Consider the following 72,089-nt stretch of genomic DNA (forward strand, 5'->3'; position numbering starts at 1 on the left):
ACCCTTCCCACATAGGGTGAACAACAAAACAAACAAGATGAGGGACAGAATGTTGCACATTGGCAAAACATTCACCCCCAGTCACAGATCTGGGTTTAATCCATCGTTATTTTGCTCACCAAGCCACTCCAGTTAAGACATGGCCATTTGCAAATCAGTCTTGCCCCTGTGCCTCATGGGAACAGTCCAGCCCGAACTGCCAAGCCATGTCTTCCCTGGACCGGAATCAAGCATCCTAGGACTGGTTTCTGGCTATCAGCTGTCTTCAGCCAGTATAGCTTGACTCCAGGGGCGCAGTGAGCACGGGACCCACGTATGGGCATACCCTTCCCACATAGGGTGAAAAACAAAACAAACAAGATGATGGACGGAATGTTGCACAATGGCAAAACATTCATCCCCAGGCACAGATCTGGGTTTAATCCATCGTTATTTTGCTCACCAAGCCACCCCAGTTCAGACATGGCCATATGCAAATCAGTCTTGACCCTGTGCCTCATGGGAGCAGTCCTGCCCGAACTGCCAAGCCATGTCTTCCCTGGACTGGAATCACGCATCCTAGTACCGGTTTCTGGCTATCAGCCGTCTTCAGCCAGTGTAGCTTGACTCCAGTGGTGCAGTGAGCACGGGACCCATGTCTGGGTATACCCTTCCGACATAGGGTGAACATAAAAAACAAACAAGATGATGGACGGAATGTTGCAGAATGGCAAAACATTCACCCCCAGTCACAGATCTGGGTTTAATCCATCGCTATTTTGCTCACCAAGCCACTCCAGTTAAGACATGGCCATATGCAAATCAGTCTTGACCCTGTGCCTCATGGGAACAGTCCAGCCCGAACTGCCAAGCCATGTCTTCCCTGGACCGGAATCAAGCATCCTAGGACCGGTTTCTGGCTATCAGCCGTCTTCAGCCAGGATATCTTGACTCCTGTGGCGCAGTGAGCACGGGACCCACGTCTGGGCATACCCTTCCCACATAGGGTGAACAATAAAACAAACAAAATGATGGACGGAATGTTGCAACATTGGCAAAACATTCACCCCCAGTCACAGATCTGGGTTTAATCCATTGTTTTTTTGCTCACCAAGCCACTCCAGTTCAGACATGGCCATATGCAAATCAGTCTTGACCCTGTGCCTCATGGGAACAGTCCAGCCCGAACTGCCAAGCCATGTCTACCCTGGACCGGAATAAAGCATCCTAGGACCGGTTTCTGGCTATCAGCCGTCTTCAGCCAGGATAGCTTGACTCCTCTGGCGCAGTGAGCACGGGACCCACGTCTGGGCATACCCTTCCCACATAGGGTGAACAACAAAACAAACAAGATGATGGACGGAATGTTGCACAATGGCAAAACATAAACCCCCAGTCACAGATCTGCGTTCAATCCATCGTTATTTTGCTCACCAAGCCACCCCAGTTCAGACATGACCATATGCAAATCAGTCTTGACCCTGTGCTTCATGGGAACAGTCCAGCCGGAACTGCCAAGCCATGTCTTCCCTGGACCGGAATCAAGCATCCTAGGACCAGTTTCTGGCTATCAGCCGTCTTCAGCCAGGATAGCTTGACTCCTCTGGCGCAGTGAGCACGGGACCCACGTCTGGGCATACCCTTCCCACATAGGGTGTACAACAAAACAAACAAGATGATGGACGGAATGTTGCAGAATGGCAACACATTTACCCCCAGTCACAGATCTGGGTTTAATCCATCGTTATTTTGCTCACCAAGCCACCTCAGTTCAGACATGTCCATATGCAAATCAGTCTTGACCCTGTGCCTCATGGGAACAGTCCAGCCTGAACTGCCAAGCCATGTCTACCCTGGACCGGAATAAAGCATCCTAGGACCCGTTTTTGGCTATCAGCCGTCTTCAGCCAGGATAGCTTGACTGCTCTGGCTCAGTAAGCACAGGACCCACGTCTGGGCATACCCTTCCCAAATAGGGTGAACAACAAACCAAACAAGATGATGGACGGAATGTTGCACAATGGCAAAACATTCACCCCCAGTCACAGATTTGGGTTCAATCCATTGTTATTTTGCTCACCAAGCCACCCCAGTTCAGACATGGCCATATGCAAATCTGTCTTGACCCTGTGCTTCATGGGAACAGTCCAGCCGGAACTGCCAAGCCATGTCTTCCCTGGACCGGAATAAAGCATCCTAGGACCAGTTTCTGGCTATCAGCCGTCTTCAGCCAGGATAGCTTGACTCCAGTGGCGCAGTGAGCACAGGACCCACGTCTGGGCATACCCTTCCGACATAGGGTGAACAACAAAACAAACAAGATGATGGACGGAATGTTGCACACATGCAAAACATTCAGCCCCAGTCACAAATCTGGGTTTAATCCATTGTTATTTTGCTCACCAAGCAACCCAGTTCAGACATGGCCATATGCAAATCAGTCTTGACCCTGTGCCTCATGGGAACAGTCCAGCCAGAACTGCAAAGCCATGTCTTCCCTGGACTGGAATCACGCATCCTAGTACCGGTTTCTGGCTATCAGCCGTCTTCAGCCAGTGTAGCTTGACTCCAGTGGTGCAGTGAGCACGGGACCCATGTCTGGGTATACCCTTCCGACATAGGGTGAACATAAAAAACAAACAAGATGATGGACGGAATGTTGCAGAATGGCAAAACATTCACCCCCAGTCACAGATCTGGGTTTAATCCATCGCTATTTTGCTCACCAAGCCACTCCAGTTAAGACATGGCCATATGCAAATCAGTCTTGACCCTGTGCCTCATGGGAACAGTCCAGCCGGAACTGCCAAGCCATGTCTTCCCTGGACTGGAATCAAGCATCCTAGTACCGGTTTCTGGCTATCAGCCGTCTTCTGCCAGTATAGCTTGACTCCAGTGGCGCAGTGAGCACGGGACCCACGTCTGGGCATACCCTTCCCACATAGGGTGAACAACAAAACAAACAAGATGATGGACGGAATGTTGCACAATGGCAAAGCATTCACCCCCAGTCACAGATCTGGGTTTAATCCATCATTATTTTGCTCACCAAGCCACCCCAGTTCAGACATGGCCATATGCAAATCAGTCTTGACCCTGTACCTCATGGGAACAGTCCAGCCCGAACTTCCAAGCCATGTCTTCCCTGGACCGGAATCAAGCATCCTAGGACCGGTTTCTGGCTATCAGCCGTCTTCAGCCAGGATATCTTGACTCCTGTGGCGCAGTGAGCACGGGACCCACGTCTGGGCATACCCTTCCCACATAGGGTGAACAATAAAACAAACAAAATGATGGACGGAATGTTGCAACATTGGCAAAACATTCACCCCCAGTCACAGATCTGGGTTTAATCCATTGTTTTTTTGCTCACCAAGCCACTCCAGTTCAGACATGGCCATATGCAAATCAGTCTTGACCCTGTGCCTCATGGGAACAGTCCAGCCCGAACTGCCAAGCCATGTCTACCCTGGACCGGAATAAAGCATCCTAGGACCGGTTTCTGGCTATCAGCCGTCTTCAGCCAGGATAGCTTGACTCCTCTGGCGCAGTGAGCACGGGACCCACGTCTGGGCATACCCTTCCCACATAGGGTGAAAAACAAAACAAACAAGATGATGGACGGAATGTTGCACAATGGCAAAACATTCACCCCCAGTCACAGATCTGCGTTCAATCCATCGTTATTTTGCTCACCAAGCCACCCCAGTTCAGACATGGCCATATGCAAATCAGTCTTGACCCTGTGCTTCATGGGAACAGTCCAGCCGGAACTGCCAAGCCATGTCTTCCCTGGACCGGAATCAAGCATCCTAGGACCAGTTTCTGGCTATCAGCCGTCTTCAGCCAGGATAGCTTGACTCCAGTGGCGCAGTGAGCACGGGACCCACGTCTGGGCATACCCTTCCGACATAGGGTGAACAACAAAACAAACAAAATGATGGACGGAATGTTGCAAAATGGCAAAACATTCACCCCCAGTCACAGATCTGGGTTTAATCCATTGGTATTTTGCTCACCAAGCCACTCCAGTTCAGACATGGCCATATGCAAATCAGTCTTGACCCTGTGCCTCATAGGAACAGTCCAGCCCGAACTGCCAAGCCATGTCTACCCTGGACCGGAATAAAGCATACTAGGACCGGTTTCCGGCTATCAGCCGTCTTCAGCCAGGATAGCTTGACTCCTCTGGCGCAGTGAGCACGGGACCCACGTCTGGCATACCCTTCCCACATAGGGTGAACAACAAAACAAACAAGATGATGGACGGAATGTTGCACAATGGCAAAACATTCACCCCCAGTCCCAGATCTGGGTTTAATCCATTGTTATTTTGCTCACCAAGCCACCCCAGTTCAGACATGGCCATATGCAAATCAGTCTTGACCCTGTGCCTCATGGGAACAGTCCAGCCCGAACTGCCAAGCCATGTCTTCCCTGGACTGGAATCACGCATCCTAGGACCGGTTTCTGGCTATCAGCCGTCTTCAGCCAGTATAGCTTGACTCCAGTGGTGAAGTGAGCACGGGACCCACGTCTGGGCATACCCTTCCGACATAGGGTGAACATAAAAAACAAACAAAATGATGGACGGAATGTTGCAACATTGGCAAAACATTCACCCCAGTCACAGATCTGGGTTTAATCCATTGTTATTTTGCTCACCAAGCCACCCCAGTTCAGACATGGCCATATGCAAATCAGTCTTGACCCTGTGCCTCATGGGAACAGTCCAGCCCGAACTGCCAAGCCATGTCTTCCCTGGACTGGAATCACGCATCCTAGGACCGGTTTCTGGCTATCAGCCGTCTTCAGCCAGTATAGCTTGACTCCAGTGGTGAAGTGAGCACGGGACCCACGTCTGGGCATACCCTTCCGACATAGGGTGAACATAAAAAACAAACAAGATGATGGACGGAATGTTGCACAATGGCAAAACATTCACCCCCAGTGACAGATCTGGGTTTAATCCATTGTTATTTTGCTCACCAAGCCACTCCAGTTAAGTCATGGCCATATGCAAATCAGTCTTGACCCTGTGCCTCATGGGAACAGTCCAGCCCGAACTGCCAAGCCATATCTTCCCTGGACTGGAATCAAGCATCCTAGTATTGGTTTCTGGCTATCAGCCGTCTTCAGCCAGTATAGCTTGACTCCAGTGGCGCAGTGAGCACGGGACCCATGTCTGGGCATACCCTTCCCACATAGGGTGAACAACAAAACAAACAAGATGAAGGACGGAATGTTGCACAATGGCAAAGCATTCACCCCCAGGTCCCAGATCTGGGTTTAATCCATCATTATTTTGCACACCAATCCACCTAGTTCAGACATGGCCATATGCAAATCAGTCTTGACCCTGTGCCTCATGGGAACAGTCCAGCCCGAACTTCCAAGCCATGTCTTCCCTGGACCGGAATCAAGCATCCTAGGACTGGTTTCTGGCTATCAGCCGTCTTCAGCCAGGATAGCTTGACTCCTGTGGTGCAGTGAGCACGGGACCCACGTCTGGGCATACCCTTCCCACATAGGGTGAACAATAAAACAAACAAAATGATGGACGGAATGTTGCAAAATGGCAAAACATTCACCCCCAGTCACAGATCTGGGTTTAATCCATTGTTATTTTGCTCACCAAGCCACTCCAGTTCAGACATGGCCATATGCAAATCAGTCTTGACCCTGTGCCTCATGGGAACAGTTCAAACCGAACTGCCAAGCCATGTCTACCCTGGACCGGAATAAAGCGTCCTAGGACCGCTTTCTGGCTATCAGCCTTCTTCAGCCAGGATAGCTTGACTCCTCTGGCGCAGTGAGCACGGGACCCACGTCTGGGCATACCCTTCCCACATAGGGTGAACAACAAAACAAACAAGATGATGGACGGAATGTTGCACAATGGCAAAACATTCACCCCCAGTCACAGATCTGGGTTCAATCCATTGTTATTTTGCTCACCAAGCCACTCCAGTTCAGACATGGCCATATGCAAATCAGTCTTGACCCTGTGCCTCATGGGAACAGTCCAGCCCGAACTCCCAAGCCATGTCTTCCCTGGACCGGAATCAAGCATCCTAGGACCGGTTTCTTGCTATCAGCCATTTTCAGCCAGGATAGCTTGACTCCTGTGGCGCAGTGAGCACGGGACCCACGTCTGGGCATACCCTTCCCACATAGGGTGAACAAAAAAACAAACAAGATTATGGACGGAATGTTGCACAATGGCAAAACATTTACCCCCAGTCACAGATCTGGGTTTAATCCATCGTTATTTTGCTCACCAAGCCACCTCAGTTCAGACATGCCCATATGCAAATCAGTCTTGACCCTGTGCCACATGGGAACAGTCCAGCCCGAACTGCCAAGCCATGTCTTCCCTGGACGGGAATCAAGCATCCTAGGACCAGTTTCTGGCTATCAGCTGTCTTCAGCCAGGATAGCTTGACTCCAGTGGTGCAGTGAGCATGGGACCCACGTCTGGGCATACCCTTCCGACATAGGGTGAACATAAAAAACAAACAAGATGATGGACAGAATGTTGCAAAATGGCAAAACATTCACCCCCAGTCACAGATCTGGGTTTAATCCATCGTTATTTTGCTCACCAAGCCACTCCAGTTAAGACGTGGCCATATGCAAATCAGTCTTGACCCTGTGCCTCATGGGATTAGTCCAGCCCGAACTGCCAAGCCATGTCTTCCCTGGACGGGAATCAAGCATCCTAGGACCAGTTTCTGGCTATCAGCTGTCTTCAGCCAGGATAGCTTGACTCCAGTGGTGCAGTGAGCATGGGACCCACGTCTGGGCATACCCTTCCGACATAGGGTGAACATAAAAAACAAATAAGATGATGGACGGAATGTTGCACAATGGCAAAACATTCATCCCCAGGCACAGATCTGGGTTTAATCCATCGTTATTTTGCTCACCAAGCCACCCCAGTTCAGACATGGCCATATGCAAATCAGTCTTGACCCTGTGCCTCATGGGAACAGTCCAGCCCGAACTGCCAAGCCATGTCTTCCCTGGACTGGAATCAAGCATCCTAGTACCGGTTTCTGGCTATCAGCCGTCTACAGCCAGGATAGCTTGACTCCTCTGGTGCAGTGAGCACGGGACCCACGTCTGGGCATACCCTTCCCACATAGGGTGAACAATAAAACAAACAAAATGATGGACGGAATGTTGCAACATTGGCAAAACATTCACCCCCAGTCACAGATCTGGGTTTAATCCATTGTTTTTTTGCTCACCAAGCCACTCCAGTTCAGACATGGCCATATGCAAATCAGTCTTGACCCTGTGCCTCATGGGAACAGTCCAGCCCGAACTGCCAAGCCATGTCTACCCTGGACCGGAATAAAGCATCCTAGGACCGGTTTCTGGCTATCAGCCGTCTTCAGCCAGGATAGCTTGACTCCTCTGGCGCAGTGAGCACGGGACCCACGTCTGGGCATACCCTTCCCACATAGGGTGAAAAACAAAACAAACAAGATGATGGACGGAATGTTGCACAATGGCAAAACATTCACCCCCAGTCACAGATCTGCGTTCAATCCATCGTTATTTTGCTCACCAAGCCACCCCAGTTCAGACATGGCCATATGCAAATCAGTCTTGACCCTGTGCTTCATGGGAACAGTCCAGCCGGAACTGCCAAGCCATGTCTTCCCTGGACCGGAATCAAGCATCCTAGGACCAGTTTCTGGCTATCAGCCGTCTTCAGCCAGGATAGCTTGACTCCAGTGGCGCAGTGAGCACGGGACCCACGTCTGGGCATACCCTTCCGACATAGGGTGAACAACAAAACAAACAAAATGATGGACGGAATGTTGCAAAATGGCAAAACATTCACCCCCAGTCACAGATCTGGGTTTAATCCATTGGTATTTTGCTCACCAAGCCACTCCAGTTCAGACATGGCCATATGCAAATCAGTCTTGACCCTGTGCCTCATAGGAACAGTCCAGCCCGAACTGCCAAGCCATGTCTACCCTGGACCGGAATAAAGCATACTAGGACCGGTTTCCGGCTATCAGCCGTCTTCAGCCAGGATAGCTTGACTCCTCTGGCGCAGTGAGCACGGGACCCACGTCTGGCATACCCTTCCCACATAGGGTGAACAACAAAACAAACAAGATGATGGACGGAATGTTGCACAATGGCAAATCATTCACCCCCAGTCCCAGATCTGGGTTTAATCCATTGTTATTTTGCTCACCAAGCCACCCCAGTTCAGACATGGCCATATGCAAATCAGTCTTGACCCTGTGCCTCATGGGAACAGTCCAGCCCGAACTGCCAAGCCATGTCTTCCCTGGACTGGAATCACGCATCCTAGGACCGGTTTCTGGCTATCAGCCGTCTTCAGCCAGTATAGCTTGACTCCAGTGGTGAAGTGAGCACGGGACCCACGTCTGGGCATACCCTTCCGACATAGGGTGAACATAAAAAACAAACAAAATGATGGACGGAATGTTGCAACATTGGCAAAACATTCACCCCCAGTCACAGATCTGGGTTTAATCCATTGTTATTTTGCTCACCAAGCCACCCCAGTTCAGACATGGCCATATGCAAATCAGTCTTGACCCTGTGCCTCATGGGAACAGTCCAGCCCGAACTGCCAAGCCATGTCTTCCCTGGACTGGAATCACGCATCCTAGGACCGGTTTCTGGCTATCAGCCGTCTTCAGCCAGTATAGCTTGACTCCAGTGGTGAAGTGAGCACGGGACCCACGTCTGGGCATACCCTTCCGACATAGGGTGAACATAAAAAACAAACAAGATGATGGACGGAATGTTGCACAATGGCAAAACATTCACCCCCAGTGACAGATCTGGGTTTAATCCATTGTTATTTTGCTCACCAAGCCACTCCAGTTAAGTCATGGCCATATGCAAATCAGTCTTGACCCTGTGCCTCATGGGAACAGTCCAGCCCGAACTGCCAAGCCATATCTTCCCTGGACTGGAATCAAGCATCCTAGTATTGGTTTCTGGCTATCAGCCGTCTTCAGCCAGTATAGCTTGACTCCAGTGGCGCAGTGAGCACGGGACCCATGTCTGGGCATACCCTTCCCACATAGGGTGAACAACAAAACAAACAAGATGAAGGACGGAATGTTGCACAATGGCAAAGCATTCACCCCCAGGTCCCAGATCTGGGTTTAATCCATCATTATTTTGCACACCAATCCACCTAGTTCAGACATGGCCATATGCAAATCAGTCTTGACCCTGTGCCTCATGGGAACAGTCCAGCCCGAACTTCCAAGCCATGTCTTCCCTGGACCGGAATCAAGCATCCTAGGACTGGTTTCTGGCTATCAGCCGTCTTCAGCCAGGATAGCTTGACTCCTGTGGTGCAGTGAGCACGGGACCCACGTCTGGGCATACCCTTCCCACATAGGGTGAACAATAAAACAAACAAAATGATGGACGGAATGTTGCAAAATGGCAAAACATTCACCCCCAGTCACAGATCTGGGTTTAATCCATTGTTATTTTGCTCACCAAGCCACTCCAGTTCAGACATGGCCATATGCAAATCAGTCTTGACCCTGTGCCTCATGGGAACAGTTCAAACCGAACTGCCAAGCCATGTCTACCCTGGACCGGAATAAAGCGTCCTAGGACCGCTTTCTGGCTATCAGCCTTCTTCAGCCAGGATAGCTTGACTCCTCTGGCGCAGTGAGCACGGGACCCACGTCTGGGCATACCCTTCCCACATAGGGTGAACAACAAAACAAACAAGATGATGGACGGAATGTTGCACAATGGCAAAACATTCACCCCCAGTCACAGATCTGGGTTCAATCCATTGTTATTTTGCTCACCAAGCCACTCCAGTTCAGACATGGCCATATGCAAATCAGTCTTGACCCTGTGCCTCATGGGAACAGTCCAGCCCGAACTCCCAAGCCATGTCTTCCCTGGACCGGAATCAAGCATCCTAGGACCGGTTTCTTGCTATCAGCCATTTTCAGCCAGGATAGCTTGACTCCTGTGGCGCAGTGAGCACGGGACCCACGTCTGGGCATACCCTTCCCACATAGGGTGAACAAAAAAACAAACAAGATTATGGACGGAATGTTGCACAATGGCAAAACATTTACCCCCAGTCACAGATCTGGGTTTAATCCATCGTTATTTTGCTCACCAAGCCACCTCAGTTCAGACATGCCCATATGCAAATCAGTCTTGACCCTGTGCCACATGGGAACAGTCCAGCCCGAACTGCCAAGCCATGTCTTCCCTGGACGGGAATCAAGCATCCTAGGACCAGTTTCTGGCTATCAGCTGTCTTCAGCCAGGATAGCTTGACTCCAGTGGTGCAGTGAGCATGGGACCCACGTCTGGGCATACCCTTCCGACATAGGGTGAACATAAAAAACAAACAAGATGATGGACGGAATGTTGCAAAATGGCAAAACATTCACCCCCAGTCACAGATCTGGGTTTAATCCATCGTTATTTTGCTCACCAAGCCACTCCAGTTAAGACGTGGCCATATGCAAATCAGTCTTGACCCTGTGCCTCATGGGATTAGTCCAGCCCGAACTGCCAAGCCATGTCTTCCCTGGACGGGAATCAAGCATCCTAGGACCAGTTTCTGGCTATCAGCTGTCTTCAGCCAGGATAGCTTGACTCCAGTGGTGCAGTGAGCATGGGACCCACGTCTGGGCATACCCTTCCGACATAGGGTGAACATAAAAAACAAATAAGATGATGGACGGAATGTTGCACAATGGCAAAACATTCATCCCCAGGCACAGATCTGGGTTTAATCCATCGTTATTTTGCTCACCAAGCCACCCCAGTTCAGACATGGCCATATGCAAATCAGTCTTGACCCTGTGCCTCATGGGAACAGTCCAGCCCGAACTGCCAAGCCATGTCTTCCCTGGACTGGAATCAAGCATCCTAGTACCGGTTTCTGGCTATCAGCCGTCTACAGCCAGGATAGCTTGACTCCTCTGGTGCAGTGAGCACGGGACCCACGTCTGGGCATACCCTTCCCACATAGGGTGTACAACAAAACAAACAAGATGATGGACGGAATGTTGCAGAATGGCAACACATTTACCCCCAGTCACAGATCTGGGTTTAATCCATCGTTATTTTGCTCACCAAGCCACCTCAGTTCAGACATGTCCATATGCAAATCAGTCTTGACCCTGTGCCTCATGGGAACAGTCCAGCCTGAACTGCCAAGCCATGTCTACCCTGGACCGGAAAAAAGCATCCTCGGACCCGTTTTTGGCTATCAGCCGTCTTCAGCCAGGATAGCTTGACTGCTCTGGCTCAGTAAGCACGGGACCCACGTCTGGGCATACCCTTCCCAAATAGGGTGAACAACAAACCAAACAAGATGATGGACGGAATGTTGCACAATGGCAAAACATTCACCCCCAGTCACAGATTTGGGTTCAATCCATTGTTATTTTGCTCACCAAGCCACCCCAGTTCAGACATGGCCATATGCAAATCTGTCTTGACCCTGTGCTTCATGGGAACAGTCCAGCCGGAACTGCCAAGCCATGTCTTCCCTGGACCGGAATCAAGCATCCTAGGACCAGTTTCTGGCTATCAGCCGTCTTCAGCCAGGATAGCTTGACTCCAGTGGCGCAGTGAGCACAGGACCCACGTCTGGGCATACCCTTCCGACATAGGGTGAACAACAAAACAAACAAGATGATGGACGGAATGTTGCACACATGCAAAACATTCAGCCCCAGTCACGAATCTGGGTTTAATCTATTGTTATTTTGCTCACCAAGCAACCCAGTTCAGACATGGCCATATGCAAATCAGTCTTGACCCTGTGCCTCATGGGAACAGTCCAGCCCGAACTGCCAAGCCATGTCTTCCCTGGACTGGAATCACGCATCCTAGCACCGGTTTCTGGCTATCAGCCGTCTTCAGCCAGGATAGCTTGACTCCAGTGGCGCAGTGAGCACGGGACCCACGTCTGGGCATACCCTTCCCACATAGGGTGAACAACAAAACAAACAAGATGATGGACGGAATGTTGCACAATGGCAAAGCATTCACCCCCAGTCACAGATCTGGGTTTAATCCATCATTATTTTGCTCACCAAGCCACCCCAGTTCAGACATGGCCATATGCAAATCAGTCTTGACCCTGTACCTCATGGGAACAGTCCAGCCCGAACTTCCAAGCCATGTCTTCCCTGGACCGGAATCAAGCATCCTAGGACCGGTTTCTGGCTATCAGCCGTCTTCAGCCAGGATATCTTGACTCCTGTGGCGCAGTGAGCACGGAACCCACGTCTGGGCATACCCTTCCCACATAGGGTGAACAATAAAACAAACAAAATGATGGACGGAATGTTGCAACATTGGCAAAACATTCACCCCCAGTCACAGATCTGGGTTTAATCCATTGTTTTTTTGCTCACCAAGCCACTCCAGTTCAGACATGGCCATATGCAAATCAGTCTTGACCCTGTGCCTCATGGGAACAGTCCAGCCCGAACTGCCAAGCCATGTCTACCCTGGACCGGAATAAAGCATCCTAGGACCGGTTTCTGGCTATCAGCCGTCTTCAGCCAGGATAGCTTGACTCCTCTGGCGCAGTGAGCACGGGACCCACGTCTGGGCATACCCTTCCCACATAGGGTGAAAAAAAAAACAAACAAGATGATGGACGGAATGTTGCACAATGGCAAAACATTCACCCCCAGTCACAGATCTGCGTTCAATCCATCGTTATTTTGCTCACCAAGCCACCCCAGTTCAGACATGGCCATATGCAAATCAGTCTTGACCCTGTGCTTCATGGGAACAGTCCAGCCGGAACTGCCAAGCCATGTCTTCCCTGGACCGGAATCAAGCATCCTAGGACCAGTTTCTGGCTATCAGCCGTCTTCAGCCAGGATAGCTTGACTCCAGTGGCGCAGTGAGCACGGGACCCACGTCTGGGCATACCCTTCCGACATAGGGTGAACAACAAAACAAACAAAATGATGGACGGAATGTTGCAAAATGGCAAAACATTCACCCCCAGTCACAGATCTGGGTTTAATCCATTGGTATTTTGCTCACCAAGCCACTCCAGTTCAGACATGGCCATATGCAAATCAGTCTTGACCCTGTGCCTCATAGGAACAGTCCAGCCCGAACTGCCAAGCCATGTCTACCCTGGACCGGAATAAAGCATACTAGGACCGGTTTCCGGCTATCAGCCGTCTTCAGCCAGGATAGCTTGACTCCTCTGGCGCAGTGAGCACGGGACCCACGTCTGGCATACCCTTCCCACATAGGGTGAACAACAAAACAAACAAGATGATGGACGGAATGTTGCACAATGGCAAAACATTCACCCCCAGTCCCAGATCTGGGTTTAATCCATTGTTATTTTGCTCACCAAGCCACCCCAGTTCAGACATGGCCATATGCAAATCAGTCTTGACCCTGTGCCTCATGGGAACAGTCCAGCCCGAACTGCCAAGCCATGTCTTCCCTGGACTGGAATCACGCATCCTAGGACCGGTTTCTGGCTATCAGCCGTCTTCAGCCAGTATAGCTTGACTCCAGTGGTGAAGTGAGCACGGGACCCACGTCTGGGCATACCCTTCCGACATAGGGTGAACATAAAAAACAAACAAAATGATGGACGGAATGTTGCAACATTGGCAAAACATTCACCCCCAGTCACAGATCTGGGTTTAATCCATTGTTATTTTGCTCACCAAGCCACCCCAGTTCAGACATGGCCATATGCAAATCAGTCTTGACCCTGTGCCTCATGGGAACAGTCCAGCCCGAACTGCCAAGCCATGTCTTCCCTGGACTGGAATCACGCATCCTAGGACCGGTTTCTGGCTATCAGCCGTCTTCAGCCAGTATAGCTTGACTCCAGTGGTGAAGTGAGCACGGGACCCACGTCTGGGCATACCCTTCCGACATAGGGTGAACATAAAAAACAAACAAGATGATGGACGGAATGTTGCACAATGGCAAAACATTCACCCCCAGTGACAGATCTGGGTTTAATCCATTGTTATTTTGCTCACCAAGCCACTCCAGTTAAGTCATGGCCATATGCAAATCAGTCTTGACCCTGTGCCTCATGGGAACAGTCCAGCCCGAACTGCCAAGCCATATCTTCCCTGGACTGGAATCAAGCATCCTAGTATTGGTTTCTGGCTATCAGCCGTCTTCAGCCAGTATAGCTTGACTCCAGTGGCGCAGTGAGCACGGGACCCATGTCTGGGCATACCCTTCCCACATAGGGTGAACAACAAAACAAACAAGATGAAGGACGGAATGTTGCACAATGGCAAAGCATTCACCCCCAGGTCCCAGATCTGGGTTTAATCCATCATTATTTTGCACACCAATCCACCTAGTTCAGACATGGCCATATGCAAATCAGTCTTGACCCTGTGCCTCATGGGAACAGTCCAGCCCGAACTTCCAAGCCATGTCTTCCCTGGACCGGAATCAAGCATCCTAGGACTGGTTTCTGGCTATCAGCCGTCTTCAGCCAGGATAGCTTGACTCCTGTGGTGCAGTGAGCACGGGACCCACGTCTGGGCATACCCTTCCCACATAGGGTGAACAATAAAACAAACAAAATGATGGACGGAATGTTGCAAAATGGCAAAACATTCACCCCCAGTCACAGATCTGGGTTTAATCCATTGTTATTTTGCTCACCAAGCCACTCCAGTTCAGACATGGCCATATGCAAATCAGTCTTGACCCTGTGCCTCATGGGAACAGTTCAAACCGAACTGCCAAGCCTTGTCTACCCTGGACCGGAATAAAGCGTCCTAGGACCGCTTTCTGGCTATCAGCCTTCTTCAGCCAGGATAGCTTGACTCCTGTGGCGCAGTGAGCACGGGACCCACGTCTGGGCATACCCTTCCCACATAGGGTGAACAAAAAAACAAACAAGATTATGGACGGAATGTTGCACAATGGCAAAACATTTACCCCCAGTCACAGATCTGGGTTTAATCCATCGTTATTTTGCTCACCAAGCCACCTCAGTTCAGACATGCCCATATGCAAATCAGTCTTAACCCTGTGCCACATGGGAACAGTCCAGCCCGAACTGCCAAGCCATGTCTTCCCTGGACGGGAATCAAGCATCCTAGGACCAGTTTCTGGCTATCAGCTGTCTTCAGCCAGGATAGCTTGACTCCAGTGGTGCAGTGAGCATGGGACCCACGTCTGGGCATACCCTTCCGACATAGGGTGAACATAAAAAACAAACAAGATGATGGACGGAATGTTGCAAAATGGCAAAACATTCACCCCCAGTCACAGATCTGGGTTTAATCCATCGTTATTTTGCTCACCAAGCCACTCCAGTTAAGACGTGGCCATATGCAAATCAGTCTTGACCCTGTGCCTCATGGGATTAGTCCAGCCCGAACTGCCAAGCCATGTCTTCCCTGGACGGGAATCAAGCATCCTAGGACCAGTTTCTGGCTATCAGCTGTCTTCAGCCAGGATAGCTTGACTCCAGTGGTGCAGTGAGCATGGGACCCACGTCTGGGCATACCCTTCCGACATAGGGTGAACATAAAAAACAAATAAGATGATGGACGGAATGTTGCACAATGGCAAAACATTCATCCCCAGGCACAGATCTGGGTTTAATCCATCGTTATTTTGCTCACCAAGCCACCCCAGTTCAGACATGGCCATATGCAAATCAGTCTTGACCCTGTGCCTCATGGGAACAGTCCAGCCCGAACTGCCAAGCCATGTCTTCCCTGGACTGGAATCAAGCATCCTAGTACCGGTTTCTGGCTATCAGCCGTCTACAGCCAGGATAGCTTGACTCCTCTGGTGCAGTGAGCACGGGACCCACGTCTGGGCATACCCTTCCCACATAGGGTGTACAACAAAACAAACAAGATGATGGACGGAATGTTGCAGAATGGCAACACATTTACCCCCAGTCACAGATCTGGGTTTAATCCATCGTTATTTTGCTCACCAAGCCACCTCAGTTCAGACATGTCCATATGCAAATCAGTCTTGACCCTGTGCCTCATGGGAACAGTCCAGCCTGAACTGCCAAGCCATGTCTACCCTGGACCGGAATAAAGCATCCTAGGACCCGTTTTTGGCTATCAGCCGTCTTCAGCCAGGATAGCTTGACTGCTCTGGCTCAGTAAGCACGGGACCCACGTCTGGGCATACCCTTCCCAAATAGGGTGAACAACAAACCAAACAAGATGATGGACGGAATGTTGCACAATGGCAAAACATTCACCCCCAGTCACAGATTTGGGTTCAATCCATTGTTATTTTGCTCACCAAGCCACCCCAGTTCAGACATGGCCATATGCAAATCTGTCTTGACCCTGTGCTTCATGGGAACAGTCCAGCCGGAACTGCCAAGCCATGTCTTCCCTGGACCGGAATCAAGCATCCTAGGACCAGTTTCTGGCTATCAGCCGTCTTCAGCCAGGATAGCTTGACTCCAGTGGCGCAGTGAGCACAGGACCCACGTCTGGGCATACCCTTCCGACATAGGGTGAGCAACAAAACAAACAAGATGATGGACGGAATGTTGCACACATGCAAAACATTCAGCCCCAGTCACGAATCTGGGTTTAATCCATTGTTATTTTGCTCACCAAGCAACCCAGTTCAGACATGGCCATATGCAAATCAGTCTTGACCCTGTGCCTCATGGGAACAGTCCAGCCCGAACTGCCAAGCCATGTCTTCCCTGGACTGGAATCACGCATCCTAGCACCGGTTTCTGGCTATCAGCCGTCTTCAGCCAGTGTAGCTTGACTCCAGTGGTGCAGTGAGCACGGGACCCATGTCTGGGCATACCCTTCCGACATAGGGTGAACATAAAAAACAAACAAGATGATGGACGGAATGTTGCAGAATGGCAAAACATTCACCCCCAGTCACAGATCTGGGTTTAATCCATCGTTATTTTGCTCACCAAGCCACTCCAGTTAAGACATGGCCATATGCAAATCAGTCTTGACCCTGTGCCTCATGGGAACAGTCCAGCCCGAACTGCCAAGCCATGTCTTCCCTGGACTGGAATCAAGCATCCTAGTACCGGTTTCTGGCTATCAGCCGTCTTCTGCCAGTATAGCTTGACTCCAGTGGCGCAGTGAGCACGGGACCCACGTCTGGGCATACCCTTCCCACATAGGGTGAACAACAAAACAAACAAGATGATGGATGGAATGTTGCACAATGGCAAAGCATTCACCCCCAGTCACAGATCTGGGTTTAATCCATCATTATTTTGCTCACCAAGCCACCCCAGTTCAGACATGGCCATATGCAAATCAGTCTTGACCCTGTACCTCATGGGAACAGTCCAGCCCGAACTTCCAAGCCATGTCTTCCCTGGACCGGAATAAAGCATCCTAGGACCGGTTTCTGGCTATCAGCCGTCTTCAGCCAGGATAGCTTGACTCCTCTGGCGCAGTGAGCACCGGACCCACGTCTGGGCATACCCTTCCCACATAGGGTGAAAAACAAAACAAACAAGATGATGGACGGAATGTTGCACAATGGCAAAACATTCACCCCCAGTCACAGATCTGCGTTCAATCCATCGTTATTTTGCTCACCAAGCCACCCCAGTTCAGACATGGCCATATGCAAATCAGTCTTGACCCTGTGCCTCATGGGAACAGTCCAGCCGGAACTGCCAAGCCATGTCTTCCCTGGACCGGAATCAAGCATCCTAGAACCAGTTTCTGGCTATCAGCCGTCTTCAGCCAGGATAGCTTGACTCCAGTGGCGCAGGGAGCACTGGACCCACGTCTGGGCATACCCTTCCGACATAGGGTGAACAACAAAATAAAGAAAATGATGGACGGAATGTTGCAAAATGGCAAAACATTCACCCCCAGTCACAGATCTGGGTTTAATCCATTGTTATTTTGCTCACCAAGCCACTCCAGTTTAGACATGGCCATATGCAAATCAGTCTTGACCCTGTGCCTCATGGGAACAGTCACCCGAACTGCCAAGCCATGTCTACCCTTGACCGGAATAAAGCATCCTAGGACCGGTTTCTGGCTATCAGCCGTCTTCAGCCAGGATAGCTTGACTCCTGTGGCGCAGTGAGCACGGGACCCACGTCTGGGCATACCCTTCCCACATAGGGTGAACAACAAAACAAACAAGATGATGGATGGAATGTTGCACAATGGCAAAACATTTACCCCCAGTCACAGATCTGGGTTTAATCCATCGTTATTTTGCTCACCAAGCCACCTCAGTTCAGACATGGCCATATGCAATTCAGTCTTGACCCTGTGCCACATGGGAACAGTCCAGCCCGAACTGCCAAGCCATGTCTTCCCTGAACCGGAATAAAGCATCCTAGGACCAGTTTCTGGCTATCAGCTGTTTTCAGCCAGGATAGCTTGACTCCAGTGGTGCAGTGAGCACGGGACCCACGTCTGGGCATACCCTTCCGACATAGGGTGAACATAAAAAACTAACAAGATGATGGACAGAATGTTGCACAATGGCAAAACATTCACCCCCAGTCACAGATCTGGGTTTAATCCATCGTTATTTTGCTCACCAAGCCACTCCAGTTAAGACATGGCCATATGCAAATCAGTCTTGACCCTCTGCCTCATGGGAACAGTCCAGCCCGAACTGCCAAGCCATGTCTTCCCTGGACTGGAATCAAGCATCCTAGGACGGGTTTCTGGCTATCAGCCGTCTTAAGCCAGTATAGCTTGACTCCAGTGGCGCAGTGAGCACGGGACCCACGTCTGGGCATACCCTTCCCACATAGGGTGAACAACAAAACAAACAAGATGATGGACGGAATGTTGCACAATGGCAAAGCATTCACCCCCAGTCACAGATCTGGGTTTAATCCATCATTATTTTGCTCACCAAGCCACCCCAGTTCAGACATGGCATTATGCAAATCAGTCTTGACCCTCTGCCTCACAGGAACATTCCAGCCCGAACTGCCAAGCCATGTCTTCCCTGGACTAGAATCAAGCATCCTAGGACCGGTTTCTGGCTATCAGCCGTCTTCAGCCATGATAGCTTGACTCCTGTGGCTAGTGAGCACGGGACCCACGTCTGGGCACAATGTCAAAACATTCACCCCCAGTCACAAATCTGGGTTCAATCCATCGTAATTTTGCTCACCAAGCCACCCCAGTTCAGACATGGCCATATGCAAATCAGTCTTGACACTGTGCCTCATGGGAACAGTCCAGCCAGAACTGCCAAGCCATGTCTTCCCTGGACCAGAATCAAGCATCCTAGGACTGGTTTCTGGCTATCGCCGTCTTCAGCCAGGATAGCTTGACTCCAGTGGCACAGTGAGCATGGGACCCACGTCTGGGGATACCCTTTCCACATAGGGTGAACAACAAAACAAACAAGATGATGGACGGAATGTTGCAGAATGGCAAAACATTTACCCCCAGTCACAGATCTGGGTTTAATCCATCGTTATTTTACTCACCAAGCCACCTCAGTTCAGACATGCCCACATGCAAATCAGTCTTGACCCTTTGCCACATGGGAACAGTCCAGCCCGAACTGCCAAGCCATGTCTTCCCTGGACCGGAATCAAGCATCCTAGGACCAGTTTCTGGCTATCAGCTGTCTTAAGCCAGGATAGCTTGACTCCAGTGGTGCAGTGAGCACGGGACCCACGTATGGGCATACCCTTCCCACATAGGGTGAAGAACAAAACAAACAAGATGATGGACGGAATGTTGCACAATGGCAAAACATTCACCCCCAGGCACAGATCTGGGTTTTAATCCATCGTTATTTTGCTCACCAAGCCACCCCAGTTCAGACATGGCCATATGCAAATCAGTCTTGTCCCTGTGCCTCATGGGAACAGTCCTGCATGAACTGCCAAGCCATGTCTTCCCTGGACTAGAATCACGAATCCTAGGACCGGTTTCTATCTATCGGCCGTCTTCAGCCAGGATAGCTTGATTCCAGTGGCGCAGTGAGCACACGACCCACGTCTGGGCATACCCTTCCCACATAGGGTGAACAACAAAACAAACAAGATGATGGAGGGAATGTTGCACAATGGCAAAACATTCACCCCCAGTCACAAATCTGGGTTTAATCCATTGTTATTTTCCTCACCAAGCCACCCCATTTCAGACATGGCCATATGCAAATCTGTCTTGACCCTCTGCCTCATGGGAACAGTTAAGCCCGAACTGCCAAGCCATATCTACCCTGGACCGGAATAAAGCATCCTAGGACCGGTTTCTGGCTATCAGCCGTCTTCAGCCAGGATAGCTTGACTCCTGTGGTGCAGTGAGCACGGGACCCACGTCTGGGCATACCCTTCCCACATAGGGTGAACAACAAAACAAACAAGATGATGGATGGAATGTTGCACAATGGCAAAACATTCACCCCCAGTCACAGATCTGGGTTTAATCCATTGTTATTTTCCTCACCAAGCCACCCCATTTCAGACATGGCCATATGCAAATCTGTCTTGACCCTGTGCCTAATGGGAATAGTCCAGCCCCGAACTGCCAAGCAATGTCTACCCTGGACCGGAATCAAGCATCCTAGGACCGGTTTTTGGCTATCAGCCGTCTTCAGCCAGGATAGCTTGACTCCAGTGGCGCAGTGAGCACGGGACCCACGTCTGGGCATACCCTTCCGACATAGGGTGAACAACAAAACAAACAAAATGATGGACGGAATGTTGCAAAATGGCAAAACATTCACCCCCAGTCACAGATCTGGGTTTAATCCATTGGTATTTTGCTCACCAAGCCACTCCAGTTCAGACATGGCCATATGCAAATCAGTCTTGACCCTGTGCCTCATAGGAACAGTCCAGCCCGAACTGCCAAGCCATGTCTACCCTGGACCGGAATAAAGCATACTAGGACCGGTTTCCGGCTATCAGCCGTCTTCAGCCAGGATAGCTTGACTCCTCTGGCGCAGTGAGCACGGGACCCACGTCTGGCATACCCTTCCCACATAGGGTGAACAACAAAACAAACAAGATGATGGACGGAATGTTGCACAATGGCAAAACATTCACCCCCAGTCCCAGATCTGGGTTTAATCCATTGTTATTTTGCTCACCAAGCCACCCCAGTTCAGACATGGCCATATGCAAATCAGTCTTGACCCTGTGCCTCATGGGAACAGTCCAGCCCGAACTGCCAAGCCATGTCTTCCCTGGACTGGAATCACGCATCCTAGGACCGGTTTCTGGCTATCAGCCGTCTTCAGCCAGTATAGCTTGACTCCAGTGGTGAAGTGAGCACGGGACCCACGTCTGGGCATACCCTTCCGACATAGGGTGAACATAAAAAACAAACAAAATGATGGACGGAATGTTGCAACATTGGCAAAACATTCACCCCCAGTCACAGATCTGGGTTTAATCCATTGTTATTTTGCTCACCAAGCCACCCCAGTTCAGACATGGCCATATGCAAATCAGTCTTGACCCTGTGCCTCATGGGAACAGTCCAGCCCGAACTGCCAAGCCATGTCTTCCCTGGACTGGAATCACGCATCCTAGGACCGGTTTCTGGCTATCAGCCGTCTTCAGCCAGTATAGCTTGACTCCAGTGGTGAAGTGAGCACGGGACCCACGTCTGGGCATACCCTTCCGACATAGGGTGAACATAAAAAACAAACAAGATGATGGACGGAATGTTGCACAATGGCAAAACATTCACCCCCAGTGACAGATCTGGGTTTAATCCATTGTTATTTTGCTCACCAAGCCACTCCAGTTAAGTCATGGCCATATGCAAATCAGTCTTGACCCTGTGCCTCATGGGAACAGTCCAGCCCGAACTGCCAAGCCATATCTTCCCTGGACTGGAATCAAGCATCCTAGTATTGGTTTCTGGCTATCAGCCGTCTTCAGCCAGTATAGCTTGACTCCAGTGGCGCAGTGAGCACGGGACCCATGTCTGGGCATACCCTTCCCACATAGGGTGAACAACAAAACAAACAAGATGAAGGACGGAATGTTGCACAATGGCAAAGCATTCACCCCCAGGTCCCAGATCTGGGTTTAATCCATCATTATTTTGCACACCAATCCACCTAGTTCAGACATGGCCATATGCAAATCAGTCTTGACCCTGTGCCTCATGGGAACAGTCCAGCCCGAACTTCCAAGCCATGTCTTCCCTGGACCGGAATCAAGCATCCTAGGACTGGTTTCTGGCTATCAGCCGTCTTCAGCCAGGATAGCTTGACTCCTGTGGTGCAGTGAGCACGGGACCCACGTCTGGGCATACCCTTCCCACATAGGGTGAACAATAAAACAAACAAAATGATGGACGGAATGTTGCAAAATGGCAAAACATTCACCCCCAGTCACAGATCTGGGTTTAATCCATTGTTATTTTGCTCACCAAGCCACTCCAGTTCAGACATGGCCATATGCAAATCAGTCTTGACCCTGTGCCTCATGGGAACAGTTCAAACCGAACTGCCAAGCCATGTCTACCCTGGACCGGAATAAAGCGTCCTAGGACCGCTTTCTGGCTATCAGCCTTCTTCAGCCAGGATAGCTTGACTCCTCTGGCGCAGTGAGCACGGGACCCACGTCTGGGCATACCCTTCCCACATAGGGTGAACAACAAAACAAACAAGATGATGGACGGAATGTTGCACAATGGCAAAACATTCACCCCCAGTCACAGATCTGGGTTCAATCCATTGTTATTTTGCTCACCAAGCCACTCCAGTTCAGACATGGCCATATGCAAATCAGTCTTGACCCTGTGCCTCATGGGAACAGTCCAGCCCGAACTCCCAAGCCATGTCTTCCCTGGACCGGAATCAAGCATCCTAGGACCGGTTTCTTGCTATCAGCCATTTTCAGCCAGGATAGCTTGACTCCTGTGGCGCAGTGAGCACGGGACCCACGTCTGGGCATACCCTTCCCACATAGGGTGAACAAAAAAACAAACAAGATTATGGACGGAATGTTGCACAATGGCAAAACATTTACCCCCAGTCACAGATCTGGGTTTAATCCATCGTTATTTTGCTCACCAAGCCACCTCAGTTCAGACATGCCCATATGCAAATCAGTCTTGACCCTGTGCCACATGGGAACAGTCCAGCCCGAACTGCCAAGCCATGTCTTCCCTGGACGGGAATCAAGCATCCTAGGACCAGTTTCTGGCTATCAGCTGTCTTCAGCCAGGATAGCTTGACTCCAGTGGTGCAGTGAGCATGGGACCCACGTCTGGGCATACCCTTCCGACATAGGGTGAACATAAAAAACAAACAAGATGATGGACGGAATGTTGCAAAATGGCAAAACATTCACCCCCAGTCACAGATCTGGGTTTAATCCATCGTTATTTTGCTCACCAAGCCACTCCAGTTAAGACGTGGCCATATGCAAATCAGTCTTGACCCTGTGCCTCATGGGATTAGTCCAGCCCGAACTGCCAAGCCATGTCTTCCCTGGACGGGAATCAAGCATCCTAGGACCAGTTTCTGGCTATCAGCTGTCTTCAGCCAGGATAGCTTGACTCCAGTGGTGCAGTGAGCATGGGACCCACGTCTGGGCATACCCTTCCGACATAGGGTGAACATAAAAAACAAATAAGATGATGGACGGAATGTTGCACAATGGCAAAACATTCATCCCCAGGCACAGATCTGGGTTTAATCCATCGTTATTTTGCTCACCAAGCCACCCCAGTTCAGACATGGCCATATGCAAATCAGTCTTGACCCTGTGCCTCATGGGAACAGTCCAGCCCGAACTGCCAAGCCATGTCTTCCCTGGACTGGAATCAAGCATCCTAGTACCGGTTTCTGGCTATCAGCCGTCTACAGCCAGGATAGCTTGACTCCTCTGGTGCAGTGAGCACGGGACCCACGTCTGGGCATACCCTTCCCACATAGGGTGTACAACAAAACAAACAAGATGATGGACGGAATGTTGCAGAATGGCAACACATTTACCCCCAGTCACAGATCTGGGTTTAATCCATCGTTATTTTGCTCACCAAGCCACCTCAGTTCAGACATGTCCATATGAAAATCAGTCTTGACCCTGTGCCTCATGGGAACAGTCCAGCCTGAACTGCCAAGCCATGTCTACCCTGGACTGGAAAAAAGCATCCTCGGACCCGTTTTTGGCTATCAGCCGTCTTCAGCCAGGATAGCTTGACTGCTCTGGCTCAGTAAGCACGGGACCCACGTCTGGGCATACCCTTCCCAAATAGGGTGAACAACAAACCAAACAAGATGATGGACGGAATGTTGCACAATGGCAAAACATTCACCCCCAGTCACAGATTTGGGTTCAATCCATTGTTATTTTGCTCACCAAGCCACCCCAGTTCAGACATGGCCATATGCAAATCTGTCTTGACCCTGTGCTTCATGGGAACAGTCCAGCCGGAACTGCCAAGCCATGTCTTCCCTGGACCGGAATCAAGCATCCTAGGACCAGTTTCTGGCTATCAGCCGTCTTCAGCCAGGATAGCTTGACTCCAGTGGCGCAGTGAGCACAGGACCCACGTCTGGGCATACCCTTCCGACATAGGGTGAACAACAAAACAAACAAGATGATGGACGGAATGTTGCACACATGCAAAACATTCAGCCCCAGTCACGAATCTGGGTTTAATCCATTGTTATTTTGCTCACCAAGCAACCCAGTTCAGACATGGCCATATGCAAATCAGTCTTGACCCTGTGCCTCATGGGAACAGTCCAGCCCGAACTGCCAAGCCATGTCTTCCCTGGACTGGAATCACGCATCCTAGCACCGGTTTCTGGCTATCAGCCGTCTTCAGCCAGGATAGCTTGACTCCAGTGGCGCAGTGAGCACGGGACCCACGTCTGGGCATACCCTTCCCACATAGGGTGAACAACAAAACAAACAAGATGATGGACGGAATGTTGCACAATGGCAAAGCATTCACCCCCAGTCACAGATCTGGGTTTAATCCATCATTATTTTGCTCACCAAGCCACCCCAGTTCAGACATGGCCATATGCAAATCAGTCTTGACCCTGTACCTCATGGGAACAGTCCAGCCCGAACTTCCAAGCCATGTCTTCCCTGGACCGGAATCAAGCATCCTAGGACCGGTTTCTGGCTATCAGCCGTCTTCAGCCAGGATATCTTGACTCCTGTGGCGCAGTGAGCACGGGACCCACGTCTGGGCATACCCTTCCCACATAGGGTGAACAATAAAACAAACAAAATGATGGACGGAATGTTGCAACATTGGCAAAACATTCACCCCCAGTCACAGATCTGGGTTTAATCCATTGTTTTTTTGCTCACCAAGCCACTCCAGTTCAGACATGGCCATATGCAAATCAGTCTTGACCCTGTGCCTCATGGGAACAGTCCAGCCCGAACTGCCAAGCCATGTCTACCCTGGACCGGAATAAAGCATCCTAGGACCGGTTTCTGGCTATCAGCCGTCTTCAGCCAGGATAGCTTGACTCCTCTGGCGCAGTGAGCACGGGACCCACGTCTGGGCATACCCTTCCCACATAGGGTGAAAAACAAAACAAACAAGATGATGGACGGAATGTTGCACAATGGCAAAACATTCACCCCCAGTCACAGATCTGCGTTCAATCCATCGTTATTTTGCTCACCAAGCCACCCCAGTTCAGACATGGCCATATGCAAATCAGTCTTGACCCTGTGCTTCATGGGAACAGTCCAGCCGGAACTGCCAAGCCATGTCTTCCCTGGACCGGAATCAAGCATCCTAGGACCAGTTTCTGGCTATCAGCCGTCTTCAGCCAGGATAGCTTGACTCCAGTGGCGCAGTGAGCACGGGACCCACGTCTGGGCATACCCTTCCGACATAGGGTGAACAACAAAACAAACAAAATGATGGACGGAATGTTGCAAAATGGCAAAACATTCACCCCCAGTCACAGATCTGGGTTTAATCCATTGGTATTTTGCTCACCAAGCCACTCCAGTTCAGACATGGCCATATGCAAATCAGTCTTGACCCTGTGCCTCATAGGAACAGTCCAGCCCGAACTGCCAAGCCATGTCTACCCTGGACCGGAATAAAGCATACTAGGACCGGTTTCCGGCTATCAGCCGTCTTCAGCCAGGATAGCTTGACTCCTCTGGCGCAGTGAGCACGGGACCCACGTCTGGCATACCCTTCCCACATAGGGTGAACAACAAAACAAACAAGATGATGGACGGAATGTTGCACAATGGCAAAACATTCACCCCCAGTCCCAGATCTGGGTTTAATCCATTGTTATTTTGCTCACCAAGCCACCCCAGTTCAGACATGGCCATATGCAAATCAGTCTTGACCCTGTGCCTCATGGGAACAGTCCAGCCCGAACTGCCAAGCCATGTCTTCCCTGGACTGGAATCACGCATCCTAGGACCGGTTTCTGGCTATCAGCCGTCTTCAGCCAGTATAGCTTGACTCCAGTGGTGAAGTGAGCACGGGACCCACGTCTGGGCATACCCTTCCGACATAGGGTGAACATAAAAAACAAACAAAATGATGGACGGAATGTTGCAACATTGGCAAAACATTCACCCCCAGTCACAGATCTGGGTTTAATCCATTGTTATTTTGCTCACCAAGCCACCCCAGTTCAGACATGGCCATATGCAAATCAGTCTTGACCCTGTGCCTCATGGGAACAGTCCAGCCCGAACTGCCAAGCCATGTCTTCCCTGGACTGGAATCACGCATCCTAGGACCGGTTTCTGGCTATCAGCCGTCTTCAGCCAGTATAGCTTGACTCCAGTGGTGAAGTGAGCACGGGACCCACGTCTGGGCATACCCTTCCGACATAGGGTGAACATAAAAAACAAACAAAATGATGGACGGAATGTTGCAACATTGGCAAAACATTCACCCCCAGTGACAGATCTGGGTTTAATCCATTGTTATTTTGCTCACCAAGCCACTCCAGTTAAGTCATGGCCATATGCAAATCAGTCTTGACCCTGTGCCTCATGGGAACAGTCCAGCCCGAACTGCCAAGCCATATCTTCCCTGGACTGGAATCAAGCATCCTAGTATTGGTTTCTGGCTATCAGCCGTCTTCAGCCAGTATAGCTTGACTCCAGTGGCGCAGTGAGCACGGGACCCATGTCTGGGCATACCCTTCCCACATAGGGTGAACATAAAAAACAAACAAGATGATGGACGGAATGTTGCAAAATGGCAAAACATTCACCCCCAGTCACAGATCTGGGTTTAATCCATCGTTATTTTGCTCACCAAGCCACTCCAGTTAAGACGTGGCCATATGCAAATCAGTCTTGACCCTGTGCCTCATGGGATTAGTCCAGCCCGAACTGCCAAGCCATGTCTTCCCTGGACGGGAATCAAGCATCCTAGGACCAGTTTCTGGCTATCAGCTGTCTTCAGCCAGGATAGCTTGACTCCAGTGGTGCAGTGAGCATGGGACCCACGTCTGGGCATACCCTTCCGACATAGGGTGAACATAAAAAACAAATAAGATGATGGACGGAATGTTGCACAATGGCAAAACATTCATCCCCAGGCACAGATCTGGGTTTAATCCATCGTTATTTTGCTCACCAAGCCACCCCAGTTCAGACATGGCCATATGCAAATCAGTCTTGACCCTGTGCCTCATGGGAACAGTCCAGCCCGAACTGCCAAGCCATGTCTTCCCTGGACTGGAATCAAGCATCCTAGTACCGGTTTCTGGCTATCAGCCGTCTACAGCCAGGATAGCTTGACTCCTCTGGTGCAGTGAGCACGGGACCCACGTCTGGGCATACCCTTCCCACATAGGGTGTACAACAAAACAAACAAGATGATGGACGGAATGTTGCAGAATGGCAACACATTTACCCCCAGTCACAGATCTGGGTTTAATCCATCGTTATTTTGCTCACCAAGCCACCTCAGTTCAGACATGTCCATATGCAAATCAGTCTTGACCCTGTGCCTCATGGGAACAGTCCAGCCTGAACTGCCAAGCCATGTCTACCCTGGACCGGAATAAAGCATCCTAGGACCCGTTTTTGGCTATCAGCCGTCTTCAGCCAGGATAGCTTGACTGCTCTGGCTCAGTAAGCACGGGACCCACGTCTGGGCATACCCTTCCCAAATAGGGTGAACAACAAACCAAACAAGATGATGGACGGAATGTTGCACAATGGCAAAACATTCACCCCCAGTCACAGATTTGGGTTCAATCCATTGTTATTTTGCTCACCAAGCCACCCCAGTTCAGACATGGCCATATGCAAATCTGTCTTGACCCTGTGCTTCATGGGAACAGTCCAGCCGGAACTGCCAAGCCATGTCTTCCCTGGACCGGAATCAAGCATCCTAGGACCAGTTTCTGGCTATCAGCCGTCTTCAGCCAGGATAGCTTGACTCCAGTGGCGCAGTGAGCACAGGACCCACGTCTGGGCATACCCTTCCGACATAGGGTGAGCAACAAAACAAACAAGATGATGGACGGAATGTTGCACACATGCAAAACATTCAGCCCCAGTCACGAATCTGGGTTTAATCCATTGTTATTTTGCACACCAAGCAACCCAGTTCAGACATGGCCATATGCAAATCAGTCTTGACCCTGTGCCTCATGGGAACAGTCCAGCCCGAACTGCCAAGCCATGTCTTCCCTGGACTGGAATCACGCATCCTAGCACCGGTTTCTGGCTATCAGCCGTCTTCAGCCAGTGTAGCTTGACTCCAGTGGTGCAGTGAGCACGGGACCCATGTCTGGGCATACCCTTCCGACATAGGGTGAACATAAAAAACAAACAAGATGATGGACGGAATGTTGCAGAATGGCAAAACATTCACCCCCAGTCACAGATCTGGGTTTAATCCATCGTTATTTTGCTCACCAAGCCACTCCAGTTAAGACATGGCCATATGCAAATCAGTCTTGACCCTGTGCCTCATGGGAACAGTCCAGCCCGAACTGCCAAGCCATGTCTTCCCTGGACTGGAATCAAGCATCCTAGTACCGGTTTCTGGCTATCAGCCGTCTTCTGCCAGTATAGCTTGACTCCAGTGGCGCAGTGAGCACGGGACCCACGTCTGGGCATACCCTTCCCACATAGGGTGAACAACAAAACAAACAAGATGATGGATGGAATGTTGCACAATGGCAAAGCATTCACCCCCAGTCACAGATCTGGGTTTAATCCATCATTATTTTGCTCACCAAGCCACCCCAGTTCAGACATGGCCATATGCAAATCAGTCTTGACCCTGTACCTCATGGGAACAGTCCAGCCCGAACTTCCAAGCCATGTCTTCCCTGGACCGGAATAAAGCATCCTAGGACCGGTTTCTGGCTATCAGCCGTCTTCAGCCAGGATAGCTTGACTCCTCTGGCGCAGTGAGCACCGGACCCACGTCTGGGCATACCCTTCCCACATAGGGTGAAAAACAAAACAAACAAGATGATGGACGGAATGTTGCACAATGGCAAAACATTCACCCCCAGTCACAGATCTGCGTTCAATCCATCGTTATTTTGCTCACCAAGCCACCCCAGTTCAGACATGGCCATATGCAAATCAGTCTTGACCCTGTGCCTCATGGGAACAGTCCAGCCGGAACTGCCAAGCCATGTCTTCCCTGGACCGGAATCAAGCATCCTAGAACCAGTTTCTGGCTATCAGCCGTCTTCAGCCAGGATAGCTTGACTCCAGTGGCGCAGGGAGCACTGGACCCACGTCTGGGCATACCCTTCCGACATAGGGTGAACAACAAAATAAAGAAAATGATGGACGGAATGTTGCAAAATGGCAAAACATTCACCCCCAGTCACAGATCTGGGTTTAATCCATTGTTATTTTGCTCACCAAGCCACTCCAGTTTAGACATGGCCATATGCAAATCAGTCTTGACCCTGTGCCTCATGGGAACAGTCACCCGAACTGCCAAGCCATGTCTACCCTTGACCGGAATAAAGCATCCTAGGACCGGTTTCTGGCTATCAGCCGTCTTCAGCCAGGATAGCTTGACTCCTGTGGCGCAGTGAGCACGGGACCCACGTCTGGGCATACCCTTCCCACATAGGGTGAACAACAAAACAAACAAGATGATGGATGGAATGTTGCACAATGGCAAAACATTTACCCCCAGTCACAGATCTGGGTTTAATCCATCGTTATTTTGCTCACCAAGCCACCTCAGTTCAGACATGGCCATATGCAATTCAGTCTTGACCCTGTGCCACATGGGAACAGTCCAGCCCGAACTGCCAAGCCATGTCTTCCCTGAACCGGAATAAAGCATCCTAGGACCAGTTTCTGGCTATCAGCTGTTTTCAGCCAGGATAGCTTGACTCCAGTGGTGCAGTGAGCACGGGACCCACGTCTGGGCATACCCTTCCGACATAGGGTGAACATAAAAAACTAACAAGATGATGGACAGAATGTTGCACAATGGCAAAACATTCACCCCCAGTCACAGATCTGGGTTTAATCCATCGTTATTTTGCTCACCAAGCCACTCCAGTTAAGACATGGCCATATGCAAATCAGTCTTGACCCTCTGCCTCATGGGAACAGTCCAGCCCGAACTGCCAAGCCATGTCTTCCCTGGACTGGAATCAAGCATCCTAGGACGGGTTTCTGGCTATCAGCCGTCTTAAGCCAGTATAGCTTGACTCCAGTGGCGCAGTGAGCACGGGACCCACGTCTGGGCATACCCTTCCCACATAGGGTGAACAACAAAACAAACAAGATGATGGACGGAATGTTGCACAATGGCAAAGCATTCACCCCCAGTCACAGATCTGGGTTTAATCCATCATTATTTTGCTCACCAAGCCACCCCAGTTCAGACATGGCATTATGCAAATCAGTCTTGACCCTCTGCCTCACAGGAACATTCCAGCCCGAACTGCCAAGCCATGTCTTCCCTGGACTAGAATCAAGCATCCTAGGACCGGTTTCTGGCTATCAGCCGTCTTCAGCCATGATAGCTTGACTCCTGTGGCTAGTGAGCACGGGACCCACGTCTGGGCACAATGTCAAAACATTCACCCCCAGTCACAAATCTGGGTTCAATCCATCGTAATTTTGCTCACCAAGCCACCCCAGTTCAGACATGGCCATATGCAAATCAGTCTTGACACTGTGCCTCATGGGAACAGTCCAGCCAGAACTGCCAAGCCATGTCTTCCCTGGACCAGAATCAAGCATCCTAGGACTGGTTTCTGGCTATCGCCGTCTTCAGCCAGGATAGCTTGACTCCAGTGGCACAGTGAGCATGGGACCCACGTCTGGGGATACCCTTTCCACATAGGGTGAACAACAAAACAAACAAGATGATGGACGGAATGTTGCAGAATGGCAAAACATTTACCCCCAGTCACAGATCTGGGTTTAATCCATCGTTATTTTACTCACCAAGCCACCTCAGTTCAGACATGCCCACATGCAAATCAGTCTTGACCCTTTGCCACATGGGAACAGTCCAGCCCGAACTGCCAAGCCATGTCTTCCCTGGACCGGAATCAAGCATCCTAGGACCAGTTTCTGGCTATCAGCTGTCTTAAGCCAGGATAGCTTGACTCCAGTGGTGCAGTGAGCACGGGACCCACGTATGGGCATACCCTTCCCATATAGGGTGAAGAACAAAACAAACAAGATGATGGACGGAATGTTGCACAATGGCAAAACATTCACCCCCAGGCACAGATCTGGGTTTTAATCCATCGTTATTTTGCTCACCAAGCCACCCCAGTTCAGACATGGCCATATGCAAATCAGTCTTGTCCCTGTGCCTCATGGGAACAGTCCTGCATGAACTGCCAAGCCATGTCTTCCCTGGACTAGAATCACGAATCCTAGGACCGGTTTCTATCTATCGGCCGTCTTCAGCCAGGATAGCTTGATTCCAGTGGCGCAGTGAGCACACGACCCACGTCTGGGCATACCCTTCCCACATAGGGTGAACAACAAAACAAACAAGATGATGGAGGGAATGTTGCACAATGGCAAAACATTCACCCCCAGTCACAAATCTGGGTTTAATCCATTGTTATTTTCCTCACCAAGCCACCCCATTTCAGACATGGCCATATGCAAATCTGTCTTGACCCTCTGCCTCATGGGAACAGTTAAGCCCGAACTGCCAAGCCATGTCTACCCTGGACCGGAATAAAGCATCCTAGGACCGGTTTCTGGCTATCAGCCGTCTTCAGCCAGGATAGCTTGACTCCTGTGGTGCAGTGAGCACGGGACCCACGTCTGGGCATACCCTTCCCACATAGGGTGAACAACAAAACAAACAAGATGATGGATGGAATGTTGCACAATGGCAAAACATTCACCCCCAGTCACAGATCTGGGTTTAATCCATTGTTATTTTCCTCACCAAGCCACCCCATTTCAGACATGGCCATATGCAAATCTGTCTTGACCCTGTGCCTAATGGGAATAGTCCAGCCCCGAACTGCCAAGCAATGTCTACCCTGGACCGGAATCAAGCATCCTAGGACCGGTTTTTGGCTATCAGCCGTCTTCAGCCAGGATAGCTTGACTCCAGTGGCGCAGTGAGCACGGGACCCACGTCTGGGCATACCCTTCCGACATAGGGTGAACAACAAAACAAACAAAATGATGGACGGAATGTTGCAAAATGGCAAAACATTCACCCCCAGTCACAGATCTGGGTTTAATCCATTGGTATTTTGCTCACCAAGCCACTCCAGTTCAGACATGGCCATATGCAAATCAGTCTTGACCCTGTGCCTCATAGGAACAGTCCAGCCCGAACTGCCAAGCCATGTCTACCCTGGACCGGAATAAAGCATACTAGGACCGGTTTCCGGCTATCAGCCGTCTTCAGCCAGGATAGCTTGACTCCTCTGGCGCAGTGAGCACGGGACCCACGTCTGGCATACCCTTCCCACATAGGGTGAACAACAAAACAAACAAGATGATGGACGGAATGTTGCACAATGGCAAAACATTCACCCCCAGTCCCAGATCTGGGTTTAATCCATTGTTATTTTGCTCACCAAGCCACCCCAGTTCAGACATGGCCATATGCAAATCAGTCTTGACCCTGTGCCTCATGGGAACAGTCCAGCCCGAACTGCCAAGCCATGTCTTCCCTGGACTGGAATCACGCATCCTAGGACCGGTTTCTGGCTATCAGCCGTCTTCAGCCAGTATAGCTTGACTCCAGTGGTGAAGTGAGCACGGGACCCACGTCTGGGCATACCCTTCCGACATAGGGTGAACATAAAAAACAAACAAAATGATGGACGGAATGTTGCAACATTGGCAAAACATTCACCCCCAGTCACAGATCTGGGTTTAATCCATTGTTATTTTGCTCACCAAGCCACCCCAGTTCAGACATGGCCATATGCAAATCAGTCTTGACCCTGTGCCTCATGGGAACAGTCCAGCCCGAACTGCCAAGCCATGTCTTCCCTGGACTGGAATCACGCATCCTAGGACCGGTTTCTGGCTATCAGCCGTCTTCAGCCAGTATAGCTTGACTCCAGTGGTGAAGTGAGCACGGGACCCACGTCTGGGCATACCCTTCCGACATAGGGTGAACATAAAAAACAAACAAGATGATGGACGGAATGTTGCACAATGGCAAAACATTCACCCCCAGTGACAGATCTGGGTTTAATCCATTGTTATTTTGCTCACCAAGCCACTCCAGTTAAGTCATGGCCATATGCAAATCAGTCTTGACCCTGTGCCTCATGGGAACAGTCCAGCCCGAACTGCCAAGCCATATCTTCCCTGGACTGGAATCAAGCATCCTAGTATTGGTTTCTGGCTATCAGCCGTCTTCAGCCAGTATAGCTTGACTCCAGTGGCGCAGTGAGCACGGGACCCATGTCTGGGCATACCCTTCCCACATAGGGTGAACAACAAAACAAACAAGATGAAGGACGGAATGTTGCACAATGGCAAAGCATTCACCCCCAGGTCCCAGATCTGGGTTTAATCCATCATTATTTTGCACACCAATCCACCTAGTTCAGACATGGCCATATGCAAATCAGTCTTGACCCTGTGCCTCATGGGAACAGTCCAGCCCGAACTTCCAAGCCATGTCTTCCCTGGACCGGAATCAAGCATCCTAGGACTGGTTTCTGGCTATCAGCCGTCTTCAGCCAGGATAGCTTGACTCCTGTGGTGCAGTGAGCACGGGACCCACGTCTGGGCATACCCTTCCCACATAGGGTGAACAATAAAACAAACAAAATGATGGACGGAATGTTGCAAAATGGCAAAACATTCACCCCCAGTCACAGATCTGGGTTTAATCCATTGTTATTTTGCTCACCAAGCCACTCCAGTTCAGACATGGCCATATGCAAATCAGTCTTGACCCTGTGCCTCATGGGAACAGTTCAAACCGAACTGCCAAGCCATGTCTACCCTGGACCGGAATAAAGCGTCCTAGGACCGCTTTCTGGCTATCAGCCTTCTTCAGCCAGGATAGCTTGACTCCTCTGGCGCAGTGAGCACGGGACCCACGTCTGGGCATACCCTTCCCACATAGGGTGAACAACAAAACAAACAAGATGATGGACGGAATGTTGCACAATGGCAAAACATTCACCCCCAGTCACAGATCTGGGTTCAATCCATTGTTATTTTGCTCACCAAGCCACTCCAGTTCAGACATGGCCATATGCAAATCAGTCTTGACCCTGTGCCTCATGGGAACAGTCCAGCCCGAACTCCCAAGCCATGTCTTCCCTGGACCGGAATCAAGCATCCTAGGACCGGTTTCTTGCTATCAGCCATTTTCAGCCAGGATAGCTTGACTCCTGTGGCGCAGTGAGCACGGCACCCACGTCTGGGCATACCCTTCCCACATAGGGTGAACAAAAAAACAAACAAGATTATGGACGGAATGTTGCACAATGGCAAAACATTTACCCCCAGTCACAGATCTGGGTTTAATCCATCGTTATTTTGCTCACCAAGCCACCTCAGTTCAGACATGCCCATATGCAAATCAGTCTTGACCCTGTGCCACATGGGAACAGTCCAGCCCGAACTGCCAAGCCATGTCTTCCCTGGACGGGAATCAAGCATCCTAGGACCAGTTTCTGGCTATCAGCTGTCTTCAGCCAGGATAGCTTGACTCCAGTGGTGCAGTGAGCATGGGACCCACGTCTGGGCATACCCTTCCGACATAGGGTGAACATAAAAAACAAACAAGATGATGGACGGAATGTTGCAAAATGGCAAAACATTCACCCCCAGTCACAGATCTGGGTTTAATCCATCGTTATTTTGCTCACCAAGCCACTCCAGTTAAGACGTGGCCATATGCAAATCAGTCTTGACCCTGTGCCTCATGGGATTAGTCCAGCCCGAACTGCCAAGCCATGTCTTCCCTGGACGGGAATCAAGCATCCTAGGACCAGTTTCTGGCTATCAGCTGTCTTCAGCCAGGATAGCTTGACTCCAGTGGTGCAGTGAGCATGGGACCCACGTCTGGGCATACCCTTCCGACATAGGGTGAACATAAAAAACAAATAAGATGATGGACGGAATGTTGCACAATGGCAAAACATTCATCCCCAGGCACAGATCTGGGTTTAATCCATCGTTATTTTGCTCACCAAGCCACCCCAGTTCAGACATGGCCATATGCAAATCAGTCTTGACCCTGTGCCTCATGGGAACAGTCCAGCCCGAACTGCCAAGCCATGTCTTCCCTGGACTGGAATCAAGCATCCTAGTACCGGTTTCTGGCTATCAGCCGTCTACAGCCAGGATAGCTTGACTCCTCTGGTGCAGTGAGCACGGGACCCACGTCTGGGCATACCCTTCCCACATAGGGTGTACAACAAAACAAACAAGATGATGGACGGAATGTTGCAGAATGGCAACACATTTACCCCCAGTCACAGATCTGGGTTTAATCCATCGTTATTTTGCTCACCAAGCCACCTCAGTTCAGACATGTCCATATGAAAATCAGTCTTGACCCTGTGCCTCATGGGAACAGTCCAGCCTGAACTGCCAAGCCATGTCTACCCTGGACTGGAAAAAAGCATCCTCGGACCCGTTTTTGGCTATCAGCCGTCTTCAGCCAGGATAGCTTGACTGCTCTGGCTCAGTAAGCACGGGACCCACGTCTGGGCATACCCTTCCCAAATAGGGTGAACAACAAACCAAACAAGATGATGGACGGAATGTTGCACAATGGCAAAACATTCACCCCCAGTCACAGATTTGGGTTCAATCCATTGTTATTTTGCTCACCAAGCCACCCCAGTTCAGACATGGCCATATGCAAATCTGTCTTGACCCTGTGCTTCATGGGAACAGTCCAGCCGGAACTGCCAAGCCATGTCTTCCCTGGACCGGAATCAAGCATCCTAGGACCAGTTTCTGGCTATCAGCCGTCTTCAGCCAGGATAGCTTGACTCCAGTGGCGCAGTGAGCACAGGACCCACGTCTGGGCATACCCTTCCGACATAGGGTGAACAACAAAACAAACAAGATGATGGACGGAATGTTGCACACATGCAAAACATTCAGCCCCAGTCACGAATCTGGGTTTAATCCATTGTTATTTTGCTCACCAAGCAACCCAGTTCAGACATGGCCATATGCAAATCAGTCTTGACCCTGTGCCTCATGGGAACAGTCCAGCCCGAACTGCCAAGCCATGTCTTCCCTGGACTGGAATCACGCATCCTAGCACCGGTTTCTGGCTATCAGCCGTCTTCAGCCAGGATAGCTTGACTCCAGTGGCGCAGTGAGCACGGGACCCACGTCTGGGCATACCCTTCCCACATAGGGTGAACAACAAAACAAACAAGATGATGGACGGAATGTTGCACAATGGCAAAGCATTCACCCCCAGTCACAGATCTGGGTTTAATCCATCATTATTTTGCTCACCAAGCCACCCCAGTTCAGACATGGCCATATGCAAATCAGTCTTGACCCTGTACCTCATGGGAACAGTCCAGCCCGAACTTCCAAGCCATGTCTTCCCTGGACCGGAATCAAGCATCCTAGGACCGGTTTCTGGCTATCAGCCGTCTTCAGCCAGGATATCTTGACTCCTGTGGCGCAGTGAGCACGGGACCCACGTCTGGGCATACCCTTCCCACATAGGGTGAACAATAAAACAAACAAAATGATGGACGGAATGTTGCAACATTGGCAAAACATTCACCCCCAGTCACAGATCTGGGTTTAATCCATTGTTTTTTTGCTCACCAAGCCACTCCAGTTCAGACATGGCCATATGCAAATCAGTCTTGACCCTGTGCCTCATGGGAACAGTCCAGCCCGAACTGCCAAGCCATGTCTACCCTGGACCGGAATAAAGCATCCTAGGACCGGTTTCTGGCTATCAGCCGTCTTCAGCCAGGATAGCTTGACTCCTCTGGCGCAGTGAGCACGGGACCCACGTCTGGGCATACCCTTCCCACATAGGGTGAAAAACAAAACAAACAAGATGATGGACGGAATGTTGCACAATGGCAAAACATTCACCCCCAGTCACAGATCTGCGTTCAATCCATCGTTATTTTGCTCACCAAGCCACCCCAGTTCAGACATGGCCATATGCAAATCAGTCTTGACCCTGTGCTTCATGGGAACAGTCCAGCCGGAACTGCCAAGCCATGTCTTCCCTGGACCGGAATCAAGCATCCTAGGACCAGTTTCTGGCTATCAGCCGTCTTCAGCCAGGATAGCTTGACTCCAGTGGCGCAGTGAGCACGGGACCCACGTCTGGGCATACCCTTCCGACATAGGGTGAACAACAAAACAAACAAAATGATGGACGGAATGTTGCAAAATGGCAAAACATTCACCCCCAGTCACAGATCTGGGTTTAATCCATTGGTATTTTGCTCACCAAGCCACTCCAGTTCAGACATGGCCATATGCAAATCAGTCTTGACCCTGTGCCTCATAGGAACAGTCCAGCCCGAACTGCCAAGCCATGTCTACCCTGGACCGGAATAAAGCATACTAGGACCGGTTTCCGGCTATCAGCCGTCTTCAGCCAGGATAGCTTGACTCCTCTGGCGCAGTGAGCACGGGACCCACGTCTGGCATACCCTTCCCACATAGGGTGAACAACAAAACAAACAAGATGATGGACGGAATGTTGCACAATGGCAAAACATTCACCCCCAGTCCCAGATCTGGGTTTAATCCATTGTTATTTTGCTCACCAAGCCACCCCAGTTCAGACATGGCCATATGCAAATCAGTCTTGACCCTGTGCCTCATGGGAACAGTCCAGCCCGAACTGCCAAGCCATGTCTTCCCTGGACTGGAATCACGCATCCTAGGACCGGTTTCTGGCTATCAGCCGTCTTCAGCCAGTATAGCTTGACTCCAGTGGTGAAGTGAGCACGGGACCCACGTCTGGGCATACCCTTCCGACATAGGGTGAACATAAAAAACAAACAAAATGATGGACGGAATGTTGCAACATTGGCAAAACATTCACCCCCAGTCACAGATCTGGGTTTAATCCATTGTTATTTTGCTCACCAAGCCACCCCAGTTCAGACATGGCCATATGCAAATCAGTCTTGACCCTGTGCCTCATGGGAACAGTCCAGCCCGAACTGCCAAGCCATGTCTTCCCTGGACTGGAATCACGCATCCTAGGACCGGTTTCTGGCTATCAGCCGTCTTCAGCCAGTATAGCTTGACTCCAGTGGTGAAGTGAGCACGGGACCCACGTCTGGGCATACCCTTCCGACATAGGGTGAACATAAAAAACAAACAAAATGATGGACGGAATGTTGCAACATTGGCAAAACATTCACCCCCAGTGACAGATCTGGGTTTAATCCATTGTTATTTTGCTCACCAAGCCACTCCAGTTAAGTCATGGCCATATGCAAATCAGTCTTGACCCTGTGCCTCATGGGAACAGTCCAGCCCGAACTGCCAAGCCATATCTTCCCTGGACTGGAATCAAGCATCCTAGTATTGGTTTCTGGCTATCAGCCGTCTTCAGCCAGTATAGCTTGACTCCAGTGGCGCAGTGAGCACGGGACCCATGTCTGGGCATACCCTTCCCACATAGGGTGAACAACAAAACAAACAAGATGAAGGACGGAATGTTGCACAATGGCAAAGCATTCACCCCCAGGTCCCAGATCTGGGTTTAATCCATCATTATTTTGCACACCAATCCACCTAGTTCAGACATGGCCATATGCAAATCAGTCTTGACCCTGTGCCTCATGGGAACAGTCCAGCCCGAACTTCCAAGCCATGTCTTCCCTGGACCGGAATCAAGCATCCTAGGACTGGTTTCTGGCTATCAGCCGTCTTCAGCCAGGATAGCTTGACTCCTGTGGTGCAGTGAGCACGGGACCCACGTCTGGGCATACCCTTCCCACATAGGGTGAACAATAAAACAAACAAAATGATGGACGGAATGTTGCAAAATGGCAAAACATTCACCCCCAGTCACAGATCTGGGTTTAATCCATTGTTATTTTGCTCACCAAGCCACTCCAGTTCAGACATGGCCATATGCAAATCAGTCTTGACCCTGTGCCTCATGGGAACAGTTCAAACCGAACTGCCAAGCCATGTCTACCCTGGACCGGAATAAAGCGTCCTAGGACCGCTTTCTGGCTATCAGCCTTCTTCAGCCAGGATAGCTTGACTCCTGTGGCGCAGTGAGCACGGGACCCACGTCTGGGCATACCCTTCCCACATAGGGTGAACAAAAAAACAAACAAGATTATGGACGGAATGTTGCACAATGGCAAAACATTTACCCCCAGTCACAGATCTGGGTTTAATCCATCGTTATTTTGCTCACCAAGCCACCTCAGTTCAGACATGCCCATATGCAAATCAGTCTTGACCCTGTGCCACATGGGAACAGTCCAGCCCGAACTGCCAAGCCATGTCTTCCCTGGACGGGAATCAAGCATCCTAGGACCAGTTTCTGGCTATCAGCTGTCTTCAGCCAGGATAGCTTGACTCCAGTGGTGCAGTGAGCATGGGACCCACGTCTGGGCATACCCTTCCGACATAGGGTGAACATAAAAAACAAACAAGATGATGGACGGAATGTTGCAAAATGGCAAAACATTCACCCCCAGTCACAGATCTGGGTTTAATCCATCGTTATTTTGCTCACCAAGCCACTCCAGTTAAGACGTGGCCATATGCAAATCAGTCTTGACCCTGTGCCTCATGGGATTAGTGTAGCCCGAACTGCCAAGCCATGTCTTCCCTGGACGGGAATCAAGCATCCTAGGACCAGTTTCTGGCTATCAGCTGTCTTCAGCCAGGATAGCTTGACTCCAGTGGTGCAGGGAGCATGGGACCCACGTCTGGGCATACCCTTCCGACATAGGGTGAACATAAAAAACAAATAAGATGATGGACGGAATGTTGCACAATGGCAAAACATTCATCCCCAGGCACAGATCTGGGTTTAATCCATCGTTATTTTGCTCACCAAGCCACCCCAGTTCAGACATGGCCATATGCAAATCAGTCTTGACCCTGTGCCTCATGGGAACAGTCCAGCCCGAACTGCCAAGCCATGTCTTCCCTGGACTGGAATCAAGCATCCTAGTACCGGTTTCTGGCTATCAGCCGTCTACAGCCAGGATAGCTTGACTCCTCTGGTGCAGTGAGCACGGGACCCACGTCTGGGCATACCCTTCCCACATAGGGTGTACAACAAAACAAACAAGATGATGGACGGAATGTTGCAGAATGGCAACACATTTACCCCCAGTCACAGATCTGGGTTTAATCCATCGTTATTTTGCTCACCAAGCCACCTCAGTTCAGACATGTCCATATGCAAATCAGTCTTGACCCTGTGCCTCATGGGAACAGTCCAGCCTGAACTGCCAAGCCATGTCTACCCTGGACCGGAATAAAGCATCCTAGGACCCGTTTTTGGCTATCAGCCGTCTTCAGCCAGGATAGCTTGACTGCTCTGGCTCAGTAAGCACGGGACCCACGTCTGGGCATACCCTTCCCAAATAGGGTGAACAACAAACCAAACAAGATGATGGACGGAATGTTGCACAATGGCAAAACATTCACCCCCAGTCACAGATTTGGGTTCAATCCATTGTTATTTTGCTCACCAAGCCACCCCAGTTCAGACATGGCCATATGCAAATCTGTCTTGACCCTGTGCTTCATGGGAACAGTCCAGCCGGAACTGCCAAGCCATGTCTTCCCTGGACCGGAATCAAGCATCCTAGGACCAGTTTCTGGCTATCAGCCGTCTTCAGCCAGGATAGCTTGACTCCAGTGGCGCAGTGAGCACAGGACCCACGTCTGGGCATACCCTTCCGACATAGGGTGAGCAACAAAACAAACAAGATGATGGACGGAATGTTGCACACATGCAAAACATTCAGCCCCAGTCACGAATCTGGGTTTAATCCATTGTTATTTTGCTCACCAAGCAACCCAGTTCAGACATGGCCATATGCAAATCAGTCTTGACCCTGTGCCTCATGGGAACAGTCCAGCCCGAACTGCCAAGCCATGTCTTCCCTGGACTGGAATCACGCATCCTAGCACCGGTTTCTGGCTATCAGCCGTCTTCAGCCAGTGTAGCTTGACTCCAGTGGTGCAGTGAGCACGGGACCCATGTCTGGGCATACCCTTCCGACATAGGGTGAACATAAAAAACAAACAAGATGATGGACGGAATGTTGCAGAATGGCAAAACATTCACCCCCAGTCACAGATCTGGGTTTAATCCATCGTTATTTTGCTCACCAAGCCACTCCAGTTAAGACATGGCCATATGCAAATCAGTCTTGACCCTGTGCCTCATGGGAACAGTCCAGCCCGAACTGCCAAGCCATGTCTTCCCTGGACTGGAATCAAGCATCCTAGTACCGGTTTCTGGCTATCAGCCGTCTTCTGCCAGTATAGCTTGACTCCAGTGGCGCAGTGAGCACGGGACCCACGTCTGGGCATACCCTTCCCACATAGGGTGAACAACAAAACAAACAAGATGATGGACGGAATGTTGCACAATGGCAAAGCATTCACCCCCAGTCACAGATCTGGGTTTAATCCATCATTATTTTGCTCACCAAGCCACCCCAGTTCAGACATGGCCATATGCAAATCAGTCTTGACCCTGTACCTCATGGGAACAGTCCAGCCCGAACTTCCAAGCCATGTCTTCCCTGGACCGGAATCAAGCATCCTAGGACCAGTTTCTGGCTATCAGCCGTCTTCAGCCAGGATAGCTTGACTCCTGTGGCGCAGTGAGCACGGGACCCACGTCTGGGCATACCCTTCCCACATAGGGTGAACAATAAAACAAACAAAATGATGGACGGAATGTTGCAACATTGGCAAAACATTCACCCCCAGTCACAGATCTGCGTTCAATACATCGTTATTTTGCTCACCAAGCCACCCCAGTTCAGACATGGCCATATGCAAATCAGTCTTGACCCTGTGCTTCATGGGAACAGTCCAGCCGGAACTGCCAAGCCATGTCTTCCCTGGACCGGAATCAAGCATCCTAGGACCAGTTTCTGGCTATCAGCCGTCTTCAGCCAGGATAGCTTGACTCCAGTGGCGCAGTGAGCACAGGACCCACGTCTGGGCATACCCTTCCGACATAGGGTGAACAACAAAACAAACAAAATGATGGACGGAATGTTGCAAAATGGCAAAACATTCACCCCTAGTCACAGATCTGGTTTAATCCATTGGTATTTTGCTCACCAAGCCACTCCAGTTCAGACATGGCCATATGCAAATCAGTCTTGACCCTGTGCCTCATAGGAACAGTCCAGCCCGAACTGCCAAGCCATGTCTACCCTGGACCGGAATAAAGCATACTAGGACCGGTTTCCGGCTATCAGCCGTCTTCAGCCAGGATAGCTTGACTCCTCTGGCGCAGTGAGCACGGGACCCACGTCTGGGCATACCCTTCCCACATAGGGTGAACAACAAAACAAACAAGATGATGGACGGAATGTTGCACAATGGCAAAACATTCACCCCGAGGCACAGATCTGGGTTAAATCCATCGTTATTTTGCTCACCAAGCCACTCCAGTTAAGACATGGCCATTTGCAAATCAGTCTTGCCCTGTGCCTCATGGGAACAGTCCAGCCCGAACTGCCAAGCCATGTCTTCCCTGGACCGGAATCAAGCATCCTAGGACTGGTTTCTGGCTATCAGCTGTCTTCAGCCAGTATAGCTTGACTCCAGGGGCGCAGTGAGCACGGGACCCACGAATGGGCATACCCTTCCCACATAGGGTGAAGAACAAAACAAACAAGATGATGGACGGAATGTTGCACAATGGCAAAACATTCATCCCCAGGCACAGCTCTGGGTTTAATCCATCGTTATTTTGCTCACCAAGCCACCCCAGTTCAGACATGGCCATATGCAAATCAGTCTTGACCCTGTGCCTCATGGGAACAGTCCTGCCCGAACTGCCAAGCTATGTCTTCCCTGGACCAGAATCAAGAATCCTAGGACCGGTTTCTATCTATCAGCCGTCTTCAGCGAGGCTAGCTTGATTCCAGTGGCGCAGTGAGCACATGACCCACGTCTGGGCATACCCTTCCCACATAGGGTGAACAACAAAACAAACAAGATGATGGACGGAATGTTGCACAATGGCAAAACATTCACCCCCAGTCACAAATCTGGGTTTAATCCATCGTTATTTTGCTCACCAAGCAACCCAGTTCAGATATGGCCATATGCAAATCAGTGTTGACCCTCTGCCTCATGGGAACAGTCCAGCCCGAACTGCCAAGCCATGTCTTCCCTGGACCGGAATCAAGCATCCCAGGACGGGTTTCTGGCTATCAGCCATCTTCAGCCAGGATAGCTTGACTCCTCTGGCGCAGTGAGCACGGGACCCACGTCTGGGCATACCCTTCCCACATAGGGTGAACAACAAAACAAACAAAATGATGGACGGAAAGTTGCAAAATGGCAAAACATTCACCCCCAGTCACAGATCTGGGTTTAATCCATTGTTATTTTGCTCACCAAGCCACTCCAGTTCAGAAATGGCCATATGCAAATCAGTCTTGACCCTGTGCCTCATTGGAACAGTCCAGCCCAAACTGCCAAGCCATGTCTTCCCTGGACCGGAATAAAGCATCCTAGGACCGGTTTCTGGCTATCAGCCGTCTACAGCCAGGATAGCTTGACTCCTCTGGTGCAGTGAGCACGGGGCCCACGTCTGGGCATACCCTTCCCACATAGGGTGTACAACAAAACAAACAAGATGATGGACGGAATGTTGCAGAATGGCAACACATTTACCCCCAGTCACAGATCTGGGTTTAATCCATCGTTATTTTGCTCACCAAGCCACCTCAGTTCAGACATGTCCATATGCAAATCAGTCTTGACCCTGTGCCTCATGGGAACAGTCCAGCCTGAACTGCCAAGCCATGTCTACCCTGGTCCGGAATAAAGCATCCTAGGACCCGTTTTTGGCTATCAGCCATCTTCAGCCAGGATAGCTTGACTGCTCTGGCTCAGTAAGCACGGGACCCACGTCTGGGCATACCCTGCCCAAATAGGGTGAACAACAAACCAAACAAGATGATGGACGGAATGTTGCACAATGGCAAAACATTCACCCCCAGTCACAGATTTGGGTTCAATCCATTGTTATTTTGCTCACCAAGCCACCCCAGTTCAGACATGGCCATATGCAAATCTGTCTTGACCCTGTGCTTCATGGGAACAGTCCAGCCGGAACTGCCAAGCCATGTCTTCCCTGGACCGGAATCAAGCATCCTAGGACCAGTTTCTGGCTATCAGCCGTCTTCAGCCAGGATAGCTTGACTCCAGTGGCGCAGTGAGCACAGGACCCACGTCTGGGCATACCCTTCCGACATAGGGTGAACAACAAAACAAACAAGATGATGGACGGAATGTTGCCCACATGCAAAACATTCAGCCCCAGTCACAAATCTGGGTTTAATCCATTGTTATTTTGCTCACCAAGCTACCCAGTTCAGACATGGCCATATGCAAATCAGTCTTGACCCTGTGCCTCATGGGAACAGTCCAGCCCGAACTGCCAAGCCATGTCTTCCCTGGACTGGAATCACGCATCCTAGTACCGGTTTCTGGCTATCAGACGTCTTCAGCCAGTGTAGCTTGACTTCAGTGGTGCAGTGAGCACGGGACCCATGTCTGGGAATACCCTTCCGACATAGGGTGAACATAAAAAACAAACAAGATGATGGACGGAATGTTGCAGAATGGCAGAACATTCACCCCCAGTCACAGATCTGGGTTTAATCCATCGTTATTTTGCTCACCAAGCCACTCCAGTTAAGACATGGCCATATGCAAATCAGTCTTGACCCTGTGCCTCATGGGAACAGTCCAGCCCGAACTGCCAAGCCATGTCTTCCCTGGACTGGAATCAAGCATCCTAGTACCGGTTTCTGGCTATCAGCCGTCTTCTGCCAGTATAGCTTGACTCCAGTGGCGCAGTGAGCACGGGACCCACGTCTGGGCATACCCTTCCCACATAGGGTGAACAACAAAACAAACAAGATGATGGACGGAATGTTGCACAATGGCAAAGCATTCACCCCCAGTCACAGATCTGGGTTTAATCCATCATTATTTTGCTCACCAAGCCACCCCAGTTCAGACATGGCCATATGCAAATCAGTCTTGACCCTGTACCTCATGGGAACAGTCCAGCCCGAACTTCCAAGCCATGTCTTCCCTGGACCGGAATCAAGCATCCTAGGACCGGTTTCTGGCTATCAGCCGTCTTCAGCCAGGATAGCTTGACTCCTGTGGCGCAGTGAGCACGGGACCCACGTCTGGGCATACCCTTCCCACATAGGGTGAACAATAAAACAAACAAAATGATGGACGGAATGTTGCAACATTGGCAAAACATTCACCCCCAGTCACAGATCTGGGTTTAATCCATTGTTTTTTTGCTCACCAAGCCACTCCAGTTCAGACATGGCCATATGCAAATCAGTCTTGACCCTGTGCCTCATGGGAACAGTCCAGCCCGAACTGCCAAGCCATGTCTACCCTGGACCGGAATAAAGCATCCTAGGACCGGTTTCTGGCTATCAGCCGTCTTCAGCCAGGATAGCTTGACTCCTCTGGCGCAGTGAGCACGGGACCCACGTCTGGGCATACCCTTCCCACATAGGGTGAACAACAAAACAAACAAGATGATGGACGGAATGTTGCACAATGGCAAAACATTCACCCCCAGTCACAGATCTGCGTTCAATCCATCGTTATTTTGCTCACCAAGCCACCCCAGTTCAGACATGGCCATATGCAAATCAGTCTTGACCCTGTGCCTCATAGGAACAGTCCAGGCCGAACTGCCAAGCCATGTCTACCCTGGACCGGAATAAAGCATACTAGGACCGGTTTCCGACTATCAGCCGTCTTCAGCCAGGATAGCTTGACTCCAGTGGCGCAGTGAGCACGGGACCCACGTCTGGGCATACCCTTCCGACATAGGGTGAACAACAACACAAACAAAATGATGGACGGAATGTTGCAAAATGGCAAAACATTCACCCCCAGTCCCAGATCTGGGTTTAATCCATTGTTATTTTGCTCACCAAGCCACCCCAGTTCAGACATGGCCATATGCAAATCAGTCTTGACCGTGTGCCTCATGGGAACAGTCCGAAAATTACAAAAAACAATTTGATGGACAGAATGTAGATCAATGTCTTACATTCACCCCAGTACAATGATCTGGGCCTAAATCCATCGTTTTTTGCACTCCACACCACCCTGGGTCAGATAATGGCTTTATGCAAATCAGCTCTGACCCTGTGCCCCATGGGAACAGTCCAGTCCGAACTACAACAGCCATATCTTTCCCAGACCGGAGTCAAGCATCCGAGGACCGGACCGGTTTCGAGGTAACACCTCTCATCAGCCCAGCTAGCTTGACTCCAGTGGTGTGGAGGCTCTGGGACCCACGTCTGAGCTACCCCAGTACACTCAGGGAGAAAATTACAAAAAACAATTTGATGGACAGAATGTAGATCAATGTCTTACATTCACCCCAGTACAATGATCTGGGCCTAAATCCATCGTTTGTTGCACTCCACACCACCCTGGGTCAGATAATGGCTTTATGCAAATCAGCTCTGACCCTGTGCCCCATGGGAACAGTCCAGTCCGAACTACAACAGCCATATCTTTCCCAGACCGGAGTCAAGCATCCGAGGACCGGACCGGTTTCGAGGTAACACCTCTCATCAGCCCGGCTAGCTTGACTCCAGTGGTGTGGAGGCTCTGGGACCCACGTCTGAGCTACCCCAGTACACTCAGGGAGAAAATTACAAAAAACAATTTGATGGACAGAATGTAGATCAATGTCTTACATTCACCCCAGTACAATGATCTGGGCCTAAATCCATCGTTTTTTGCACTCCACACCACCCTGGGTCAGATAATGGCTTTATGCAAATCAGCTCTGACCCTGTGCCCCATGGGAACAGTCCAGTCCGAACTACAACAGCCATATCTTTCCCAGACCGGAGTCAAGCATCCGAGGACCGGACCGGTTTCGAGGTAACACCTCTCATCAGCCCGGCTAGCTTGACTCCAGTGGTGTGGAGGCTCTGGGACCCACGTCTGAGCTACCCCAGTACACTCAGGGAGAAAATTACAAAAAACAATTTGATGGACAGAATGTAGATCAATGTCTTACATTCACCCCAGTACAATGATCTGGGCCTAAATCCATCGTTTTTTGCACTCCACACCACCCTGGGTCAGATAATGGCTTTATGCAAATCAGCTCTGACCCTGTGCCCCATGGGAACAGTCCAGTCCGAACTACAACAGCCATATCTTTCCCAGACCGGAGTCAAGCATCCGAGGACCGGACCGGTTTCGAGGTAACACCTCTCATCAGCCCGGCTAGCTTGACTCCAGTGGTGTGGAGGCTCTGGGACCCACGTCTGAGCTACCCCAGTACACTCAGGGAGAAAATTACAAAAAACAATTTGATGGACAGAATGTAGATCAATGTCTTACATTCACCCCAGTACAATGATCTGGGCCTAAATCCATCGTTTTTTGCACTCCACACCACCCTGTGCCAGACCCTGTGCCTCATGGGAACAGTCCAGCCCGAACTGCCAAGCCATGTCTTCCCTGGACTGGAATCACGCATCCTAGGACCGGTTTCTGGCTATCAGCCGTCTTCAGCCAGTATAGCTTGACTCCAGTGGTGAAGTGAGCACGGGACCCACGTCTGGGCATACCCTTCCGACATAGGGTGAACATAAAAAACAAACAAGATGATGGACGGAATGTTGCACAATGGCAAAACATTCACCCCCAGTGACAGATCTGGGTTTAATCCATTGTTATTTTGCTCACCAAGCCACTCCAGTTAAGTCATGGCCATATGCAAATCAGTCTTGACCCTGTGCCTCATGGGAACAGTCCAGCCCGAACTGCCAAGCCAAATCTTCCCTGGACTGGAATCAAGCATCCTAGTATTGGTTTCTGGCTATCAGCCGTCTTCAGCCAGTATAGCTTGACTCCAGTGGCGCAGTGAGCACGGGACCCATGTCTGGGCATACCCTTCCCACATAGGGTGAACAACAAAACAAACAAGATGAAGGACGGAATGTTGCACAATGGCAAAGCATTCACCCCCAGGTCCCAGATCTGGGTTTAATCCATCATTATTTTGCACACCAATCCACCCAGTTCAGACATGGCCATATACAAATCAGTCTTGACCCTGTGCCTCATGGGAACAGTCCAGCCCGAACTCCCAAGCCATGTCTTCCCTGGACCGGAATCAAGCATCCTAGGACCGGTTTCTGGCTATCAGCCGTCTTCAGCCAGGATAGCTTGACTCCTGTGGTGCAGTGAGCACGGGACCCACGTCTGGGCATACCCTTCCCACATAGGGTGAACAATAAAACAAACAAAATGATGGACGGAATGTTGCACAATGGCAAAACATTCACCCCCAGTCACAGATCTGGGTTTAATCCATTGTTATTTTGCTCACCAAGCCACTCCAGTTCAGACATGGCCATATGCAAATCAGTCTTGACCCTGTGCCTCATGGGAACAGTTCAGACCGAACTGCCAAGCCATGTCTACCCTGGACCGGAATAAAGCGTCCTAGGACCGCTTTCTGGCTATCAGCCTTCTTCAGCCAGGATAGCTTGACTCCTCTGGCGCAGTGAGCACGGGACCCACGTCTGGGCATACCCTTCCCACATAGGGTGAACAACAAAACAAACAAGATGATGGACAGAATGTTGCACAATGGCAAAACATTCACCCCCAGTCACAGATCTGGGTTCAATCCATTGTTATTTTGCTCACCAAGCCACTCCAGTTCAGACATGGCCATATGCAAATCAGTCTTGACCCTGTGCCTCATGGGAACAGTCCAGCCCGAACTCCCAAGCCATGTCTTCCCTGGACCGGAATCAAGCATCCTAGGACCGGTTTCTGGCTATCAGCCGTCTTCAGCCAGGATAGCTTGACTCCTGTGGTGCAGTGAGCACGGGACCCACGTCTGGGCATACCCTTCCCACATAGGGTGAACAATAAAACAAACAAAATGATGGACGGAATGTTGCACAATGGCAAAACATTCACCCCCAGTCACAGATCTGGGTTTAATCCATTGTTATTTTGCTCACCAAGCCACTCCAGTTCAGACATGGCCATATGCAAATCAGTCTTGACCCTGTGCCTCATGGGAACAGTTCAGACCGAACTGCCAAGCCATGTCTACCCTGGACCGGAATAAAGCGTCCTAGGACCGCTTTCTGGCTATCAGCCTTCTTCAGCCAGGATAGCTTGACTCCTCTGGCGCAGTGAGCACGGGACCCACGTCTGGGCATACCCTTCCCACATAGGGTGAACAACAAAACAAACAAGATGATGGACAGAATGTTGCACAATGGCAAAACATTCACCCCCAGTCACAGATCTGGGTTCAATCCATTGTTATTTTGCTCACCAAGCCACTCCAGTTCAGACATGGCCATATGCAAATCAGTCTTGACCCTGTGCCTCATGGGAACAGTCCAGCCCGAACTCCCAAGCCATGTCTTCCCTGGACCGGAATCAAGCATCCTAGGACCGGTTTCTTGCTATCAGCCATCTTCAGCCAGGATAGCTTGAGTCCTGTGGCGCAGTGAGCACGGGACCCACGTCTGGGCATACCCTTCCCACATAGGGTGAACAACAAAACAAACAAGATTATGGACGGAATGTTGCACAATGGCAAAACATTTACCCCCAGTCACAGATCTGGGTTTAATCCATTGTTTTTTTGCTCACCAAGCCACTCCAGTTCAGACATGGCCATATGCAAATCAGTCTTGACCCTGTGCCTCATGGGAACAGTCCAGCCCGAACTGCCAAGCCATGTCTACCCTAGACCGGAATAAAGCATCCTAGGACCGGTTTCTGGCTATCAGCCGTCTTCAGCCAGGATAGCTTGACTCCTCTGGCGCAGTGAGCACGGGACCCACGTCTGGGCATACCCTTCCCACATAGGGTGAACAATAAAACAAACAAAATGATGGACGGAATGTTGCAACATTGGCAAAACATTCACCCCCAGTCACAGATCTGCGTTCAATACATCGTTATTTTGCTCACCAAGCCACCCCAGTTCAGACATGGCCATATGCAAATCAGTCTTGACCCTGTGCTTCATGGGAACAGTCCAGCCGGAACTGCCAAGCCATGTCTTCCCTGGACCGGAATCAAGCATCCTAGGACCAGTTTCTGGCTATCAGCCGTCTTCAGCCAGGATAGCTTGACTCCAGTGGCGCAGTGAGCACAGGACCCACGTCTGGGCATACCCTTCCGACATAGGGTGAACAACAAAACAAACAAAATGATGGACGGAATGTTGCAAAATGGCAAAACATTCACCCCTAGTCACAGATCTGGTTTAATCCATTGGTATTTTGCTCACCAAGCCACTCCAGTTCAGACATGGCCATATGCAAATCAGTCTTGACCCTGTGCCTCATAGGAACAGTCCAGCCCGAACTGCCAAGCCATGTCTACCCTGGACCGGAATAAAGCATACTAGGACCGGTTTCCGGCTATCAGCCGTCTTCAGCCAGGATAGCTTGACTCCTCTGGCGCAGTGAGCACGGGACCCACGTCTGGGCATACCCTTCCCACATAGGGTGAACAACAAAACAAACAAGATGATGGACGGAATGTTGCACAATGGCAAAACATTCACCCCGAGGCACAGATCTGGGTTAAATCCATCGTTATTTTGCTCACCAAGCCACTCCAGTTAAGACATGGCCATTTGCAAATCAGTCTTGCCCTGTGCCTCATGGGAACAGTCCAGCCCGAACTGCCAAGCCATGTCTTCCCTGGACCGGAATCAAGCATCCTAGGACTGGTTTCTGGCTATCAGCTGTCTTCAGCCAGTATAGCTTGACTCCAGGGGCGCAGTGAGCACGGGACCCACGAATGGGCATACCCTTCCCACATAGGGTGAAGAACAAAACAAACAAGATGATGGACGGAATGTTGCACAATGGCAAAACATTCATCCCCAGGCACAGCTCTGGGTTTAATCCATCGTTATTTTGCTCACCAAGCCACCCCAGTTCAGACATGGCCATATGCAAATCAGTCTTGACCCTGTGCCTCATGGGAACAGTCCTGCCCGAACTGCCAAGCTATGTCTTCCCTGGACCAGAATCAAGAATCCTAGGACCGGTTTCTATCTATCAGCCGTCTTCAGCGAGGCTAGCTTGATTCCAGTGGCGCAGTGAGCACATGACCCACGTCTGGGCATACCCTTCCCACATAGGGTGAACAACAAAACAAACAAGATGATGGACGGAATGTTGCACAATGGCAAAACATTCACCCCCAGTCACAAATCTGGGTTTAATCCATCGTTATTTTGCTCACCAAGCAACCCAGTTCAGATATGGCCATATGCAAATCAGTGTTGACCCTCTGCCTCATGGGAACAGTCCAGCCCGAACTGCCAAGCCATGTCTTCCCTGGACCGGAATCAAGCATCCCAGGACGGGTTTCTGGCTATCAGCCATCTTCAGCCAGGATAGCTTGACTCCTCTGGCGCAGTGAGCACGGGACCCACGTCTGGGCATACCCTTCCCACATAGGGTGAACAACAAAACAAACAAAATGATGGACGGAAAGTTGCAAAATGGCAAAACATTCACCCCCAGTCACAGATCTGGGTTTAATCCATTGTTATTTTGCTCACCAAGCCACTCCAGTTCAGAAATGGCCATATGCAAATCAGTCTTGACCCTGTGCCTCATTGGAACAGTCCAGCCCAAACTGCCAAGCCATGTCTTCCCTGGACCGGAATAAAGCATCCTAGGACCGGTTTCTGGCTATCAGCCGTCTACAGCCAGGATAGCTTGACTCCTCTGGCGCAGTGAGCACGGGACCCACGTCTGGGCATACCCTTCCCACGTAGGGTGAACAACAAAACAAACAAGATGATGGACGGAATGTTGCACAATGGCAAAACATTCACCCCAGTCACTGATCTGGGTTTAATCCATCATTATTTTGCTCACCAAGCCACCCCAGTTCAGACATGGCCATATGCAAATCAGTCTTGACCCTGTGCCTCATGGGAACAGTCCAACCCGAACTGGCAAGCCATGTCTTCCCTGGACCAGAATCAAGCATCCTAGGACCGGTTTCTGGCTATCAGCCATCTTCAGTCAGGATAGCTTGACTCCTGTGGCGCAGTGAGCACGGGACCCACGTCTGGGCATACCCTTCCCACGTAGGGTGAACAACAAAACAAACAAGATGATAGATGGAATTTTGCACAATGGCAAAACATTCACCCCCAGTCACGTATCTGGGTTTAATCCATCGTTATTTTGCTCACCAAGCCACCCCAGTTCAGACAAGGCCATATGCAAATCAGTCTTGACCCTGTGCCTCAGGGGAACAGTCCAACTGGCAAGCCATGTCTTTCCTGGACCAGAATCAAGCATCCTAGGACCGGTTTCTGGCTATCAGCCGTCTTCAGTCAGGATAGATTGACTCCTGTTGCGCAGTGAGCACGGGACCCACGTCTGGGCATACCCTTCCCACATAGGGTGAACAACAAAACAAACAAGATGATGGACGGAATGTTGCACGAATGCAAAACATTCACCCCCAGTCACTGATCTGGGTTTAATCTATCGTTATTTTGCTCACCAAGCCACCCCAGTTCAGATATTGGCCATATGCAAATCAGTCTTGACTCTGTGCCTCATGGGAACAGTCCAGCCCGAACTGCCAAGCCATGTCTTCCCTGGACCAGAATCAAGCATCCTAGGACTGGTTTCTGGCTATCAGCCATCTTCAGCCAGGATAGCTTGACTCCAGTGGCGCAGTGAGCACGGGACCCACGTCTGGGGATACCCTTCCCACATAGGGTGAACAACAAAACAAACAAGATGATGGAAGGAATGTTGCAGAATGGCAAAACATTTACCCCCAGTCACAAATCTGGGTTTAATCCATCGTTATTTTGCTCACCAAGCAACCCAGTTCAGACATGGCCATATGCAAATCAGTCTTGACCCTCTGCCTCATGGGAACAGTCCAGCCCGAACTGCCAAGCCATGTCTTCCCTGGACCGGAATTATGCATCCCAAGACCGGTTTCTGGCTATCAGCCGTCTTCAGCCAGGATAGCTTGACTCCTCTGGTGCAGTGAGCACGGGACCCACGTCTGGGCATACCCTTCCCACATAGGGTGAACAACAAAACAAACAAGATGATGGACGGAATGTTGCACAATGGCAAAACATTCACCCACAGTCACAGATCTGGGTTCAATCCATTGTTATTTTGCTCACCAAGCAACCCAGTTCAGACATGGCCATGTGCAAATCAGTCTTGACCCTCTGCCTCATGGGAACAGTTAAGCCCGAACTGCCAAGCCATGTCTACCCTGGACCGGAATAAAGCATCCTAGGACCGGTTTCTGGCTATCAGCCGTCTTCAGCCAGGATAGCTTGATTCCAGTGGCGCAGTGAGCACGGGACCCACGTCTGGGCATACCCTTCCCACGTAGGGTGAACAACAAAACAAACAAGATGATGGACGGAATGTGGCACAATGGCAAAACATTCACCCCAGTCACTGATCTGGGTTTAATCCATCATTATTTTGCTCACCAAGCCACCCCAGTTCAGACATGGCCATATGCAAATCAGTCTTGACCCTGTGCCTCATGGGAACAGTCCAACCCGAACTGGCAAGCCATGTCTTCCCTGGACCAGAATCAAGCATCCTAGGACCGGTTTCTGGCTATCAGCCGTCTTCAGTCAGGATAGATTGACTCCTGTGGCGCAGTGAGCACGGGACCCACGTCTGGGCATACCCTTCCCACATAGGGTGAACAACAAAACAAACAAGATGATGGACGGAATGTTGCACGAATGCAAATCAGTCTTGACCCTGTGCCTCAGGGGAACATTGCAACTGGCAAGCCATGTCTTTCCTGGACCAGAATCAAGCATCCTAGGACCGGTTTCTGGCTATCAGCCGTCTTCAGTCAGGATAGATTGACTCCTGTGGCGCAGTGAGCACGGGACCCACGTCTGGGCATACCCTTCCCACATAGGGTGAACAACAAAACAAACAAGATGATGGACGGAATGTTGCACAAATGCAAAACATTCACCCCCAGTCACTGATCTGGGTTTAATCTATTGTTATTTTGCTCACCAAGCCACCCCAGTTCAGATATTGGCCATATGCAAATCAGTCTTGACTCTGTGCCTCATGGGAACAGTCCAGCCCGAACTGCCAAGCCATGTCTTCCCTGGACCAGAATCAAGCATCCTAGGACTGGTTTCTGGCTATCAGCCGTCTTCAGCCAGGATAGCTTGACTCCAGTGGCGCAGTGAGCACGGGACCCACGTCTGGGGATACCCTTCCCACATAGGGTGAACAACAAAACAAACAAGATGATGGACGGAATGTTGCAGAATGGCAAAACATTTACCCCCAGTCACAGATCTGGGTTTAATCCATCGTTATTTTGCTCACCAAGCCACCTCAGTTCAGACATGCCCATATGCAAATCAGTCTTGACCCTTTGCCACATGGGAACAGTCCAGCCCGAACTGCCAAGCCATATCTTCCCTGGACCGGAATCAAGCATCCTAGGACCAGTTTCTGGCTATCAGCTGTCTTCAGCCAGGATAGCTTGACTCCAGTGGTGCAGTGAGCACGGGACCCGCGTATGGGCATACCCTTCCCACATAGGATGAAGAACAAAACAAACAAGATGATGGACGGAATGTTGCACAATGGCAAAACATTCACCCCCAGGCACAGATCTGGGTTTTAATCCATCGTTATTTTGATCACCAAGCCACCTCAGTTCAGACATGGCCATATGCAAATCAGTCTTGTCCCTGTGCCTCATGGGAACAGTCCTGCCCGAACTGCCAAGCCATGTCTTCCCTGGACCAGAATCAAGAATCCTAGGACCGGTTTCTATCTATCAGCTGTCTTCAGCCAGGATAGCTTGATTCCAGTGGCGCAGTGAGCACACGACCCACGTCTGGGCATACCCTTGCCACATAGGGTGAACAACAAAAGAAACAAGATGATGGAGGGAATGTTGCACAATGGCAAAACATTCACCCCCAGTCACAAATCTGGGTTTAATCCATCGTTATTTTGCTCACCAAGCAACCCAGTTCAGACATGGCCATATGCAAATCAGTCTTGACCCTCTGCCTCATGGGAACAGTCCAGCCCGAACTGCCAAGCCATGTCTTCCCTGGACCGGAATTATGCATCCCAAGACCGGTTTCTGGCTATCAGCCGTCTTCAGCCAGGATAGCTTGACTCCTCTGGTGCAGTGAGCACGGGACCCACGTCTGGGCATACCCTTCCCACATAGGGTGAACAACAAAACAAACAAGATGATGGACGGAATGTTGCACAATGGCAAAACATTCACCCGCAGTCACAGATCTGGGTTCAATCCATCGTTATTTTGCTCACCAAGCCACCCCAGTTCAGACATGGCCATATGCAAATCAGTCTTGACCCTGTGCCTCATGGGAACAGTCCAGCCGGAACTGCCAAGCCATGTCTTCCCTGGACCGGAATCAAGCATCCTAGAACCAGTTTCTGGCTATCAGCCGTCTTCAGCCAGGATAGCTTGACTCCAGTGGCGCAGTGAGCACGGGACCCACGTCTGGGCATACCCTTCCGACATAGGGTGAACAACAAAACAAACAAAATGATGGACGGAATGTTGCAAAATGGCAAAACATTCACCCCCAGTCACAGATCTGGGTTTAATCCATTGTTATTTTGCTCACCAAGCCACTCCAGTTTAGACATGACCATATGCAAATCAGTCTTGACCCTGTGCCTCATGGGAACAGTCCTGCCCGAACTGCCAAGCCATGTCTTCCCTGGATCGGAATCAAGCATCCCAGAACCGGTTTATGGCTATCAGCCGTCTTCAGCCAGGATAGCTTGACTCCAGTGGCGCAGTGAGCACGGGACCCACGTCTGGGGATACCCTTCCCACATAGGGTGAACAACAAAACAAACAAGATGATGGACGGAATGTTGCAGAATGGCAAAACATTTACCCCCAGTCACAGATCTGGGTTTAATCCATCGTTATTTTGCTCACCAAGCCACCTCAGTTCAGACATGCCCATATGCAAATCAGGCTTGACCCTTTGCCACATGGGAACAGTCCAGCCTGAACTGCCAAGCCATATCTTCCCTGGACCGGAATCAAGCATCCTAGACCAGTTTCTGGCTATCAGCTGTTTTCAGCCAGGATAGCTTGACTCCAGTGGTGCAGTGAGCACAGGACCCACGTATGGGCATACCCTTCCCACATAGGATGAAGAACAAAACAAACAAGATGATGGACAGAATGTTGCACAATGGCAAAACATTCACCCCCAGGCACAGATCTGGGTTTAATCCATCGTTATTTTGATCACCAAGCCACCCCAGTTCAGACATGGCCATATGCAAATCAGTCTTGTCCCTGTGCCTCATGGGAACAGTCCTGCCCGAACTGCCAAGCCATGTCTTCCCTGGACCAGAATCAAGAATCCTAGGACCGGTTTCTATCTATCAGCCGTCTTCAGCCAGGATAGCTTGATTCCAGTGGCGCAGTGAGCACACGACCCACGTCTGGGCATACCCTTCCCACATAGGGTGAACAACAAAACAAACAAGATGATGGAGGGAATGTTGCACAATGGCAAAACATTCACCCCCAGTCACAAATCTGGGTTTAATCCATCGTTATGTTGCTCACCAAGCAACCCAGTTCAGACATGGCCATATGCAAATCAGTCTTGACCCTCTGCCTCATGGGAACAGTCCAGCCCGAACTGCCAAGCCATGTCTTCCCTGGACCGGAATTATGCATCCCAAGACCGGTTTCTGTCTATCAGCCGTCTTCAGCAAGGATAGCTTGACTCCTCTGGTGCAGTGAGCACGGGACCTACGTCTGGGCATACCCTTCCCACATAGGGTGAACAACAAAACAAACAAGATGATGGACGGAATGTTGCACAATGGCAAAACATTCACCCCCAGTCACAGATCTGGGTTCAATCCATCGTTATTTTGCTCACCAAGCCACCCCAGTTCAGACATGGCCATATGCAAATCAGTCTTGACCCTGTGCCTCATGGGAACAGTCCAGCCGGAACTGCCAAGCCATGTCTTCCCTGGACCGGAATCAAGCATCCTAGAACCAGTTTCTGGCTATCAGCCGTCTTCAGCCAGGATAGCTTGACTCCAGTGGCGCAGTGAGCACGGGACCCACGTCTGGGCATACCCTTCCGACATAGGGTGAACAACAAAACAAACAAAATGATGGACGGAATGTTGCAAAATGGCAAAACATTCACCCCCAGTCACAGATCTGGGTTTAATCCATTGTTATTTTGCTCACCAAGCCACTCCAGTTTAGACATGGCCATATGCAAATCAGTCTTGACCCTGTGCCTCATGGGAACAGTCCAGCCCAAACTGCCAAGCCATGTCTACCCTGGACCGGAATAAAGCATCCTAGGACCAGTTTCTGGCTATCAGCCGTCTTCAGCAAGGATAGCTTGACTCCTGTGGCGCAGTGAGCACGATCCCACGTCTGGGCATACCCTTCCCACATAGGGTGAACAACAAAACAAACAAGATGATGGATGGAATGTTGCACAATGGCAAAACATTCACCCCCAGTCACAGATCTGGGTTTAATCCATTGTTATTTTGCTCACCAAGTCACCCCAGTTCAGACATGGCCATATGCAAATCTGTCTTGACCCTGTGCCTAATGGGAATAGTCCAGCCCCGAACTGCCAAGCCATGTCTTCCCTGGACCGGAATCAAGCATCCTAGGACCGGTTTTTGGCTATCAGCCGTCTTCAGCCAGGATAGCTTGATTCCAGTGGCACAGTGAGCACGGGACCCACGTCTGGGCATACCCTTCCCACATAGGGTGAACAACAAAACAAACAAGATGATGGACAGAATGTTGCACAATGGCAAAACATTAACCCCCAGTCACAGATCTGGGTTTAATCCATCGTTATTTTGCTCACCAAGCCACCCCAGTTCAGACATGCCCATATGCAAATCAGTCTTGACCCTGTGCCTCATGGGAACAGTCCAACCCGAACTGGCAAGCCATATCTTCCCTGGACCAGAATCAAGAATCCTAGGACCGGTTTCTGGCTATCAGCTGTCTTCAGTCAGGATAGATTGACTCCTGTGGCGCAGTGAGCACGGGACCCACGTCTGGGCATACCCTTCCCACATAGGGTGAACAACAAAACAAACAAGATGATGGACGGAATGTTGCACAAATGCAAAACATTCACCCCCAGTCACTGATCTGGGTTTAATCCATCGTTATTTTGCTCACCAAGCCACCCCAGTTCAGATATTGGCCATATGCAAATCAGTCTTGACTCTGTGCCTCATGGGAACAGTCCAGCCCGAACTGCCAAGCCATGTCTTCCCTGGACCAGAATCAAGCATCCTAGGACTGGTTTCTGGCTATCAGCAGTCTTCCGCCAGGATAGCTTGACTCGAGTGGCGCAGTGAGCACGGGACCCACGTCTGGGGATACCCTTCCCACATAGGGTGAACAACAAAACAAACAAGATGATGGACGGAATGTTGCAGAATGGCAAAACATTTACCCCCAGTCACAGATCTGGGTTTAATCCATCGTTATTTTGCTCACCAAGCCACCTCAGTTCAGACATGCCCATATGCAAATCAGTCTTGACCCTTTGCCACATGGGAACAGTCCAGCCCGAACTGCCAAGCCATATCTTCCCTGGACCGGAATCAAGCATCCTAGGACCAGTTTCTGGCTATCAGCTGTCTTCAGCCAGGATAGCTTGACTCCAGTGGTGCAGTGAGCACGGGACCCACGTATGGGCATACCCTTCCCACATAGGGTGAACAACAAAACAAACAAGATGATGGACGAAATGTTGCACAATGGCAAAATATTCACCCCTCGTCACAGATCTGGGTTTAATCCATCGGTACTTTGCTCACCAAGCCACTCCAGTTAAGACATGGCCATATGCAAATCAGTCTTGACCCTGTGCCTCATGGGAACAATCCAGCCCGAACTGCCAAGCCATGTCTTCCCTGGACCGGAATCAAGCATCCTAGGACCAGTTTCTGGCTATCAGCCGTCTTCAGCCAGGATAGCTTGACTCCAGTGGCGCAGTGAGCACGGGACCCACGTATCGGCATACCCTTCCCACATAGGGTGAAGAACAAAACAAACAAGATGATGGACGGAATGTTGCACAATGGCAAAACATTCACCCCCAGTCACAGATGTGGGTTTAATCCATCGTTATTTTGTTTACCAAGCCACCCCAGTTCAGACATGGCCATATGCAAATCAGTCTTGACCCTGTGCCTCATGGGAACAGTCCAGCCTCGAACTGCCAAGCCATGTCTTCCCTGGACCAGAATCAAGAATCCTAGGACCGGTTTCTATCTATCAGCCGTCTTCAGCCAGGATAGCTTGATTCCTGTGGCGCAGTGAGCACACGACCCACGTCTGGGCATACCCTTCCCACATAGGATGAACAACAAAACAAACAAGATGATGGAGGGAATGTTGCACAATGGCAAAACATTCACCCCCAGTCACAAATCTGGGTTTAATCCATTGTTATTTTGTTCACCAAGCAACCCAGTTCAGACATGGCCATATGCAAATCAGTCTTGACACTCGGCCTCATGGGAACAGTCCAGCCCGAACTGCCAAGCCATGTCTTCCCTGGACCGGAATCAAGCATCCCAGGACCGGTTTCTGGCTATCAGCCGTCTTCAGCCAGGATAGCTTGACTCCTCTGGCGCAGTGAGCACGGGACCCACGTCTGGGCATACCCTTCCCACATAGGGTGAACAACAAAACAAACAGGATGATGGACGGAATGTTGCACAATGGCAAAACATTCACCCACAGTCACAGATCTGGGTTCAATCCATCGTTATTTTGCTCACCAAGCCACCCCAGTTCAGACATGGCCATATGCAAATCAGTCTTGACCCTGTGCCTCATGGGAACAGTCCAGCCGGAACTGCCAAGCCATGTCTTCCCTGGACCGGAATCAAGCATCCTAGAACCAGTTTCTGGCTATCAGCCGTCTTCAGCCAGGATAGCTTGACTCCAGTGGCGCAGGGAGCACTGGACCCACGTCTGGGCATACCCTTCCGACATAGGGTGAACAACAAAACAAAGAAAATGATGGACGGAATGTTGCAAAATGGCAAAACATTCACCCCCAGTCACAGATCTGGGTTTAATCCATTGTTATTTTGCTCACCAAGCCACTCCAGTTTAGACATGGCCATATGCAAATCAGTCTTGACCCTGTGCCTCATGGGAACAGTCACCCGAACTGCCAAGCCATGTCTACCCTTGACCGGAATAAAGCATCCTAGGACCGGTTTCTGGCTATCAGCCGTCTTCAGCCAGGATAGCTTGGCTCCTGTGGCGCAGTGAGCACGGGACCCACGTCTGGGCATACCCTTCCCACATAGGGTGAACAACAAAACAAACAAGATGATGGATGGAATGTTGCAAAATGGCAAAACATTTACCCCCAGTCACAGATCTGGGTTTAATCCATCGTTATTTTGCTTACCAAGCCACCTCAGTTCAGACATGGCCATATGCAATTCAGTCTTGACCCTGTGCCACATGGGAACAGTCCAGCCCGAACTGCCAAGCCATGTCTTCCCTGAACCGGAATAAAGCATCCTAGGACCAGTTTCTGGCTATCAGCTGTCTTCAGCCAGGATAGCTTGACTCCAGTGGTGCAGTGAGCACGGGACCCACGTCTGGGCATACCCTTCCGACATAGGGTGAACATAAAAAACTAACAAGATGATGGACAGAATGTTGCACAATGGCAAAACATTCACCCCCAGTCACAGATCTGGGTTTAATCCATCGTTATTTTGCTCACCAAGCCACTCCAGTTAAGACATGGCCATATGCAAATCAGTCTTGACCCTCTGCCTCATGGGAACAGTCCAGCCCGAACTGCCAAGCCATGTCTTCCCTGGACTGGAATCAAGCATCCTAGGACGGGTTTCTGGCTATCAGCCGTCTTAAGCCAGTATAGCTTGACTCCAGTGGCGCAGTGAGCACGAGACCCACGTCTGGGCATACCCTTCCCACATAGGGTGAACAACAAAACAAACAAGATGATGGACGGAATGTTGCACAATGGCAAAGCATTCACCCCCAGTCACAGATCTGGGTTTAATCCATCATTATTTTGCTCACCAAGCCACCCCAGTTCAGACATGGCATTATGCAAATCAGTCTTGACCCTCTGCCTCACAGGAACATTCCAGCCCGAACTGCCAAGCCATGTCTTCCCTGGACTAGAATCAAGCATCCTAGGACCGGTTTCTGGCTATCAGCCGTCTTCAGCCATGATAGCTTGACTCCTGTGGCTAGTGAGCACGGGACCCACGTCTGGGCACAATGTCAAAACATTCACCCCCAGTCACAAATCTGGGTTCAATCCATCGTAATTTTGCTCACCAAGCCACCCCAGTTCAGACATGGCCATATGCAAATCAGTCTTGACACTGTGCCTCATGGGAACAGTCCAGCCAGAACTGCCAAGCCATGTCTTCCCTGGACCAGAATCAAGCATCCTAGGACTGGTTTCTGGCTATCGCCGTCTTCAGCCAGGATAGCTTGACTCCAGTGGCACAGTGAGCATGGGACCCACGTCTGGGGATACCCTTTCCACATAGGGTGAACAACAAAACAAACAAGATGATGGACGGAATGTTGCAGAATGGCAAAACATTTACCCCCAGTCACAGATCTGGGTTTAATCCATCGTTATTTTACTCACCAAGCCACCTCATTTCAGACATGCCCATATGCAAATCAGTCTTGGCCCTTTGCCACATGGGAACAGTCCAGCCCGAACTGCCAAGTCATGTCTTCCCTGGACCGGAATCAAGCATCCTAGGACCAGTTTCTGGCTATCAGCTGTCTTAAGCCAGGATAGCTTGACTCCAGTGGTGCAGTGAGCACGGGACCCACGTATGGGCATACCCTTCCCACATAGGGTGAAGAACAAAACAAACAAGATGATGGACGGAATGTTGCACAATGGCAAAACATTCACCCCCAGGCACAGATCTGGGTTTTAATCCATCGTTATTTTGCTCACCAAGCCACCCCAGTTCAGACATGGCCATATGCAAATCAGTCTTGTCCCTGTGCCTCATGGGAACAGTCCTGCATGAACTGCCAAGCCATGTCTTCCCTGGACTAGAATCACGAATCCTAGGACCGGTTTCTATCTATCGGCCGTCTTCAGCCAGGATAGCTTGATTCCAGTGGCGCAGTGAGCACACGACCCACGTCTGGGCATACCCTTCCCACATAGGGTGAACAACAAAACAAACAAGATGATGGAGGGAATGTTGCACAATGGCAAAACATTCACCCCCAGTCACAAATCTGGGTTTAATCCATCGTTATTTTGCTCACCAAGCAACCCAGTTCAGACATGGCCATATGCAAATCAGTCTTGACCCTCTGCCTCATGGGAACAGTTAAGCCCGAACTGCCAAGCCATGTCTACCCTGGACCGGAATAAAGCATCCTAGGACCAGTTTCTGGCTATCAGCCGTCTTCAGCCAGGATAGCTTGACTCCTGTGGTGCAGTGAGCACGGGACCCACGTCTGGGCATACCCTTCCCACATAGGGTGAACAACAAAACAAACAAGATGATGGATGGAATGTTGCACAATGGCAAAACATTCACCCCCAGTCACAGATCTGGGTTTAATCCATTGTTATTTTCCTCACCAAGCCACCCCATTTCAGACATGGCCATATGCAAATCTGTCTTGACCCTGTGCCTAATGGGAACAGTCCAGCCCGAACTGCCAAGCCATGTCTACCCTGGACCGGAATAAAGCATCCTAGGACCAGTTTCTGGCTATCAGCCGTCTTCAGCCAGGATAGCTTGACTCCTGTGGCGCAGTGAGCACGATCCCACGTCTGGGCATACCCTTCCCACATAGGGTGAACAACAAAACAAACAAGATGATGGATGGAATGTTGCACAATGGCAAAACATTCACCCCCAGTCACAGATCTGGGTTTAATCCATTGTTATTTTGCTCACCAAGCCACCCCAGTTCAGACATGGCCATATGCAAATCTGTCTTGACCCTGTGCCTAATGGGAATAGTCCAGCCCCGAACTGCCAAGCAATGTCTACCCTGGACCGGAATCAAGCATCCTAGGACCGGTTTTTGGCTATCAGCCGTCTTCAGCCAGGATAGCTTGATTCCAGTGGCGCAGTGAGCACGGGACCCACGTCTGGGCATACCCTTCCCACGTAGGGTGAACAACAAAACAAACAAGATGATGGACGGAATGTTGCACAATGGCAAAACATTCACCCCAGTCACTGATCTGGGTTTAATCCATCATTATTTTGCTCACCAAGTCACCCCAGTTCAGACATGGCCATATGCAAATCAGTCTTGACCCTGTGCCTCATGGGAACAGTCCAACCCGAACTGGCAAGCCATGTCTTCCCTGGACCAGAATCAAGCATCCTAGGACCGGTTTCTGGCTATCAGCCATCTTCAGTCAGGATAGCTTGACTCCTGTGGCGCAGTGAGCACGGGACCCACGTCTGGGCATACCCTTCCCACGTAGGGTGAACAACAAAACAAACAAGATGATAGATGGAATGTTGCACAATGGCAAAACATTCACCCCCAGTCACAGATCTGGGTTTAATCCATCGTTATTTTGCTCACCAAGCCACCCCAGTTCAGACATGGCCATATGCAAATCAGTCTTGACCCTGTGCCTCATGGGAACAGTCCTGCCCGAACTGCCAAGCCATGTCTTCCCTGGACCAGAATCAAGAATCCTAGGACCGGTTTCTATCTATCAGCCGTCTTCAGCCAGGATAGCTTGATCCCAGTGGCGCAGTGAGCACATGACCCACGTCTGGGCATACCCTTCCCACATAGGGTGAACAACAAAACAAACAAGATGATGGACGGAATGTTGCACAATGGCAAAATATTCACCCCCAGTCACAAATCTGGGTTTAATCCATTGTTATTTTGCTCAACAAGCAACCCAGTTCAGACATGGCCATATGCAAATCAGTCTTGACCCTCTGCCTCATGGGAACAGTCCTGCCCGAACTGCCAAGCCATGTCTTCCCTGGACCGGAATCAAGCATCCCAGAACCGGTTTCTGGCTATCAGCCGTCTTCAGCCAGGATAGCTTGACTCCTCTGGCGCAGTGAGCACGGGACCCACTGTGAGAAGTTGGCCTGGTATATAATGCTCACTAATTCTAGTGATCACTTTGTACCATGCCAAGCAACCCATATGATGATTGGTTGTAAGTCAACCTTATAGACCAGTTATCCTAGTGGTAACGTGGACAAAGCAGTCTTAGGCTAAACTCTGAAAGGCATGTGAAGCCAGCTGTATTACCATACACAACCCCCTTGAATACCAAATGAAAGGACACCACACAGATATATATATTGAAAATATATATAGATTTATTAACTACAAAATCCCCTGGACTCTTTATGAGCACAGAAGCACAAGCGTTAAATCACAAGACAGTTTAAAATACACAAAAGTTGCACAATATGGATAAGCCCTAGGGGCCACCTAAACCATATACTAAGAAAGTGGTATAAGAGATACCAATCAGAACGGAAACAGGCCTAGGGCCTTGGGAATCGCTGGAGCTATTCGAGACTAGCAGTGACTAAGTCGGGAAAGGCCCGCGGGACTCGGGTGCAGTGTTTAAAGTGCACGCACTCACCAATGTAAAGTCTATGGTGCGTAAAAAGTACAAAGTTAGTTAGTTCGGAACCTTCCGAGTGACCTAGAAAGCTGAAACTTAAGACAGAGAGTAGGGTCTGCTATCCTATGGTCACCCCAATTTTTGCTTTTTGCTTCACTGGTTTTCGACTTACTGAGGCAGTGGGCCTGCTAATCAGACCCCCAGCCTGCTGTTCTCTCTCTAAATTTGTAATACATGTGCTATAGGTACATACCACAATTGGAAATGGACTCCTTGTCAGCCCCTGTACCATGCACTATAGGTGCTCAGGGCATAGGTGCCACCAAGGCCTACCAGGGGCTGAAGCATAGCTTTTGCCACCCCTGGCTGGTTCTTAAATTGACAAAACTGGCTGAACACTCAGCTGGGGCAAGTGGGTGTAATCACCCCTTGCTTAGATATAGTATACCTATATCTAAACCTATATCTGGACACATATATAGCCTGTAAGCCACTCCTATGGAAGGCCTCATCAATCCTGGAGGCAGAGTGCGTGGTTTTATGTGAGATGGAGCTCTGGCATCAGCTGAGCCTGTCTGCAGCTGTCGGGAACAACTCCCTAAGCTGATCCGGGATAATGCCATACCATATACTCTTAAGCGCCTTATAATCCTTGCGGTTATATAGCAACTTTGGTTTGGCTTTATCAAAACATGTCGTGTAAGGTGTCATACGAATTGGAATACTACCCCCTCGCCAGTTCTGGCGACGGGGGTAGCATTCCACCCTTCTAGAGGGATAAGACATGTTACTTTACTGAAACGCGGTTGATTTAAAATGAGCCTCAGATCCACAAAATGGATGCCTCTGCCACAGACACGGGTCTGGCCTCCTGCTGCTGACCGAAACTCAGCATATGGTGGCCTGGACAAAGGGTTTCCTGTCGCAGGGCGGTGTCAAACCACCCCAGACAGGAGATAGTGGATTGTAGTAGGGAGGTTTCAAAGAAACCAGACACTGCCTGGGGAGCACAAGGCTGCCCCATTGCATAATCCGGCCAAACCGGTTCTGGGGCCTCCCAGCCCCAGTCCCAGCGCGGCCTAGATCAAAGGAAAGGGGTGTAACCACCCCCTTCCTGGGTCCCACCCATAGGAGGGGACCTAGCAGGATGTCCAGCCCACCAGATTCGAATAAGAGTGGGAGCAGTGCTAATGCAACTTAGATCATCCTGAAGAAACATAAGAAACGAATTCTGGACCCTTTGACATTCTATTCAACATAGAAGATGGAAGAATCTCCCTTGGGGTCAAGGAGTGACCACCCTGTGCAAACAGGCACCATCCAGCCCTCGACCCTTGCTTTGTTGCAGTTCCCGCCGGAACTCGAGCGACAGAGATCGACGAGATCAAGCCTGCCTGCCTTCTCCCAGCCCGATCCACAGTCCCTGCAGAGCTGAGACCAGTGGAGGCGACCGGAAGCGTGGGGCACGCCATCTTGAAAAGGCCACGAGACGCTGACCGTGCAGCCCACGAGTGACCCTCGAAGCTGTACACCGGGGTTTGAGAAGCCCCCACACCGAGCTACACTTGCACCCAAGCTACCCCCTCCACACTCGACGAGTGCTGCGTGGGGCCCTTCTGCTTGTGTTGGCTCGACGGGTTGGCCCGGTCACTTGCCAGCTGGCTTGTGGCCCCTGTGCCGACAAAATCTTGAATACGACTCGCTTTTCTGGTTGCTCCAGATCTGCACCAGCTCCTGTGAAAAGGAGCCCCCACTCTGACCCTCCTGGTTCGAGTGAGAAGCAATCTCCCGGTTCCGCGTGGATTGCTTTTGCCAAGTGCTGTTTGCTGCAATCTTGAAGCCGACTGTGCTGACGGTGAGAGCCTACGTGGGACAGATTGTGACCTGCTCCTGGACGCCGCAGATGCCCCAGAGCCCACGTGACAGCGGAGAGAAGCCTCTCGACAACCACCTGATTGCGCCCGACATTGCCTGGTTCCGTCCTGGTTCCACCCTGGTCACTGCTGAGTGACCCAGACTCTGTCCCCTCTGCTTTCAGGTACTTTTCGACTTCGATCCACCCTTGGATCACACCGGACACTTCTGCTTCACATCGCCTGCAGCTTCTTCAGCTCCAAGCACCAAGAGCCTGCGTGTCAAAACCCAACGCCACTTCGACCCTGTGCACCCACTTCCTGTGGGTGAGGTAACATTGCAACGCCGGTGTGCCCACGTTGGTACACACCTCTAGGGTCTGTGTCTTAAGTTTTGTTCCTCTAGGTTCAGCGGAAGTATCTTTAAACTCACTTTGTGTAACTTTTACGCACCATTGACATTGCATTGGTGCAAGCCGCACTTTCCGTGCTGCACCCGAGTCCCATGGGCTACTCCCGACTTCAGCATTGCTAGTCCTGACTACTCCCAGCGATTCTCTAGGCCCTAGGCCTAACCACTGTTCGATTGGTATCTCTTATACCACTTTTTTAGTATATGGTTTGAGTGGCCACCGGCCCTCATCCAAAATTGTGCAACTTTGTATGTTATACTGTGCTTTTGATTTAACGCTTGTGCCCCTTTCCTCATAAAGAGTACTGGGGAGTAATTTAGAAATAAATACATATATTTTTATAATATATACTTGTGTGGTGTCCTTTCATTTGATTACAGGATTGTATGTGGTAAAACAGCTCGCTTAACACGACCTCTTAAGTTAAGCCTTTAAGGCTGCTTAGTCCATGCTACCTCTAGGATAGCTTGTCTAACAAGGTTGACTTACAACCAGACATCTTTGGGGTTTGTTTGGACTGATACCAAGTGGTTCCAGAATTGGAAACACTACATATCAGGCCAACTTCTCACATTGGTGTGCAGCGGTGCGGATTAGAGCTTGCTGTTTGTTTTACCATTGCAATCTTTACATCAAATTGAAAGATCACATCAAGTACCTTAGGTACATATAAATCAAAAGCTTAGCATATTAAGTTCTACTGAACTTAGTAGTTGTAGATTAAAGGGATTAGCACACCCTGACTACAACTCACTAGCAAGGTACAGTAGGAAAACACTCAGTGTAGGTAAGTGCATCACTTACACCTCACTAGCAGTCATGTCTGATACAGGTGGAGCCTCAGGCTCTGCTCCTGTAGCAGTTGACCCTACCAGGGCAACTTCCAGATATGACAACCTTAGCCACAAAGACCTGAGTGCCTTGTGCACAGCCAGGGGGCTAAAAAAGGGCAGAGGCCCTACCATTCCTTCCCTGATAGCTATCCTGGAAAAGGATGACTTAGATAAGGTGAGTCAGGTTCCCTTAGATTCAGGTGAGGGGATAAACTCCCCTGAGAATGAGGATCTTCCAGATGAAGAAGAAGAGGAGGAGGAAGAGGAAGAGGAAGGCTCAGATGTAGAAGAGCCTGAAGATCAGGATCAGAGGGTGACCCAGGTACAGGTTGCCAGGCTTAACCAGGCCAACCTAGACCTACATGGGAATGGAGAGGGCCAGCACCTCTCCAGATCTCATAACCAAATTCTCCCAGGCAACAGGAGGGTGAGATCTCAATCAGGGGACTCTCATCTTTCTAGTGCCTCAAGAGAATCTCAAAGAGGGATGACTCCCTCCCAGAGGAAAGAGCATAGGGCCAGAATGAGGGCTGTCCAACTCCAGATAGAGAGGGAAGAGGTAGCCTTGGCTCAAGCTAAACTTGCTTTAGCAAGAGAAAGAAAATTGTGTGGCTTAGATGCCACTGGTGGCAGCAAAGTTCCTAAAGAAAAAGACAGGGCCTATGACAATAGAAACCTGACAAAGATTGTGCCCCCCTACAAGGAAGGGGATGACATCCACAAATGGATGACTGCTCTTGAGAGGGCCTGCATGGTACAGCAGGTCCCTGAGTATCAGTGGGCAGCAATGTTATGGTACTCCTTTTCTGAGAAAGGGAGGGATATGCTCCTCACTGTTAGACCCGAGGATGCCAAAAACTACTCTGTCCTGAAGAGTGCTCTTATTGAAGGGTTTGGCCTAACCACTGAGCAATACAGGTTGTTGTTCAGAGACACCCAAAAAGCACAGACTCAGGACTGGACTGATTTTGTTGATTGTGCCACTAAGGCTCTGGAGGGTTGGCTGCAGGGAAGTAAAGTTTCAGACTATACAGGATTGTACAATCTTATCATGAGAGAGCAGATCCTTAATAACTGTCAGAACCAGCTGTTGCATCAATACCTTGTTGACTCTGATTTGACCTCTCCCCAAGAATTGGGAAAGAAGGCAGACAAATGGGTCAGAACAAGGATTAAGCAGAAAAACCAGAACCAAGGTGACCAGAAGAAAACAGACCAGAAGGGTGGGAATCAGAAAGATAAAGAAAAGGACCAGAAGTCTTCAGGCCCCCAAACTAGTAATAAGGAGGGGGGTTCCCAAAATGGAAACAAGAAAAAGAAGAATGATGGCCCAAAGAAACCTTGGTGTAATACCTGCAAATCAGTTTCACACTGGGGCAGTGAATGCACTAAGAAAAATCCAGTTCCTGCCACTGCAGCTCCTAAAGCAACTGCACCCCCTAGTACAGTCAGCAGTGGTAGTGCACCACCTAAGGGGTTAGTAGGGTTAACCTTGGGTACTGAGGTGGAGTCTGGCCTAGTCAGAATCCCCACACAGGCAGTTCTCCTATATGATGTGGACTTATCTTTGACCACTGCAGTAAGCCCCAGTAACCTGGGCAAATATAGGCAGACTCCCTTAATCAATGAGAAACTGGCTCAGGCCTACAGGGACACTTGTGCCAGTGTCCCTATGGTGACACCTGACTTTGTGGACCCTGGTCAGATTGTACTAGGTGAACGTTACCTAGTGACCAATGCAAGCAACTCCACTACTTCACATAGTGTGGCTGTTGTGAACTTCTCCTGGGGAGGGGTAGATGGCCTAAAGAAAGTTGTTGTGAGTGCAGACCTCCCAGTAGACTGTCTGTTAGGCAATGATCTTGAAAGCTCAGTTTGGTCAGAAGTGGAGTACAGGACTCATGCAGAAATGCTAGGGATTTCAGCTCATGTCCTTGCAGTGACAAGGTCTCAGGCTAAGAAGTGCCTTCCTGAACCAGTGGTGGATCTTGAAACAATAGACCAACCACAACCCAAGAGAAGGAGCAAGAGGGTTAAGGCTGTGCCTTCCCACTTGCCCCAGGTTGAGGATCAAGTTTCACAGGAAACTGATTCTGCAGTCCAAGAGGAGACTGTCCCTGAGGAGCTTGAACCTGACCAGGTTGAGTTTCTGGGGACAGGGGGACCCTCAAGGGCAGACCTGGGGCAGGCCCAATTAGATTGCCCTTCCCTTGAACCCCTCAGACAGCAAGCTGCTGCTCAGGCTGCAGGGAATGCTCAAGGTACCCATAGAGTTTATTGGGATGAAGGACTCCTTTATTCAGAGGCTAGAGACCCCAAGCCTGGCACAACCAGGAGGTTGGTTATACCTTTGAAGTTTAGGGGTTTCCTTCTTACCTTGGCCCATGATATTCCCCTTGCAGGACACTTAGGCCAGAATAAGACTTTGGACAGGCTTGTTCCACACTTTCACTGGCCTCACATGTCAGAAAATGTCAAGGAGTTTTGTCGCTCCTGTGTCACTTGCCAAGCCAGTGGTAAGTCAGGTGGCACAACAAAGGCCCCCCTGATACCACTACCTGTGGTGGGGGTACCCTTTGAAAGAGTTGGAATAGACATTGTGGGTCCCATGGATCCTCAAACAGCATCTGGGCACAGATTTATACTGGTGGTAGTGGATCATGCCACCAGGTACCCAGAGGCAATTCCCCTGAGGACAACCACAGCACCTGTGGTGGCAAAAGCCCTCATTGCAGTTTTTTCAAGAGTGGGCTTTCCAAAGGAGGTTCTTTCAGACAGAGGTACAAACTTTATGTCTGTATACTTAAAAGCAATGTGGAAAGAGTGTGGAGTAAACTATAAGTTTACCACACCCTACCATCCACAGTGCAATGGGCTTGTTGAAAGGTTCAACAAGACCCTAAAGGGAATGATAAGAGGTTTACCAGAGAATCTTAGGCGGAAATGAGACATCCTTTTACCCTGCTTGCTCTTTGCTTACAGAGAGGTCCCACAGAAGGGGGTTGGCTACAGCCCTTTTGAACTTTTGTTTGGCCACCCTGTGAGGGGTCCATTGTGTTTGGTGAAGGAAGGATGGGAGTTACCTCTCAAAAAGCCTAAACTAGACATTGTGGACTATGTACTTGGTCTCCGCTCCAGGATGGCTGAATACATGGAGAGAGCATCCAAAAACCTTGAGGCAAGTCAAGAGTTACAGAAAGCTTGGCATGACCAAAAGGCTGTTCTGGTTGAGTTCCAGCCAGGACAGAAGGCGTGGGTGTTGGACCCAGTGGGGCCAGCAGCTCTCCAGGACAAATGGACTGGACCCTACCCTATCATTGAGAAAAAGGGAGAAGTCACCTATGTGGTTGACTTTGGCACCCCTAGGAGCCCCCACAGGGTGCTCCATGTAAACCGTTTGAAAGCATTTGTTGACAGGGAGGACATGAGTCTCCTCATGGCCACAGATGGGGAACAGGAGGAAGAGAGTGACCCTCTCCCAGACCTACTTTCCCAGAACCCTGATGATGGTTCAGTTGATGGAGTAGCCTTGGCAGGCAGCCTCACTGAGCAGCAACAGGTGGACTGCAGACAGGTGTTGCAGGCCCACAGACATATGTTTTCACTCACACCCAGCCAGACTAATTGGTGCACCCATGAGGTGGACACTGGTGACAG

This window comes from Lissotriton vulgaris, chromosome 9 (genome assembly GCF_964263255.1).
Source record: "Lissotriton vulgaris chromosome 9, aLisVul1.2, whole genome shotgun sequence".
Classification (NCBI taxonomy): Eukaryota; Metazoa; Chordata; class Amphibia; order Caudata; family Salamandridae; genus Lissotriton; species Lissotriton vulgaris.